The sequence below is a fragment of the Babylonia areolata genome, chromosome 29 (genome assembly GCF_041734735.1).
Source record: "Babylonia areolata isolate BAREFJ2019XMU chromosome 29, ASM4173473v1, whole genome shotgun sequence".
Taxonomy (NCBI): domain Eukaryota; kingdom Metazoa; phylum Mollusca; class Gastropoda; order Neogastropoda; family Buccinidae; genus Babylonia; species Babylonia areolata.
Window position 1 is genome coordinate 19700939 of NC_134904.1, and position 72089 is coordinate 19773027.

The 72089-nt window shown below is 42.1% G+C and overlaps 2 protein-coding genes across 3 annotated transcripts; one reads left to right on the forward strand and one right to left on the reverse strand.

The window, feature by feature from the left end:
• Window positions 1-12881: 12881 nt before the first annotated feature.
• On the reverse strand, window positions 12882-21655 carry LOC143274958 (sulfotransferase 1C2A-like). The gene is made up of 6 exons (XM_076578973.1): window positions 21367-21655; window positions 18432-18778; window positions 17150-17476; window positions 16502-16605; window positions 14536-14731; window positions 12882-13028 (listed from the first exon to the last, which is right to left on the reverse strand). The coding sequence occupies exons 2-6, from the start codon at window positions 18766-18768 to the stop codon at window positions 12913-12915; spliced, it is 1080 nt and encodes a 359-aa protein (XP_076435088.1). The 5' UTR covers window positions 18769-18778; window positions 21367-21655; the 3' UTR covers window positions 12882-12912.
• A 5664-nt stretch (window positions 21656-27319) lies between these two features.
• LOC143302317 (uncharacterized) lies at window positions 27320-56550 on the forward strand. Of its 2 annotated transcripts, XR_013057924.1 has the most exons (18): window positions 27320-27506; window positions 27639-27784; window positions 29600-29695; window positions 31532-31702; window positions 32172-32271; window positions 33069-34741; window positions 36186-36401; window positions 37038-37128; window positions 38292-38402; window positions 40142-40418; window positions 41312-41440; window positions 41812-43021; window positions 44170-44380; window positions 45342-45454; window positions 46270-46392; window positions 46814-47071; window positions 48086-48322; window positions 49104-56550. XR_013057924.1 is itself a non-coding variant. In XM_076616928.1 (17 exons), exons 1-17 carry the CDS (start codon window positions 27476-27478, stop codon window positions 48257-48259), a joined length of 5130 nt encoding a protein of 1709 aa, XP_076473043.1. In that variant the 5' UTR covers window positions 27320-27475; the 3' UTR covers window positions 48260-56550. The 2 variants fall into 2 exon arrangements, 1 of the variants encoding a protein (XP_076473043.1); XM_076616928.1 differs by having other exon boundaries at window positions 48086-56550.
• The last annotated feature ends 15539 nt before the right edge of the window (window positions 56551-72089 follow it).

The following is a 72089-nucleotide window of genomic DNA, read 5'->3' on the forward strand; positions in this document are numbered from 1 at the left end:
TAGTCGTTCTGAGGGTAAATAAGGCAGTTCTGCAAACACAGGATCTGCTGTCGAGTTGCATACCATCGCTTCACTGGAGAAGGACTGGGCAGAACAAACTGGAAATTGTCTTCTCTCACAAGTGTAAGCTTTTATAGAATAAATCTACATTGCTGTCGCGAAAGGCTGTTCAACTCTCTCTCTCTCTCTCTCTCTCTCTCTCTCTCTCTCTCTCTCTCTCTCTCTCTCTCTCCATTAATTGTCCTTTGGGGAAGTTCCCAAGCATGTCAACGCCAGATTTTAAAAACTGTTGTACAAAGCTTCCAGTGATGATTCACGTTTTTTTTTTTCAGTATGTACGTCTTGTTCTCTGTTGAGACATTTTTGCAACTTCTTCATCTTCTCCATGGCTTCACTGGAACTTACTTTTTCGGCTTCCTTGGTGTTTTCAATGTACTGCAAAACCGAAAGTGAGTTATGTTTATAAAAGTAGGCGTATATTGAATAAAAATTTATTTGCGTATGAATAAAATACGTATAGACGAAAAACGTAACAAAAAGCTCTTTGTGTGTTTAAGAAGATAATGCAACAAATTAGTATAATAATCAAACTAATTTTGTTTTTGAGATTAGCACCACAGACACAATAAACGCGGGGGGGGAGGGGGGGGAGGTTTTTATGTTTGTTTGTTTGTTTTCTTTTCCTTCTTTTTTTTGTTGTTGTTGTTTTTGTTGTTTGTTTGTTGTTTTTTTGTGTGTGTTTGTTTGGGGGGGTTTTGTTTGTTTGTTTTGTTTGTTGTTGTTTTTGTTTTGTTTTTTGTTGTTTTACTAAAATTGTCTTGTCATTTTCTGTCGTAATGTCACGTTTGATAGCGGTCCCTCCTGTTCTTATGGTGACTGTTTTTCTCTTTCTTCATCTTCTTCTTTTGTTATTTCCTTTTTATTCCATTTCATTGGCTCGTCGTCCTCGTCGTTGTTGTTCAGTGTTGTTGTTCTTGTTGTTGCTGTTGCCTGCAGAAAGACCCACAGGTGGAAACACGTCACTTCCTCGTTACATTTTGTGTTGTGACTTGTGTCCGTCTTTTCACGTCCGTAATGTGAAAAGAAATCCCCCCCCCCCCCTCCCCCGCAACGTAACCCTTGTCATGCACCCAACACTGCCCCGGATGTAGTTTGCGACTGACGTCACAAAGTAATAGCGGCCTGTCCCCCCACACACCCCCTCCTCGCCCACCTCCCATCCCTTCCCCTTTCAAGGATTGGAAAAAGGTGTGATGGGCAAAACGTTACATCCCGCTACGTAATGTAGTATTTCTTTCTCGTGATTGTAATGCAGCATCGTCATTTCTACTGCCCTTCCTGTTAACTTGGACCCGATGAGTTCAATCATTTCTTCTTCTTTTTCTTCTTCTTATTGCTCTCTCTCTCTCTCTCTCTCTCTCTCTCTCTCTCTCTCTCTCTCTCTCTCTCTCTCAAACACACACACACACACACACACTCACTCACTCACTGGCTTACCAATGATTTAATTTGTGCTGAAGCAAATCGATAGCTAATATGCTTGAATTCTGCAATCAAACGTATTTCCTACTGGTTGAAAATAAAGCGTATGGAAGATGTAAAACTGCCAAAGAAAACATATGAGATGTGATACGATTTGGTTATTGGAGGTAAGATAAACTGGGTGTCAAAAATTAGGGTACAACTACATGAAATTGGATTTGCAAATGTATGGTTAGATCAGGGAGTAAAGGATATAAAGGGATTTACACTTCGTACAAGACTGCTTTTGGCAAGAATGATTATCTCATATTCAAGATAGAACTCGGTTTGATTTTTATAGACAAGTTAATTCGGCACACTCTATTCCTGTTTATTTTTCTATGAACATGGATCAACACCTAAAAGTCATAATGACAAGGTTTAGATTTGGAATTTCTGACATGTTTGTACATTATTTTCGTTATAGACATCATAATGATAATGACCTACTTTGTCCTTTGTGCGAAAGAAAATGAAGTTCACTTTGTGCTTTGATGTCCTGTGTTAAATAAAATTAGAAATCAGTTAATTCATCCAAACTATTATAGACAACCTTCCATGTTCAGATTATCTTTGTTAATATCATCCACTAAGGAATCAGTTATCAAGTAATTAGCTATTTACTTTTATACAGCTTTCAACATCAGAAGTACAATATGTAGTTGAATAATTTATGTTTGTATATACATAAAAAAAAGTTGGTATTTGTGTTATCTATACCTCTGGATAACTTGTTTACATTACACCTTCGTGAGGGGCCATGAATAAAACATCCGTATCCGTATCACTGGTTTACACACACACACACACACACACACACACACACACACACACACACACACACACACACACACACACACACACACACACACACACACACACACACACACACACACACACACACACACCAATACCAACACCAACGTACGTACACGCCAGCATACCCAGTCTTACTGAATTCCACGCGGTTACTGATTTTTTTTTTTTTAATGACGTGTGTTTGCATGCTTCTGTGTAGTGTAGATGGTAGTCGTAAGAATTCTGTAAGCAACTGATGATCAAAAAGGGTAGCTAGCTAGTTTGTTCTATTTTACCTTACTTACTTAAACATCAGTTTTAATGACTTTGGTTTACCTTCAGGGGATTTAAGTTAGGTTGGCTGGCTACAAACTAATTTACCAGTTACCTCCCTTGACAAAATATATTGTTGAGGAAAACGAATTGTCATAAAAAGGTCCAAAGAAAACCATGTACAATATTCAAACAGAAACGTTACGATACTGAAACTGAAAGGAAAATATCAAAAATAGTGAACAATTGTTAAATGTTTGCTGAATATAGATTCTCTTTTATGTAAGTTTATAGAATGATTTCTGATAATTATACCATGACGCCTTCAAATCAACAGACAAAAGCATTGGTAAAACAACTCCAACCGAACAAACTTGACTTAACAAGGGTGTAGGTACCAATAGGTCGTTAAAACTCCTAAATCGATCATTGGTATTGAAGTTTTCCTGTCGAAAGCTTAAACAACGACAATGCTATGTCAGTTGTCAGTTCTTCGTCAAACTCTAAACAACATTGCTAAATAAACTATCTTATGCATGACCGTCGCAATCACACAATGACAATTAAATACCAACAGACAAACATTGGCAGGTACAGGAAAGACAGCAGCGTATGCAATTTGCATTAAATGAACAATCAAGAAAGGTATACATCGTAGGAAGCATTGGCTTCTTCGTTCGTGGGCACGACTCCCATGTATATTTGCATGGGCTTTAATGTACATTGTAGACTTCCATACAACAAAGAACAAATCTGTCCAGGTTCGGACTGTTGTAATCTGCTGTGAGTTCCATCACAAAGCCGCCGGAAGTGTCTTACGACCGGTATAACAAACAACTAATCAAAATAATCTACATACATGACCGTTTTTACCCCCGTCGTGTAGGCATGTCCGACATTATATCTTCCACTGATAATTCAATGTTGTAACTGCTGTCTGGATGTCAACATATTATATAGTGTAATCGAATCCCACAAGTACTTGAAATAATATTTTTCCCCAATATATTTTTTGTACTTGCACCTAACCCATATTTTCCCCTATATGTATTAATGTCTTTACAATTATCTTTTTTTAAATAATGATTATATAACCAAAATATGGCAAGTGAGCATGATTGCTTACCGCTTTGTATATTTCAATTGATAGAAGAAGAAAAATAAGTTTAAAACAAAACAGTAATGATATATATAAAACCGCACAATTAAACCAAGTGAAAACTATTTTTTTTAAAAAAAAACAACAACAACTGAACAACAGACAGAAAGCACACCACCCAAAACCTACATAAAGTAAATAAATAAATAAATACTTTATATAACATTAGTGGAAATTGTATTCCCCCCCACCCACCCCTAAAAAATAGATATGATAAACATATTACACATTCCTCCCCCCCCCCTCCCCCCACTCCCCCCACACACACACTGTTGATGCATGTGTCTCTAAATCACTTTCAAAATGTCTTAAATATTTTCTGAACAGAGGGTGGGCGGGGGGGGGGGGGGGTCAGTTGCGCTGAGATGAGAGTGAATAAATCGTGCAGATGATATATCATTCCAACAGCTGGACGAACACGAAAATGTCCGTCAATCAGATGACAAAAAGACACTACATCGATGGCATCGAATATCATGCTTCATGGAGTGGGGGTGGGGGAGGGGGAGACTACATCGATGGCATCGAATATCATGCTTCATGGAGTGGGGGTGGGGGAGGGGGAGACTACATCGATGGCATCGAATATCATGCTTCATGGGGTTGGGGGGGGGGGGAGGGGAAGACTACATCGATGGCATCGAATATCATGCTTCATGGGGTTGGGGGGGGGGGGGGAGGCTATATCGATGGCATCGAATATCATGCTTCATGGAGTGGGGGTGGGGGAGGGGGAGACTACATCGATGGCATCGAATATCATGCTTCATGGGGTTGGGGGGGGGGGAGGGGAAGACTACATCGATGGCATCGAATATCATGCTTCATGGGGTTGGGGGGGGGGGGGGGGAGGGGAAGACTACATCGATGGCATCGAATATCATGCTTCATGGGGTTGGGGGGGGGGGGGAGGCTATATCGATGGCATCGAATATCATGCTTCATGGAGTGGGGGTGGGGGAGGGGGAGACTACATCGATGGCATCGAATATCATGCTTCATGGAGTGGGGGGTGGGGGAGGGGGAGACTACATCGATGGCATCGAATATCATGCTTCATGGAGTGGGGGTGGGGGAGGGGGAGACTACATCGATGGCATCGAATATCATGCTTCATGGAGTGGGGGTGGTGGAGGGGGAGACTACATCGATGGCATCGAATATCATGCTTCATGGGGTTGGGGGAGGGGGGAAGGGGGGCGGAGAGCAAAAGGTAATGATAATGCGGTTGTACTGGAAAAAGGAGTTGATTTCGCTTTCAGCCAATTTGGAAGGAACGAAGGACAATAAGAAGGAACAGATGGTCCCCATTTCAAATGGACCAATTTGAACTGAACGTCAACAGCATAACACTTTCAAACAAATGGAACAGTAACACTGTTAACATCTCATGTAATCATTCAAAATTCAATATTCATATCATACGCAGTGCCATCAATACTCTTACCTGTACGCCTACACTGTGGGAGCAACGGAATATTGGAACGTGCGGGTGATGCATATATATATATAGGGGGGGGATATGGGCGTATGTGTTTGTGCTTGTACAAGTAAGTGTGCCTCTGTGTGTGTGTGTGTGTGTGTGTGTGTGTGCCGTGGAAGCTGCGATACGTAGCCTAGAAATGAGTGTGTGGAGTGGGTGGGGGAGTGCAGGGTAGTGTGTGTGTGTGTGTGTGTGTGTGTGTGTGTGTGTTGGGGCTCATGTACGTTTATGTGTATTTGACTGTGCTTTCATATCTGTGAAACTGCATGTTTGGTGCATATCTGTTATGCATATGTGTGTGTATGTGTGAATGTGTGTCTGCATTTTTTACATTTATTTGCTTATTTATCATCATTGTTGTCTTTTTTTATTTTATTTTTTATTTATTTATCTATTTTATTATTATTATTATTAATTAATTAATTTTTTTTTTTTTATATTATTATTGTTTATTTAGTTTATATATATATATTTGTTTGTTTGTTTTTGTTTGTTTTTTGTTGTTGTTTTGTTTGTTTGTTTTGTTTTTTGTACGCCTATAGTTGACTTCATCAAGTTTTTGCACCTTATACATATTAGTAGTAGTAGTAGCAGATCTTTTTTATGTATTTTTCTTTTTTTTCTTTTCTTCTTTTTTTTTTCATCAAGGCCTGACTAAGCGCGTTGGGTTACGCTGCTGGTCAGGCATCTGCTTGTCAGATGTGGTGTAGCGTATATGGATTTGTCCGAACGCAGTGACGCCTCCTTGAGCTACTGAAACTGAAACTGAAACTATTCTTCTAAAGTAAGGCTAGCAGAGGTTTGTGGTCGGTTTCTACGGTGAACTTTTTCAGTCCAATCAAGAAATCCGCAAACTTCAAGCAACACCAAATTGATGCCAAGGCTTCTTTTTCTACCTGAGCATATCTCTGCTCGGTTGACGCCAGTGATCTTGACGCGTAGAACACAGGCCTCCAATTTTGTCCTTCCTTTTGAAGTAAGACTTCACCTAGCTCATAGGGTGAAGCACCTGCAGATATCTTGGTCTCTTTTGCAGGGTCGTAGTGAGCTAAAACTGGAGCTGAACTCAGCTGGGCCTTGAGTTTCTGGAAAGCTTCTTCTTGTTGGTGAACCCAAGTCCATTCATTTTCTTCCTTAAGTAGATCTCGCAGGGGCTTTGAACTGTCCGCAAGATTTGGAATGAATTTTCCCACGTGGTTCACCATTCCGAGAAATCTTCTCAACTCTGGAACGTTTTGCGGCTTTGGAAAATTGCTGATCGCTTCCACCTTTCTTGGGTCCACTTTGATGCCTTCAGATGTGATGATGTGACCCTGAAATGTCACTGTGACCGTTGAAAAGACACATTTCTCGTTTAGTGTGATATTTTCTGCTTCCATTTTCTGCAACACTCTTTTTAGTCTCTCGTCGTGTTCCTTCTGGTTTCTTCCGAAAACCAGAACATCATCGATGTCACAGATGACTCCAGGTATTTCTTCGAGGATGCGCTTCATCTCTCGGTGGAAAACCTCTTCTCCTGAGTTGATACCAAACGGCAGACGCTTGTAGCAATATCGCCCGAACGGAGGTATGAAGGTTGTCAGCTCCTGCTTGTCTGAATGAAGTGGTATTTGATGGAAACCACTGTTACAATCCAGTTTTGTGAACGCCTTGGCACCATCCAATTGGGCTAGTAACTGATCAGTTGTGGGGAGTGGACAGTTCTCTCGATGCACACTCTCATTGAGTTTTGTGAAATCAATGTACAGCCTCACTTTCCCATTTGATTTCGGTACAGCCACTGTCGGTGCACACCAATCAGTCGGAGTGGTGACAGGTCTGATGATGTCTTCTTTCTCCAGTCGAGCCAGTTCTTCCTTTACTTTTGTCTCCATAGGGAGCGGCAGACGTCTAGGCGCTGCTATGGAGAATGGTTGCGTGTCTTCTCTCAGTCTGATTTTGTAGACAGTCTTCATCTTTCCCAGACCAGTGAAGAGTTTGGGGAACTTGGATTGTGGACTCTCTTCTTGCTGTGCAGAGTTCACTCTTTCAATAAGATGAAGTGCTTCTATGGCAGGCCTCCCAAGTAGTGGCTCTTGCAGATTTTCCACTATGTAGAGATCTTGCTCAGTCTCTGTCTTTTCAGTCTAGAGAGTGGCAGTGTATTTTCCTACAACCTTGATTTCTGTTTTCCTGGACCTAACAGTTTCTTGTTGGTTTTCTCAATTAAAGGAAGAGTTCTTTTTGAAAAGTCGTCTTGGAACAACTGAGACACCAGCACCTGTATCGACACGAAATTTGACTGATTTTCCATTGATTTGCAGTGTAGAATGCCAAAGATCTTCTTTCACTGAGTTGACACCGTCTTTGACTTTGCATTCCACAATGGAATGCGAAATATTGTCACACACACACACACACACACACACACACACGCACGCACACACACACAACACACACACACACACACACACACACACACACACACACACACACACACGAATGAGAGAGAGGCGAGAGAGGGAGAGAGAGGTCCAGAGAGATGAAAGAGACAGTGACAAAATAATAAGAACAAATCAAAACGCGCGCGCACACACACACACACACACACACACACACACTCCATGTTCAACAACTTTGTTCACGAAACATTAACTGTTGCATTAAGTGTGGGGGGAGGGGGGAGGTGTTTGTTTAAAAAAATCTTTTTATTATCATTTATTATGTTTCTTTTTAAAGAATATTTTCTAGCACCAACCAGTAACGAAAAGCTCTCTCTCTCTCTCTCTCTCTCTCTCTCTCTCGGTATCATGTCTGCATTGCATCCAAAGGCCTGATTCCCTTTTTTTATGCTCGAAAATGTACCTTCATCAGAAATAAACGATGATGTTCTTTTCCGAGTAGTAGAAAGTAGGGTGGTAGAAATGACAAAGAAACACACACACACACACACACACACACACACACACACACACACACACACACACACACACACACACACTCACACACACACACACACACACACACACACACACACACACACACACACACACACACACACACACACACACACAGAGAGAGAGAGAGAGAGAGAGAGAGAGAGAGAGAGAAACCAACCCCTCCAAAAATAAAACCCCTCAATCAAAGCACTATATCCAAAAATACGCATTAATGACTTGGATATTATCATTATCATTGCTATTATTATCAACCAGTAAGAAATAAATAAATGAAATAAATAAATACAATAGACAAGCAAAGAAATAAAAGAATAGCAGACTGCCTTTTGCAGTGGCCTGAAATCAACCCTCCACACGTTCCCGAAGTATTGCCTGCTGTGGACCTTAGCTTAAAACCCCCAAACTGATGACTAATGCACTACTGTGGACCTTAGCTTAAAACCCACCAAACTGATGACTAATGCACTGCTGTGGACCTTAGCTTAAAACCACCAAACTGATGACTAATGCACTATTGTGGACCTTAGCTTAAAACCACCAAACTGATGACTAATGCACTGCTGTGGACCTTAGCTTAAAACCACCAATCTGATGACGAATGCACTGTTGTGGACCTTAGCTTAAAACCACCAAACTGATGACTAATGCAGTACTGTGGACCTTAGCTTAAAACCACCAAACTGATGACTAATGCACTGCTGTGGACCTTAGCTTAAAACCACCAAACATGACTAATGCACTATTGTGGACCTTAGCTTAAAACCACCAAACTGATGACTAATGCACTGCTGTGGACCTTAGCTTAAAACCACCAAACTGATGACTAATGCACTATTGTGGACCTTAGCTTAAAACCACCAAACTGATGACTAATGCACTATTGTGGACCTTAGCTTAAAACCACCAAACTGATGACTAATGCACTATTGTGGACCTTAGCTTAAAACCACCAAACTGATGACTAATGCACTATTGTGGACCTTAGCTTAAAACCACCAAACTGATGACTAATGCACTACTGTGGACCTTAGCTTAAAACCACCAAACATGATTAATGCACTATTGTGGACCTTAGCTTAAAACCACCAAACTGATGACTAATGCACTGCTGTGGACCTTAGCTTAAAACCACCAAACTGATGACTAATGCACTGCTGTGGACCTTAGCTTAAAACCACCAAACTGATGACTAATGCACTACTGTGGACCTTAGTTTAAAACCACCAAACATGACTAATGCTCTACTGTGGACCTTAGCTTAACTCACTCAGTACGGCCAGTCCTCTCTTCTCCTCTACACAGACCCCTCGGATGTCCAGTGGGTGTCTGAATGACCCAACCTTTAGCTTCCGTCGTCAGAATTGTGGTATTCTTTGTCAACATTCACCTCTTCAGTATAAGAGCCTTCCGCTTGCAATAGTTTGATGATGGTAATTGGGGTGAAACGCTGTTAACATCGTCTCTTTCGCCGTTCGTATGGAAAGAGTTAAATCCACCAAACTGATGACTAATGCACTATTGTAGACCTTAGCTTAAAACCACCAAACTAATGACTAATGCACTATTGTGGACCTTAGCTTAAAACCACCAAACTGATGACTAATGCACTACTGTGGACCTTAGCTTAAAACCACCAAACTGATGACTAATGCACTACTGTGGACCTTAGCTTAAAACCACCAAACTCATGACTAATGCACTACTGTGGACCTTAGCTTAAAACCACCAAACTGATGACTGATACACGGACATTGTATTGACTAAAAGTACTGAGTTCCGATCACGTACTTTCAATAATAACAACAAATGTGATATTCAAATATGTATGTATGTATGTATGTATGTGCCTCTTGTAGAGGAATGCATTTGTGTGTGTGTGTGTGTGTGTGTGTGTGTGTGTGTGTGTGTGTGTGACAGAGACAGAGAGAGATAGAGAGAATAACTTTGGGTTGTTTGTTTTTTTAATCTTCAAATAATGTCCTCGAAAGATACATTTAAAAAAATCCTAAAGTGGTCTACAAACCGATGACATAGAATAATATCATCAAATGAGATATTCAAATATAACAACAACAACAACAACAACAACAACAACAATAATAATAATATGATAATGATTATGATGATGGTGATGATGATGATAATCCTCTGCGAGAGAGGTAATTGTCAAATGATCATTAGACCGACGAGTGGGATTCTTTGGATTAGAAGCCTCTAAGAAGCCTCAACATAAGAAAGGTAGGTCTTTTGGGGTTTTGTTGTCGTTGTTGTTGCTGCTGCTGTTGTTGATTTTCTTTTTTCTTTTTCTTCTCTCTCTCTCTCTCTCTCTCTCTCTCTCTTGGGGGTATGGTTTTTTTTGGTTTTTTTTTTTATTGTTTGGTGGGTTTTTTGTTGTTTGTTGTTGTTGTTTGTTGTTGTTGTTTTTGGGGGGTTAAGTTGTGTGTGTTTGTTTGTTGTTGTTATTGTTTTGTTTGTTTGTTTGTTTGTTTGTTTGTTTTTTACCCGAGCATCCAATGCCTACAGGCTACATGGAGTTTGACACGAATGAAGGACTCAAAGGGGAAGGCTGAGAACAGGCAGTACACCTTCATCCCACCCCACAATGTGTTACTGACTGAGCCTGGCTCCAAATCTCCACAAAGTGACGAACACTGCACGTGTGTGCATCTCTCTGGACTTGCCCTGACGTGGAAGACGTTTGAGGCCCCCTCCACAGGGCATGCATGTCCATCGGTCTCTCCAATAAACCACATTCTTAGTAACACAAGTCGTGGTGGTAAACGAAATAAGCTATCAATAAAATTGGAGTGCCCAAAGACTGCCTGTTATTGGAATGCTGGTGAGCAGAGGGCGGGCAGCTCGCTCCAGTGGTTGTCATGCCGGCCCTTCAAGACGTTGACAGAGAGAGTCCAGTCACTGCACTGTCTGCTAGTTTGTTCCTCCTCCTTCTTCTTCTTCGTTCGTTCGTGGGCTGCAACTCCCACGTTCACTCGTATGTACGCGAGTGGGCTTTTACGTGTATGACCGTTTTTACCCCGTCATGTAGGCAGCCATACTCCCTTTTCGGGGATTTAGGTTGTTCCAAAGGGAAGCTGTCGGACCTGGCCCATTGTTTCAAGAAAGCGTCGTCAGTAGTCCGTGACGCTATCATGGCGTTCCAGCTTGTTGGCGGTCTTTCAGAAGTGAGCATGCCCTCAGAGTGAGCTAGGTGTTCACATCATCGGTACTGCGCTCCGTCAGTCACATGTTCACAGCATCATGCGCCACCAGTCATGACGTCACGTGCTCACAGCATCATGCTCACGTCACGTGCTCACAGCATTATGCTCCATCAGTCATGACGTCACGTGTTCACAGCATTATGCTCCACCAGTCATGACGTCACGTGTTCACAGCATTATGCTCCACAGTCATGACGTCACGTGTTCACAGCATTATGCTCCACCAGTCATGACGTCACGTGTTCACAGCATCTTCATGTCTCTCCATCAGTCATCACATGAAATCTTAGTAGCAGTAGTAGTAGTAGTAGTAGTAGCAGCAGCAGCAGCAGCAGTAGTAGTAGTAGTAGTAGCAGTATTAGTAGTAGGGCAGGGACGTAGAAAGCTTTGAAGTTTGGAAATAGTCACTTAATCCGTAAATTCGTTGTTACGTAACATAGTTTGGTAGAAATTAGGTCATGGTTCAATGCTTCGTCAACCATTGTGTTCATTCATCAGATGTTGTTGTTTTTTTTAAACCAGTTGAGAATGTTATGGAATCGCCCAGCTGATTCTTGAATTAGTGGATAGTGCTTGTTTTAGGTATGTTGAGACAGTTCATTCCATACGTTAGCAACTCTGTTACTGAAACAAAACTTTCTTTATTAGTATCTGAACGTTGTACACCCCAACGTCAAGTCAGTCCTTCTGTATGGAGCAGAGACATGGAGGACAACAAAGACCACCATCAGGAAATTGCAGACCTTCGTCAACAGCTGCCTGAGAAGGATCCTCCAAATACGCTGGCCCGACACTATCAGCAACGCAGACCTGTGGCAACGTACCAACCAGCTGCCAGCCGAAGACGAGATTCGGCGCAGAAGATGGAGATGGATCGGGCACACCCTGAGGAAGCCAGACAGTAACATCACCAGGCAGGCACTGAAATGGAATCCCCAGGGCAAACGGAAGAGGGAAGGCCAAGAAACACCTGGCGACGTGACCTCGTGGCAGACACCAAGAAGATGGGGCACACCTGGAGACAGTTAGAAAGGGCAGCCCAGGACAGAGGACTCTGGCGGACTGTTGTGAGCGGCCTATGCTCCGGGGGGAGCGATGGGCATAACTGACTGTTGTACCCCACCCCACCCCCCCTCTCACCTGCACTGAGGTGCAGACGAACTGAGACGAAGTTTGTGGTGCATAATTATGTCCTCAGTGAGATCACCACGAAGGTCCAACAACCCTTCATCTTTTTTTTCTTCTTTTTTTTCTTCTTTTTTTTAATGGTACGACATATTCACGGCATCTTCATTCTGATTCCTATCTCCATCAGTCATCACAAACAATACTACACAGAAAAGAAAAACGTCTAAATTATCACTGTCTTTCAACAGAACGGGGAGGGAAAAAATGGAAGGAAAACAAAGGGATAAGAACTTCGGTCAACCCGATACAACGCAACACTGTGATGTTTAAAAAATAAAATAAATAAATAAACACACACAAAAAAACCCACGCATACGTCATTTTGTGACGTCAGTCTGCAGTGAACTGAAAATTGACGTCATACTGGTGGAGTTTGTCGGCCAAAACCGCGTCAAAGTGTTCGCTCAGGGCCATGGTAAAATGGTTCTTCCAGTCTCCGACGATACCTGAAGGCAGAAAATGTATACCATAATCATGACAATAGCATTATCATATCACCATCGTATCTTATCGACCCCATCAGATTACCGTAAGTTTCAGTTTCTCAAGGAGGCGTCACTGCGTTCGGACAAATCCATATACGCTACACCACGTCTGCTAGGCAGATTCCTGACAGCAGCATAACCCAACGTGCTTGTCAGGCCTTGAATGCTTGCTTGTATATTGTATTTTTACATAATTTGCCAGAGGATAACACTCTCGTTGCCATGGGTTCTTTTTCAGTGCGCCAAGTGCGTGCTGCATACAGGACCTCGATTTATCGTTTCATCCGAAAGACTAGACGGCTCAGTTTGATTTTCCAGTCAAACTTGGGAGAAAGGGCGACAGCGGGATTCAAACCCACACCCTCACGGACTCTCTATATTGGCAGCTGAACGTCTTCACCATTCTGCCACCTTCCTCCTTACAACACACATTACCAGAAACAGACCGAAAGTGATACATTTATCCCTTAATTGCGTCTCAAAGCAAATAAAACAGTATTGGAATATTATATAATATATATTTAATTGACGTCAAAAGTAATTAAAACAGGCCTTTATGCGTTACCGTAGGCTCATGGGCGCGCGCGCGCACACACACACACACACACACACACACACACACACACACTCACTCACTCACTCACTCACACACACACACACACACACACACACACACACCTACTAGTAAGTTGAAAATTTAAAAAAAAATGATTATTAAAAAAAACAAAAAACAATAATGATTATAAAAAAAAAAGAATTTAAAAAAAGAAGAAGAAAAAAACGTAGAAGAAAGGAGGGGAAATGATAAATAGCTTCTGAACAAATGCCCAACCACAGGTCACGAAGAGAACTTTCACTTTCACAAACTCATGAACTATGCTGGTCACACAATATGAGAATTAGAAGAAACATGAAGCAGAGGCGATCCCGGACAACTATGGTGATATGGATACTTATATAGCGGCTGTCCTCGGTAGGAGATCAAGCTCTGAGCGCTTTATAAACTTGGGGTGATTCGCAGAACAGCAGGCTGCCTCTCTGGATAGAGCCGACTGACGGCTGCCACTGGGCGCTCATCATTCGTAGTTTCCTGTGTCATTCACTCAGATTTCAGGCACGCATACATACACGGACATGTAAACTTTTTTTTTTTATGTGCATGACCATTTTGTTTATTTCAACAGTACACCGCCTGTAGGCAGCCATACTCCGTTTACGTGGGTGAGCAAGCTAGGTATGTTCTTTTGCTTCCATACTGAGCCCACCGAACGCTGACATGGATTACAGGATCTTCTTCTGCGTGCGTATACACAAATAGGAGGTTCAGGCACTAGCAGGTCTGCAAATATAGGTTGACATGGGAGATCGGAGATATTCGAACCAAGGACCCTCAGATTGAAAGTCCAACGGCTTTATAATGATTCGGATATTGCGACAACTCCACCACAGCCCTTCCTGGCACAGTTACCTTTCCTGAACAAGGATGGTCGGTAGTCTCGGAACAGGATTCTGCTGGGATGGTCCCTGAACTTCACCCCGGGGTCATCGTGCGCGACCTTGAGTTGACGGAATGCGCACTGGTCGGCGATGTCTGCGCACAACGCGTCTGTCACGTGACCCAGCTGCAGGAAGTGCGACAACTCTTGCACAGACCTAACTGGGTTCTGCACAGAAGGTTAGATCGGGTATTTTATGATTGGGGGAGGGGAGGGGAGGGGAGGGGGGGGTGCAGTGTGTGTGTGTGTGTGTGCCAGTGTGTGTGTGTCTGTATATGTGTGTGGGTGGTGGTGGTGTGGGGTTCTTTTTATTTTTTGTTGTTGGTTTGTTTTTTGTTTTTTTTGTTTTTGTTTTTTTTTTTGTTTTTGTTTGTTGTTGTTGTTTTGTTTTGTTTTGTTTTTTCTTTCTTTCTTTCTTTCTTTCCGAAAACTTTCAGATTTACACAACTTGATTATGAAAGACTGATGCATACAGACAACAAAGGAACCATAAATGAGTAAATAAATCTTTCTTTTTTTTTCATGGACAAATAAACTTATTTGTTCATTCATTCATTCATTACTGAATAAGAACATTCGTTATTATGATAATACATATCAACTGGAACTGGAAGAAAGAAAAACAGAAAAGTACAGTATTGTGAATATGACGACTGACCATCTGTAAAGATCAATGCTGAGTTTTGTGTTCACACCCACCCACAAAATAAAACAATGATTACTTTTCAAGAATAGTGTAATGAAGAAGAAGAAGATGAAGAAGAAGGCTTGCGGGTCATGGACGGCACAATTGATGCAAGGGAGGCAACCGTGGACAAAGACGATCCATCAGGACTGTTGTCATTGTCTCCCTCATCTCTCTCTCTCTCTCTCTCTCTCTCTCTCTCTCTCTCTCTCTCTCTCTCTCTCTCTTGTCTCAATGGCTCTTCACAAAGTACAGGGATAGCAAGAAGACAACACACACGGTTGTCTCTGTCACTGTCACGTTTGAAAGTGAAAAATATTTTTAATTCATGAACATAAGATGTTTCCGTGACTGTCTTGTGAAAGTACGGATTGGTGTGTTACCAATAAAAGGATCCAGGCGTAAAGCTGATGAATCCGAACACCACTTTATTTATGTGTGTCCCTCATATACCATTATCAGAAACAAGTACTTACTAGGTATTACCCAAGATTACACTGAAATATTGAAACATGGATATACTGAAAAAGTTGTTTTTTTTAAGTTGAGTATGTATCTTTTCCATGTTCTTCGTCATAGACAACGGTTTGAAGATGTGTAATTTGACCTTAATTAAGAATAGTTTGGTCTAATTATTCAAGTTACTACTCAATTGACAGTGAAACGCATACCAAAGATGAACACTCTTTTTGCCAGAGACCCTTTCCTCTGGGCTGGTGGCCGCCTTAAGGAATAAAATTTGTTCTTGTTCTTGTTCTCTTTACTGTCACGTAAACATATCCAGCATCCTTCTTGTTCCTTGCCGTGCAGTTTAGTTCTCAATATCCACACTCTCAGTTTCCTTTCTAATGATTTTTTTTTTTTTTTTTTTTTTTCATCATCGTTGTTATTTTTGCTCTGATATAATCTCGGACTGTTTTCATGCTTTCCGGATATAAACTTTTAACTGTTGTTCATGTTTCGAGAACACACACACACACACACACACACACACACACACACACACACACACACACACACCGTACAGAGAGAGAGAGAGAGAGAGAGAGAGAGAGAGCGGAGAGGGAAAGAGAAAGAGAGGGGGGGACTCGGAGACAGACAGACACACACACCGTGACAGGCACACAGACATAGACAGAGAGAGACACACACAAAGAGAGCAAGTAATCACGCAAAAACCGTGCGGAATCAACGAAAGAGAGAAAGCACTGAAACTCAGTTCTTTTGAAGACGAAGTGTCACCATACTAGTACCTTGTAAACGTCTTCATAGAAAACGTTCAGGATGGGCACTTCCGGGTTTTCCCTCTTCCACGTCATCATTTCCTGCATATACGTCATGTAATCCGCACATGTTCCTGATAAAGAAAAAAAGAAAAGAAAAGAAGTAATAGTAATGGTTGATCTTAATTCATCCGCTTTCTCTCTGTCACTCACTCATTTCATTTTCCTGATGAAGAGCCTGTGGCTCGATATGTCGCTTCTTTTATCCCATCAGTGTAAAACGACTTTTACCAAGATTCCATGACTCTGTTACTAGTTACAATAATAATGGCACTATCATGCATGTAGCATTGGATTGATCTCTTTAAAAAAAAAAATCGTACACGGCAGCTACGGCCGTAAACACACACACACGAACGCACGCATAAACGCATAAAGACAGACAGACAGACACACATACGGACATACATACAGACACAGACACAAACACACACTCACTCACACACACACACACACACACACACACACACACACACAACACTACAAAATAACACGCTATATCACAGCACTGCGGCACTCAGTGCGTTCTCAACAGGGAGGGGGAGGAGGGGGATCGGGGGGTTGGGGGGCGGGGGGGGGGGGGGTTAGAGGGGGGACATCACAGGAGTCAAAGCTTACCCTGACGCTGGGTACCGTTGAGAAAATCCTCCACAAACACATTCAGTCCTTCGTCTTGGAACCGACTCAGCTGTTTGCAACGGAAGTAGTAGGACACTGCCAGGTCTTTGGGGTTGCGCATCACGTGGACAACACGTGACCTCTGCGCCACAATGTCATTGGACAGCTGCCTGGGGAAAAGATGCGAGCAGAGAACCCTGGGGGAAGGGAGAGAATCTATGTCTGTTGCACTGTTCAGCTCCAAGGTGACGTGCTCTTTGGTTCTGAAGTCGTGTTCCGCGCTTCCGGTTATAAGCATCCGGGCCATTTCCCATATCCATCGAGCACCTGTAATAATTATTATGTGTAATCACAGTACCACCAAGATATTATGACGATGTGGATACTTATATAGCGCCTATCCTCGGTCGGAGACCAAGCTCTAAGCGCTTAACAAACACAGAGTCATCTGCACAACAGGCTGCATGCCTTCTGACCTGGGTAGAGCCAACTGACAGCTGCCATTGGCCGCTCATCATTCGTTTCCTGGCCGTACCATTCAGTCCACACTAAAACTGGTAGTAGAAGTGGGGCCTAACAGCAACGTAACGGCAGATGAGCTGCAGTAGTGGTGGCAGTTGTAGCAGCAACAACAACAACAGCAATAGGGATTGTAGTAATAGCAGCAGCTGCTCAGTGTAGTAGTAGTAGTAGTTGCAGAAGCAACAAAGCAAGAGCAACAGCAGTAGCGGCAGCGGTAGCAGCAGCAACAACAGGTTAGTAGCAGCTGCAGAAGCAGTAATAACAGCTGCACAGCAGCAGCTGCAGTATTAGTAGCAGCAGCAGCAGCAGCAAATCTATAATAAGTGTACCAGTCACATAAAAAACGGAGGGGGGGAGGGGCGGGGGCGGGGGGGGTTGAAGATGGGGGGCTGGCATGAGAATCAACGGAATTCCTAAACTGACAACAAACTCTTCAGTTCCCGTTCCAGTCTAAACGAATGGCGTACCACAGACCCGATGCAACGTCCGCCATTATTATAGGATCAGCTCAATTTCAGCCCGAAAGTAAGGGGTGAACTCTACAAAAACTCCACCAAACCATCGCGATGATCTGAGGTGTGTTTGTATATATATTGGGGGTTTGGCTACACGGCAACTCTCGTAGGAAGTACATAAAACAGAAAACTGTTCTCTGCAGGTTGGATACAGATCGTTCAGTCCTGTCTGTCCCAAAATTTCTTCCCCCCCCCCCCCCCCCTCTCTCTCTCTCTCTCTCTCTCTCTCTTATTATCATTATTACCTGAATTCGGAAAGGAAAGTATAATGACGTCATCCTCTCTCATTGGCATAGTTCTGATGCTGCGCACATGCTCCTCGGGAGAAATTTGCAGAGGGAACCTTGGAAACACATCACCGTCCACACAAACCATGCCAGCCAAAAATCCCCTGTCGAAATTGTCCTGTTGTCGCATTTCCACGGGATCACAACCTGACTCGTCACCGGTGTCGTCGTCGAGTCGTCTCCTCTTTGCTGCCATGGTGAAATTATCCCGGGTTCTCGTTTCCATGGGGTCACAGTCTGTCTCGACACCGGTGTGGTCACTGAGTTGTCTTCTCTTTGCTTTCACTTCGTTCATGTTGGGTTACCTGGCAAAACACACACACAGAAAATCACAGGGTCATTCGTATTCTTCTTCTTTCCGTTACACGACCAACATCGATTTGCCGATGACTCTGTCGTGGTTCATGCATGCTGGGTATTTTCGTGTCTCCATAACCCAAGGAACACTGGCATGGGTTACAGGATCTTTAACGTGCGTATTTTATCTTCTGCGTGCGTATTGGTAATGGCAGTAACAGAACTCGCGGATTTGTTTATCATTTCCTATGTTCATGTTTTGCTTTACAGCTAATTGGTAAGAAAAATATTTAACTGATAAGTAAATTGATTTTCATGTCATTGGTAAGTTTTTCAATAAACTAATGTAACAGAGACACGGAGAATGAGAAAGACAAAGATCTCCAGAGTGATCAAATCCGACCAGAAGCTGAAGTCATTAGTTACATAAAATTACAAACAAATGAATAGATAAATAAAATACTGACACCGTTGACGTTGATTGATTGATTGATTGTTCGATCAAATGAGGTTACAGAGATACATGGAATAAGACAGACGGAGACAGACCGATCAAATCCCACAATAAGACGAAATCATACACTGAGATGAGCATATGGGCAGGCAGGCTATTCATATCAACGATATTTTTTTTTACAAATTTCAGAAAATATGTTAATTTGAAGCAATACTATGTGAAACAGCGAATTAACTCTTTCAAGACAAAGGCTAGATCTCAGAACAGAGGATACGAGAGTAGCCTTACTTGAAAGGTTAACTCACTCAGTACGGCCAGTCCTCTCTTCTCCTCCACACAGACCCCTCGGATGTCCAGTGGGTGTCTGAATGACCCAACCTTTAGCTTCCGTCGTCAGAATTATGGTATTCTTTGTCAACATTCACGTCTTCAGTACAAGAGCCTTGAAATATTTTGATGATGGTAATTGGGCGGTGAAACGCTGTTAACGTCGTCTCCGGCTTTCGCCGTTCGTTTGGAGAGAGTTTAAAAAAAAAACAAAAAAACGTTAAAGGTCCCATCGCCTTTCATGATCATTGGGCCAGTGACCCACAGCGTCTAGAACTCGGCACAGGAAAGCAGGGCCCATTCCTCTCCTATAGCCGTTTGAAAAAACTTCCTAAACCGAAGTGAGGTACCTACTCATCCACACCATCAGGGTGGAGAGAGGAAAAGTTTGAGCAGGGTAGGTTTACTAGAGTGCCTTTCAAGGACACAACACCATGCCTACTGGTGGACACTGAATCGGAAAATCAACGCCCAACCCGGACTAACCTCAAAGTCTTGTTTAAAAGGCTGAAGAAACACACACACACACACACACACAAACTGCAGTGGATCCGAAATCCCTTGCTTGCTGGGGTAAACACAGACCCACCACAAAAGCACACATCACAATCCACACACCATTCGTGTTGACAATCAAAGTGGAGCGCTGGCCTTGGGGTAGTGTTCATAACTAAGTTTTGCGAGTGTCCACGTGTTCGATTGAGTCCCATACACGTTCGGGATTTTTGTACTGCCCCTCCCCCCTCCCCCCCTCTCCCCCCACTCCACTTCACCTTGAGTGCTGGTGTGGATGTTAGTCTTTCGGATGAGAAGATAAACTGAGGTCCATGGTGTGCAACATGCACTTTGCGCATGAAAAAGAACCCACGGCAACATGTCAATCAAAACCACTTTCTAAATCCACATGGAAATTAACTTGTGCAAAAGGTTTGTCCCTAGCAAAATTCTCTCTCTCTCTCTCTCTCTCTCTCTCTCTCTCTCTCTCTCTCTCTCTCTCTCTCTCTGTGGCAAGTATTCGCGGAAACACGCCAGAGGTGACAGTCGTGTGTGTGTGTGTGTGTGTGTGTGTGTGTGTGTGTGTGTGTGTGTGTGTGTGTGTACATGCGTGTGTGTGTGCGTTCGTGGAAACACGCTAGAGGTGACAGTGTGTGTGTGTGTGTGTGTGTGTGTGTGTACGTGCGTGTGTGTGCAGTGCGTTCGTGTGTGTGTGCGTTCGTGCGCGATTATTAGGGAGTGGGAATGTCATGATTATGTGCGTGCGTGAGCAGGTGTGCGTGCGTCGGTGAGTGTGTGTGCGTGTTGCTCTATGTGTGTGTGTGTGCGTGTGAGGGGGGTGAGGGGTAGAGGAGTGTGTGTGTGTGTATGTGTGTGTGTGTGTGTGTGTGTGTGTGTGTGTGTGTGCCAAGTGTGTGTCGGTGTGCCAAGTGTGTGTTTTGCATTTTGTCAGAGGTACACAACAATATCCTCATATGCTTTCTCTTACTTGTCAACGTTGTCATCGACCAGAATGACACTGCAGTGTTTCTAGATCAACAAAACAGCAAAAGTTGTGTCACTGAACACTGCGGCCTAGCGTAAAACATAACACATTCTGCTTTTCAGTTATTTCAACGAATATCTAGCATTTGACGACATAAACAAGAATTTAAACTGAGAATTAATTACAGACGTCATTCGAGTTTGAACCATGATAATTTGGGCTATATAATTATATTCAGTATTACATTGGTGCAAACATAGTTGTAGTCAGTTTCCACACAAGCGTACGGGAAGAAACCGAGCTTCCATTCTACACAGTTGGCGGCTGCTTACCTGAAAATCGTCTGCTTTGCTGTGGTCGATATATATCGGCAGTCAGTCACAATTTTGACACGACTGACATTCCCCAAAATGTGGTTCCACTCTTGGGTATAGTTAGGCTACTATATATATACTGGCACTACACAAGACGTGTAGTAGGTATATTTATCAGTGTCGGTGAACCATGGAACAGAATGGCATGTATAAACTAGTTCAAGAAGAGTCTCTTCAGTTTCTGTCGCCTTGGCTACCATCGATCACAGACCTGGTACCTGTAATTATATGCATTGATCAGGATCTGGTATCGTTCTTTAGTCACTTCCATCGTACAGCCATAACACGCCTGCTGACCAAACATACTGCTATATAGGAAATACAATGTGCCAGAAATTCGACTATATTTAGCCCAGGTTTCGTTCTTTTTTTATTCTTTCTTTCTTTCTCCTTTTCCAAATCAGTTTGAAAAAGCAGCGGGCGGGTTGGCAGTCGAGTAGGCCGGCCGGCGACTCAGTGCCGCTGGGTGTGCTGAACAAACAAAATCAGCACAGTAGCCTACAGCGCGGGCCCCCCGCACAGCCTGTGTTGCGGCACACAATCAACTCAATTCAGGTCCACGCACGGCGTGTAATGAGTCTGCCGCTTTTTTTTTTTTTTTTTTTTTTTTGCTTTTTTTCTTTTCTTTTTTTTTAACGCCGCAGGCGAGGAATGAGACTGGGAGAGCAGGTTTTAGCTCATATCGCTTAACTGTGTGTTCTGCATGAGCAGCCTGTTGAACACACACACACACACACACACACACACACACACACACACACACACACACACACACACACACTTGGCACACACACACACACACACACACACACACACACACACACACTTGGCACACACACACACACACACACACACACACACACACACACACACGTCTAAAAACACTTACAGTGAATAGACGTTAAACTGAAGATAAAACACACACACACACACACACACACACACACACACACACACACACACACACACACACACACACACCGTTTCAGAAAAAAAAAAAGGTTTGAAAAAGGATCGAGGAGGAAGACATAAAAAAAAAAACCCACAGCTATGATCAGCCCCTCAGTACGATATCGAGACGTGCCGCTGTGCGCACATGATCATCGGATCTTCATCAGAAACCCGGCGGGCGAAATGGTCACAAACTCGGCTGGATCAGCTAGTTGTCTGACACGGTACGTCTGACAATTCCAACGTCAGAAACAGTTATAGAAAAGGAATCAGAATCTTAATGGTTTCCTCGAGGAGAAGGGAAAAAAACTCAAGAACAAGAACAAGAGCAGTAAGAGCAAATAAGTATAACAGCAGAAAAAAAAAAAAAAAAAAAAAATTAAATAAGAAATTTTTTTTTAAAGAATAAAGAAAGAAAGACAACAACAACAATAACTTTGACAACAATAACAACAGCTTAATTCTCGCCCTGTTTCTAGTCTCGTCTTGTGGTCTGAAACGATCCAAGCGCATCAGTGAGTTACCATGCACTATGAATGTTCAGAAGAAGAAGAGGAACTTGACTTCAAAAAAAAGATTTTTTTTTTTTAAAGAAGGTGTGATGTGCGTGCGTGTAGTGTGCGTGTACTAAGTATCAGTTATTACGTCTAACTTTAAATAATAATGATAATAATAATAATAATCATAATAATAATAATAATAATAATAAAAGGAAGCCCGATGATCGCTAATGTGGGATCCTAACTTGAACTGCTCTTCAGTGCACTGAGTATGTTCTAATTATCTTATGTTCAAATGATCATTAATTTGAGGATATTGACAAACAAGATTTCAAGTTTTCAGAGTTGGATAGATGTCAAACAATGTTAAACGTTTTTTGTTTCTTTTTTGTCTCGTTAGATTCAGGTAATCATATACGTCTACTTTTAGAGACAACTAACATGACAAAATTTAAAGCTTCACTGACAATGTTATAAATGATCATGTCTACTTTTAGAGACAACTAACATGACAAAATTTAAGCTTCTTCACTGAAAATGTTATAAATGATCATATCTACTTTTAGAGACAAATAACATGACAAAATTTAAAGCTTCACTGACAATGCTATAAGTGATCATGTCTAGCTTCACTGACAACGTTATAAATGATCATGTCTACTTTTAGAGACAAATAACATGACAAAATAGCTTCACTGACAATGCTATAAACGAAAACTAAGGTAGACGTAGAAAAAAAGGGGAAATACAGTGTGTGTGTGTGTGTGTGTGTGTGTGTGTGTGTGTGTGTGTGTGTAGTCTTCAGTTTAACGTCTTCCACTTTAAGTGATATTAGACGGGGGAAAAAAAGGGTGTGTAGGGGTGGGGGGCGGAGCGTGGAGGTGGGAACGGTATTGGGCAGAGGGTGATGAATGATGTGTGTGTATGTGTGTGTGCGCATATGTGTGGGGGGGAGGGGGCGGGGGGGGGGGAAGATACAGAGCATTGGAAAAAAATAAGACATTAAAAGGGGAGACATGGGCATAATATAGAAGGAAACGCTAACATCAAACAACTGTAACAATTATAACAAATGTCCAATTGGACTATGCAGCAAACCTTCTGCAATAGCAGATAACATCTTGAAATTGTCAAAAATACATTCAAAAGAATTTTCCGAGAAGTTTGGTAAAAACGATTTCAGACTCTGACATTCAAAGAGTATGTGTTTGCTTGAAATAGATTCTCCACATATGCATTTAACATCTCTGCTGAACTTTGTTATAAAAGCGTTCAGCTTTATCCTGTTTGATAATGTCTGAATTTGCCTTAATCTGAATAAATTGCCGAATGTATTTGATTGATTGATAGATTTCGGTTGTTGAATATTATTTATACTTTTATTTAAAACTTTACCATTTTGCTGGTATACTTCCCTAACTTTGCTCCATGATGCTTTTTCTAGTAAGCGGTACCCCTCTTGTACAGACAAAGGTACATAAAGGTCCGTGGTTCCCTGTTGCCAGTGGTGTTTTGCACATTTTCTTGCAGCCCTGTCAGCCCATTCATTATATAGGAGACCAAGGTGAGAAGGAACCCAACAAAAAGTTATATGTGTTCCTCTCAAATTCAAAAGATGTACAATGTGACTTATTTCTATTATTATTTTGGACTTGTTCTTACAATTTGATGAGTTTAAAGCATATAATACAGATTTTGAATCAACACAAAACAAGACTTGAAGAAGGCAAACTGGAAGATCAAGAATATAATTTAAAGCCATAAGAACAGCGATAAGTTCAGCTGTGAATATTGATCGATCTTTACCAATATGGTATGATCGTTCTGTTTTCAGTTTTGGTATAACGAAAGCTGAACCTGCTTGGCCATTGTCTAGGAATGAGCCGTCTGTGTAAATATGTAAGTGGTCACGGTATCTATTCTGAAGGTGTAATCGGACTTCTGTTGCCATGATATTTGGATTTTCTTTTTTTGCAATGTCAGTATGATTGATATCAAACTGTGCTTTACTCATCTCCCAAATGGGGTATGGACTTACTGTTTTCTGCGTGTCTACATTATCTGGATTAATTTCGGACTTTTGGAACAGGTTCGACACAAACGTGCCAATTGGTGTTAGATAAGATATCGTTTTAGCTCTTTTGGGGAAGTTGTTTTCAGATGTAATTCTTACTTCCTCCGAAGTAAAATTTTCAGTTGTTGAGCTTCTCAATACGTATTTAGCACATGCCAGGTTTCGGTATTCCTCCAAAGGTAATTCTTCTATTTCTTTATATGTTCCGAGGGTTGATGCGTGGAAAGGTACGCCAAGGGCAAGTCTATATGCTTTACAGTCAATGCTTTGAAGTTTCTTTAACAAATACTTTGGAGCATTGAAAAAGACTTCTTGTCCATACGATAGTTTGGATCGAATAAGTGATGATGATAGATGTTTCAATATCGTTGTGTCTTGTCCCCAGTACTGTTTACTTATAACTTTGAGCAAGTTTAAACATTTTCTTGCTTTTGTTATTATATATTCAATATGGGCATTCCAAGCTAGTTTTGAAGTAAGCATTAAGCCTAAAAATTTTATCATGTCTCTGTACTGAATGGACTCATTTTCAATTTTAAATGTTGGTAACTCTTCTGGATTATTACCATTGTTAAAAAGCATAATATGAGTTTTTTCTGCTGATAATGTAAGACCATTGTCGACAATATACTTATTCAATTTATCTATTTCTCTTTGGTATGTTTTCTTGATATAGTTTAATGCCCTTTTTGATGTATTTCTTTTCATAGTTACATTCATCCACATACATATATCATCTGCGTATTGCACTAGGATCACGTCTTTTGATAAGTGTTGGGGTAAGTCGTTCAGCAAGATGTTAAATAGAACAGGGGCAATAACAGAACCTTGGGGTAATCCCATGTGAAGAGTCTTAGGATTTGAGTACGTATTTCCGACTCGTACTTGTATACATCTTTTAGTCAGGAAATCTTTGATATAATTATAGAGACGCCCTGAAAAGCCAACAGATTTCAGTTTAAAGAGTAACTTTGCATGCCAAACTTGATCATAGGCTTTCTTTATATCAAAGAAAGTTGCAAGAACGTTTTTTCTTCGAGCAAATTGTTGTTTTACATGTGTTGTAAGTTTAACCAAATTATCAATTGCAGATCTACCTCTCTGAAAGGCCGCTTGATTAATTGGGATAATTCTATTTTTATGGCAATAGTACATCAGTCTTCTCAAAATTATTCTTTCCATCAGCTTACCAGTATGTGATGTTAGCGCAATTGGCCTGTAACTGTTCTTATCTGTTTTACATTTTCCTTGTTTATGAACTGGTATTATAATAGACTCTTTCCACTGTGCTGGCATTAAACCATCAATCCAGCACTTTTGAAAAAGCTTAACAAAACAACAAAATTTTCTGGTAAGTGTCTAAGCATCTCATTTGACAAACTATAATTACCAAACGCTTATATTACAATCCCTAAATGTGAAGAAGAATAACTTACCCAAGCTTCCAGGTTATTATTATCCACCTGTGCACCAGCAGGTTGATACTGCCACAAAAATTAGTGCAGCCATATATATCCAAGAAGGGACTGAGTACAGTGTATGCTCTCCACCAGCACCTAATTCTACTCCTGATTTCCATTCATGCGCGGCACGTGTTAGATTCAGTGATCACCTTACTTTTCGTGTCGTCTCTGTGTACTTACCTAGAGGACCAAACGAACTTAATACGGAATGGTTACATAATGTTCAAGATAATGAAAAAAGGTTGATAGGGGGAGATTTTAACGCCCATTCACCTTTTTGGGACAAAGATTGTGTATCAGTTACTTTTGTGTGTGTGTGTGTGTGTGTGTGTGTGTGTGTGTGTGTGTAGCCATGACACAGCCAGTGGCCTGGTAAATGGACCAGAACCACGGACGTGAAAGTCCGTAGCTAGAACCCAGTCGTAGCAGGATCGCTCAGTTATTTCCGGACTCCCAGTTCACATGCACTTGACATGAATACAACCTTTTCGAACAAAAAAACAAACAAACCAGAAAACAAAACAAAACCAACAAAACCAAGAACGAAATTTTAATTTTTTCTTAAAAACGAGCAAAATATGTTATTTTTGTGTTCGGGGGAGAAAACCGTTACTTAAAATAATACAAGGGACACAACTTCATGTTTATACTGCTTAAGGTAAAAGTTACTATTTGGTCATTAACTTTATCCGTGGAGTCTGATCAAGGTAGGTGAGTAATAGTTTCGTATTTTCTTGGTGTATGTTACATTATCTTTTTTATGTATGTGTTTTTGGATACATGGATTGCATCCCGTTCGTACGTAATTTTGTTCTGACAACCATCCCGCAAAGAAAAATATAATGAAAATAACATCATTATGTTCGTAAAAGACCAGCTCAGCGGAGTTACACATGACTGGTGCATTGTGGGATAACCTGGAATTTGTTGGAGTGGGCAAGCTGATGATCATTCGACCAACTTTTACATTTGTCCTCGTCTGACACGAATTATTCGGCCAGATATCGTCGCATATTGCAGTTTAAGAATCCAGGCTATGCGTTCTGGCCGTTCATACGGCCCAAGAGAACTGCATAGCCATGAATTACGACCGAAGACCTCACCACTCCAGTAAGCCTCTCAGCCCACTTTGTTTTGGTTTAGATTTTGGAGATTCCCATTTCAATGTTGGAGCTCATATTTGCCGATTGCAGGCGATTTTGATGGTCATCAACTGACACAGTTTTATTTTTCTTGTTTCAGATATGAATGGAGTGCACAGACCCCCGCCAGAAATGCATCAACATCAGTCTGACAAGAAAAGGCGCAACTACAAACTTGTGGTGGATCCAACAATTCACAGTTACAAAGGAAACCAGAAAGTCTACAGATTTGATGGGATCAGTCCGGTAAGATGGTTAAAAAATGACAGACCAACGTGGATCTGTTCTGATTCACATGAGAATAGCAGAAACTTGAGCTTGCATGGCAACTGTTAGTTGCTGCCAGTAGTTTAGGAGTGGACAGACTTGAAGTGTTGGCACAAAGTGAGAAAATCTGTGTTTGATAGTGGGTGTGCTATCATTCACAGAATGCTGTAGCATCTGCTGGCATGTCAACAACAAGTTATACTAACCAAGTTCTTCAGAAAAGCTGGAAGAGGCAGAAAAAGCAGACATTTTAGTATCAGAATCATATCAGGGGGCATAACTCTCACCAACTTCATTTCTTTCTGTTTTTCTTCATGTCCATCTGGTATCTATGGAGAGGAAAAATATAAAGTTGGTGAAAAAATCCATCACAGTCATTCATGACTAAAGTTTAGTTTCAAAAGTGAGATAACCCTGCTACCACAGTACCAGTTTTAACCTGTCATTTTAGCAAGTACAATACCAAATTATCAGTCAGATCTCATCATCTTTGATGAACAGACTATAAATGAATAAATAAATCAATACCAAATTGAAAGGAAACAGTTTCAAGGAGGTGCCAAAGCATGCAGATTGATCCATATACACTGCACCACATATGTTGTGAACAGAGGAAAAAGTTGATGCCTGGACTTTGGATAAAGTGATAAAGTGAATGTCCTGATCAGACCTTGAGAGAACAGGAAGCCTCAATTTCTAAGGTCCATTTCATTAAATGAAGATGTGCAGTATAATTGCCCCAAACCTAAGAATGCATTATATTTGAAACAAGCATGATTTTGAAAAAAAAACACTTAAATAATGTATATAGGTGGAGTGGAAGAAAATGAGATGATAATCAGATTTGATTTTTGATTTCTAATCTTAAAAGCCTCAGTTTTTTATGGAGTTGGTGATGGTGGTGAAGGTTTATTTTTTAACACATTTAAAGTTTTTGTTAAACTGTTGCTTATATTTATTTAGGTACCTTGCCTTTATATGTGTATTTTTAAACTCAAAGCATTTAAATCGTTGAGCATTGAAGATGTAGCATGTTCATACCTGTGATCTTGTGAAAACTGAAAATAGCTGTAAATTTGTCAAAACGATTCCACTGCCCTCTCCATTCCGGTCTCAAGTTCTTTCTGTCCAGTTTGATCAGTCTGATATTTTCACGTGTAGACAAAACTGTACTGTGATTTGCTAAAAGTAATTTACAATTTGGCACACTGCATTTTTCCTCCAGGTCTTCATTTAAAAAGGAAAAAAAAAATTGAAGGATGGCGATGATAAATCTTTAAGAATACATTCTTTTTATGAAAAAAAATGTTTGGGGGATGAAATCTGTTCTAAAAACATGGATTTAGATAAAAGAAAAATAAATCAAAAGTCTTACAAGCTCGAAAAGCAATATTTTATTTCTAAAAAAGTAGTTGGTACTGTTTGAATATAGTTTTCTCCCATCTTTCTCATTCCTTTCTCTTTATTGGAATATGTCTGTCTCATTCATTCTCACACTTTAGGGAGGTGTTTATTTGTGTGTGTGTGTGTGTGTGTGTGCGTGTGATTTCTTTATTTTAGGTACGTACTTCATTCATTCTTTTTGTTTCTTTTTTTTCTTTTTATAGTGTTTAAAAGGGAAAATTGTGACACTTATTACTTGTTTTCCTGTTTGAAAAAGAATATCTGAAAAATGTTGCCCTGACTTTGGATTTTTCTAGTGTGGTTTTGTGTGTGTGTTGTTGTTGTTTTTGTTTTTTAAGATTTTTTATTTTATTTGTTAAAGTCAAAATGATCATATTGACGTTGAAACAGGATGGTCGAGTTATTGATGCACGTGACCCAAGGCCTCGTTACCAGCGGATATGGTGTCGTAGACAACCTGCTGATCTTCCTGTCCCACAGTTCAAGGTCATTACCATTTGGTTTTTCATTGACATGTCACGTATAGCATGTATGGGTTGGGGAATATTCTCTTTTTTGATTCAGGTAGGGTCTTTTGTTTCTGTTTCTTGAAATTGTTAAAAAAAAAAATTTAACTGATGTAAAATAGCCTAGATACAGCCAGTTGCCATCAGTTTGGTTGTAAACAATGTAACAGTAACAACTAACTTCTAAGGCATGATGTGGAGCGCATGAGGTTTTTTTAATACTTGATCTTGTTTTTTAAGTTATTGGTCAGTTTCTTAATTTGATTTCATTCTGTATCTAAAAAGTATAAGATTCAAAAAGTTGATTGAGTTGGCATTCATTGAAATGTTCCGAAACGATGTTAATCTGGAAAAGTGAAGATTGGAAAAAAGATAAATGCCTGTGCTTTTGAGCTGCTCAAATGAAAGGTGTGTTTGCAGGAAATTGGGATCATAAAATCATACCCCTTATGAAAGTAATTTTATGTCCTGTAAAAAGTCCTTAACATTTAGACAACATTGAATCTGGGTGTTCGGAGGGTTATTTTTTCTCTTTTTTTTTTTTTTTATCAGAAATTTTTTTTATTAATGAATTTTTTTTATTTTTTACATCAGTTTCTTTTTATTCTTTTGTCAACAGGAAGTGGTTCAGTCCATTAACACAATAACAGTTACACCAAAACACTTTTTCCATCAAGGGAGACAACTGTTGAATAAGTTCTTCTCATGAATTAGTTGAAAGGATCATTACCATTGCATCAGAAAATAATACAATGTGGATGTTAAAGAATGACTTGATGAAATTGTAGCCTGCCACTCAGTGCCGTATTCTGAGCTGTAAAGGCAACCAGAAAGAGAAAGGTTTTCTGAAAATCTTGTGGGGTTTTTTCTTCTGTACTAGTACTACTACTAGTCTTAGCTGGCACACTTTGATTAGTTTGATTTGGAAAAAAAATCTGTACATTTGTGTATGAATGAACAATGTGGATTTTTTTCTCTGTTTTTACAATAACTGGAACTACTCAACAAGCAGAACAATAGGCTGAAGATTATGATTTATGATTATAGGCTAAAGTCAAGGTTATGAATTATAATTAATGATAGGCTGAAGAAACAGAAGATTTGGTTATGATGTAAAGCTAGAAAGATTAAAACTACCTCTCAAACCCAGAGCTAAGAAATTTAAAGGAAGGTATATCCAGAAATTAATACAGTAATTTAGATAGACAGTGGTTTTAAAAGTGTCTCTCAAACTCAGAGCTAAGAATTTGGAAAGATCTAGAAATTAATACAGTAATTCTTTTTTCACTGTTGAATCAACCAGGATGCTAGAAAATAGAAATCATTATCCCCAAAGTGGTACATAATGTTTTCAGACTGATGAAATCAAAAACTGTTGATCATTTCACTTGCCACATCTTTAATTTTCCACAAATAGAAAGCTGTCCAGTTTTTTAAAAGTGGTATTTTGAATCATGCAACATCAGATGCATTTAAATGCAAGATTTTCCCATTTTCTTAACAGTAAGAATTATGAATGAGGCTGAAAGACAGAATCAAATCTTAAAATGATTAAGATTTGAATTAAATCTCAGCAATTTGTCTGTTTCCTACAGTTGTGTGCACACGCGCTCGTACACATACACACACACACACACACACACACACACACATGCATACACAAACACACAAACATTTCTATTTTCTTTCTGGCAACACAAGGTTATTGTAAATCTCAGAGCAAAAGTGTAAGATTACTGCAGTGTCAAACTGCTTTCGACATTTTGATTTGCAAGATTATGCGGACTGGTCAAACTTTTTCCCCCCTGCTTCTCAGTATGACCACCACTATGTGGGAACGCCCCCTCCAAAGGAAGTGACTTTCACCAACCTGAATGACAACATCAACAAAGATTTCCTGGAGAACATGTGCAAAGGCTTCGGCACCATAGAGGAAACACGCATCTACTACCACCCCAAAACGAAGAAACATCTTGGTATTGGAAAGGTAAGGATCACTGCAAGTGCTAAAACTAATACTTTTTTTTTTTTCGTGTGGGTTTTTTTTTGGGTGTGTGTGTGTGTGTGTGTATGTATATGTGTTTTTTTTTGTGTGTGTGTGTTTTCTTTTCAAGTAGACTGCTGTGTCATTAGACTGACAAGAATTATTTGTCACCAGTTAATTTGTAGGTGTAATTCTAACTTTGGGCAACATTCCATCTGCAACTCAAAAGGCAATAGAAGAAGAGCAAATTATTTTTTTTTTAAAGTTGTGAGCTATATAGAGTTTGGTGCTCTGCTGATCAGCCATGGGATATATATGATGATGTGTGTTTAGCAGTTTTTGTTAGCATGGGATGTGCAGTCCTTTGAGTCAGGCTGAGAAAAGATTCACCAACATCTTGACAGCATGGACAGAAATTCACATGTTTTTAAATGTCTCTTTCGTTTGTTTTTTGTTTCTTTTGTTCATGTAGGTGGTGTACTCATCCTCTAAAGCTGCGAAGATGTGCGTTGAAAAGCTGAACAGGACATCTAAAATGGGAAACATCATGAACGTGTTTGTTGACACATTTGGTGAGTGCATCCTCCTCATAAATGGCCTCAACGCTCTAAACCCTCCTGCCTCCTCATCCCCCATCCTTGTTAAACTAAAGTTTAATTACACATACTTAACTGTGACCCACTAGTGCAGACTCCGGCAGGGGTCTGACATTTCTGTCCTGTGCAAACTACTATCCGCCTATGTGGAGAAAACGAAAGTAGTTACGGCCGATGACCTCCCGAAAGTAGGTAACCTCCCCTGTGGCCCCCTGGCTAGCGCCCTCTTTTTCCGGCAGCCATCTCGACACCTGTTCCTGTGCACTGCATACGGCTAAGTTTTTTTCGTATTTTCTATCTGTCTATTGATTCTTTGGCGTCCTTGTTGTTTGTCTAATAATGTCTTCAACCAGATCGCATAATTATGTGGCTCGTTTGGGCGATCAGGCTAAAATTAAGGCGCGGTCGCAATCGATTCGTGGACACTCTGGGCCCTCTACTTTGGGCTCTGTAAACAACACCAACCTGCCGCCTCCACTTCCTCCACTATCTCTGGTCGACTCCAAGCCCCCACTGCCTCCGACGTCAGTTGTTAAACTAAAGAAAACGTATTTCAACCATATTTATACAGCCAAGCATTTACAAGCATTAATGAATATACATTTGAATATATGTGGAATGACATTAAACCAATAAATGAACTCTCCTGTCCCTTTCTCTCCCTGTGTCTCTCTCCCTCTCTCTCTCTCTCTCCTTCTCTCTCTTTGTCACAGTCTCAGAAACAAAACAAAACAAAAAGTCTATATGACAATAAAGGTATGACTTGTTCACAGGCAAGGAGCGTGCAAAGCTGATCGAGGAGAAGACGGCCGAACGTCCCAAGATAGACTTTGCGGGCCCTTCAAAGCGAGACCGCGGCAGCAGGAAAGCCTACAGCAAGGATGCCTATGAGCCTTTGGACGAGTACGAGTACAACGGCGGCAGTTCTGGGGCTGGCCGGTACAACTACACTCAGTCGGAGAACAGCTTCGGCAGCCATTCCGGTGACCTGGGTCATGGGGGGGAGGTGGGTCACAGCAGCGACACGAGCTACACGTCAGGGACCCCCTTCAGCCAGTCTACGTTCACCCCGGGGAGCATGTACAGCGGGGACATGCACGGCCAGGGCTTCACACCTGCCAGTGACCCCGGCTACGGCCATCACAATCATCCCCATCACCACCATCACCACCCCTCACATTCCCATTCCCATCACCACCACCATCACCACCACTCACAGCAGCATTATCATCAGCAGTCGTCACGCTACGACATGCCTCCTCCCCAGCCCCCAGGCCATTTCAACAACAGTTTTGTCAGTTTTGACCCCAAGGTACCCCCTCCGCCTCTTCCTGCAGAGCCCCCCCTCCAGCCCATGGCCACCCCCAGCAGTCACTACCAGCCCACCCCCCAGCAGCCCCCTACCACCCCAGACTACTATCATCAAGACCGCGATCACGCACACTCTCGGGACAGCCATGACCGGCATAGGAGTCGGCATCACGACAGAGACTATGACCGCGACAGGGATCGTGACAGGGACCGGAATCGTGAGCAGGACTACGAGCGTGATAGGCATTCTAGGAACTCTCACGGCAACAGTGACAGAAGTGTAGATGGTGACCGGGGGAGGGGTAGCGACCATGCAGTTGATGGGTCCAGGCACACCGCAACCAGTTCGAAACCCCCAGAGAAGGAGATGCGGCCGCCCAGCCCAGAGCCTGTGGTGGTGGAGAAGACTCACTCGGAGAGCCTGGAGTCTCGCATCCAGTCCCTGCTGAGGATGGGCTCCACCGAGGAGGAGGACACGAGCCACTCCAACCGATCTCAGGAACTCGCCCACACCACCCCCTCCACCCCCCACACCCCCTCCACCCCCTCAGACGTGCGCCATCACCAGAGCTGGTCCCAGCCAGCAAGCTCGGCCCCCGCCCTGGACAATGCCCCGCCCCCCCTGCCCAGCGCCCCACCGGCCCCCGTCAGTGCCAAGGAGGAGGGGAGTGGCAGTGACATGGACGTGGACGATGACGATGACCGCATGAGTCTGTCGTCCATCAGCAGTGGGGAGGAGAAGCTGCAGGTGAACCCCCCTGTGGGCGCCAACCTCAACTCCTCTGGCATGGGCACTATGAACTCGTGGCAGCAGTCTCAGTCGAGCGGGTCGTTCGGCTTTGGTGGTGGTTTCAACGCCGGAGGGTTCCCCAACGCCAACGGTTCATTTGACTCTGGCGGGTTCAATCCTGCGGTGCCGGACAGCTTGAGAGACCAAACGGCTCAGGTGGATGCTGAGCTGAAGCAGTTTGAGGAGGAGAGCTTGAAGCAGAACCGCAAGTTTGCCCTGGTGCTCAATGCCTTCGTCAAGGAGCTCAAAGCTGTGATGCAGAAAGACTTGTGCAAGAAGATGGTGGAGGTGTCTGCCTTCAAGACCTTGGAGACCTGGTACGATGGGGAAGCCCAAAAGACTAAGGTAAGGGGTGTTGCAGTTTCTTTTTTTCCTGTTTAAATCTTATGCATGTGATTATAGATAAATAGTTCATGCAGGTTTTATAATCTTTTTGTGACTTAGTTACCAGCAATTGCACACATGAATGCACATATTTATATATACACACATATTGAAAAACACGTAGGTGAAACTAATACATTTCTGAGTTTGTTACCAGCATTTGCACACTTGCATGCACATTCAGTGATTCAAACATGCAGAAAAAGAAATGTAAACTTCAAGATGATCATTTTCCGTTTACACAAAATTGTAGGATATGTTCTTTGTGTTCATGAGTCACAAGTGTCACTGCTTGTTATAATGCATGAAAGAATCAACTTGTGCTCTGTGAATAACTATGCAAGATGCGTAAAGTAGAGAAGTTGGTGTTTATTTCTGTGGGACAACCTCTGATTGCTTTTCCTAACAAAAAAAAAAAAGAAAGTAGCCATATTTTGTTTCATTTGTCTGTGGCATTTTATGTATTTTAGCTTTTGGTGTTTTTTGATATATGCCAGAAAATGCCCGCTTGTTCTGAACATTGCAAATTTTACACACATATTCTATTGTTTTGGTCAATAGCTGCATCATCATTCCCATTAGTCACAGTAAAATTTTTAAAAGTGTTTCCATTTCTGTGGCCTGTCTTATGTTTCTCTTTCAGAGACCTCAGCTTATATTTCAGTGATTTCCCTTTTATATAATTTCTTGTTAATATTTCAGTGTTGTCAGATTCATTTGAACTGCCGAAGGAAGGACATAATCATGATTGGTTTACTTGTGTGTGTGTGTGTGTGTGTGTGTGTGTGTGTGAAAATGTGAAGGGTATACACTGCTCGTTCATTAAACAGGTCCCTGTTGGAATATTATAAAAATGTTGAGAATGAACTTTTAAAAAGAGCAAAAACCCTATATAGGAGCTTCAGTCTGATGCTGGGATCATTTGCTGCAAAGAATTGTTCCCCTTGCCCACTTCTTGGCCAAGTAACCTAGACATGACTAGATTGGATATGCCTGTCTCTGTATGTGTGTAGCAATGCAGATTTGTTCAGAATGTGCAGCATTGGAATGAACCTTTAGAGGTGGTCTGGGACCCTGAAAAATTAATGTAAAACTAAGAGACCCTGGGACCCATAGGATTTTTAACTTCTTGGAAGTCCTGAATAAGTTATGTAGTGCTGTGCTATTGTATGAGCTGTGGGAAGTAACACCACTGAAGAGGGCTTAGCACTAGATGGTGGAAGTGGGGATGTAGGGGGTGCTGGTTGACTTGATTTAACTTTAAGTTGAAGAGAAAGGATTTGTATTTTCAAACATTCATCTATCCTATTTTAAGATTGCATTTCAGAATCTTGTCACTGTACACCACATGTGAATTTATGCAATTTTGGAGACAATACTGTACCCCTGTCGATTTGTGTACCAGCAACCATTGAAGCCAGCAATCCTGCCGGAAAAGCCAACAAAGCCTGCAGTGAAGAGCAGCACGGAGGGGATGAGTTCTGCCATAGCCTCTCTGTTTGAGTCACGTCATCCATGGACCAAGGACGGAGGGCTGGAGAACAGCTACGGCTTTGGCGGCTTCAGTGGAGGGGGGCTGTTGGGGATCCGGGGGGGCATGCCTCGCCTGCCGTCTTTTAAGGTAATGCTGGAAATCTGCTGGTGTAAAAATTCTGTGGTCTGTAAAGTCTAAAGAAATTTCTTTGGCATGTTTTTCTTTAAAAAAAAAATCCTGCCATTGGTTCTTTCTGACAGTTGATGTTAGTGACGGCAGCAGAAGTTTTACAAGCCTCATACTGGGTGTTGTGATGTCTGTCAGTCTGAGTCATTGATTCTTCACCAAGATTGTGAAGGAGAAATGATTCGACCAGGTCTCCACTTCTTGCCTGACCTGAGCAGGAATCTGGCACAGGTGAGATAGTGCAGGATTGGGGCATTGTTTTGTTCAGAGCCCCAGCTTGATTCAGCTGTTGGACGAAGGTGAAAACCCTGGAGCCACACCCACACCCATTCAACCCTGTGGAGTTTTCAGCCTCAGCGAACTTCCATGCCATATTGATGTGGAAACTTAAGCAGAAAATATACCGCTTTTCCTCAGGATTTCATGTAGACGTCTCCAAAAATACTGTAAAAGTGAGTTCCTTTCCTCGCAGTATATGCATACGCAGTAGCATAAAAAAAACGTTTTAATGAGAAGGATTCTGATGCCAGAGCAATGCTCAAGCATGGGACTGAATGAGTTAAGGTAAACGGATTGCCTGGATGGACGTGTGTGCAGAAAAAGTTCCCGGCTACAGCTGCTCAGGAAGACGAAAAGAAGCCAGAGAAGACTGAGGAAGAGGCAGGGGAGGCTGAGGAGGCAGAGTCAGGTATGAAGAGCAGCTTCTGTGTTGGAGTGAACGCTATCATTTGTTTTTATGGAGATGGGACGTGTGCGCAAGGAAGGTGGGTAGTAGTATAAGGACTGGGGGTTCTAGATCACTTTGACATTTGACCCCGAAATTGCCCTTGGCATCTCTAAAAGGGCCTTCAATTTTTTTTCGGGGGGGGGTGGGGAGGGGGGGCGCAGGGGGAGTGGAAGCAGAGGGGCAGATGGATGGGGAGTGGAGGCAGAGAGAGGGGGTGGATGGGGAGTGGAGGCTGAGAGAGGTGGGTGGATGGGGAGTGGAGGCTGAGAGAGGTGGGTGGATGGGGGGTGGAGGCAGAGAGAGGTGGGTGGATGGGGAGTGGAGGCAGAGAGAGGGGGTGGATGGGGAGTGGAGGCTGAGAGAGGTGGGTGGATGGGGAGTGGAGGCTGAGAGAGGTGGGTGGATGGGGGGTGGAGGCAGAGATAGGGTGGTGGATGGGGAGTGGAGGCAGAGAGAGGGGGTGGATGGGGGGTGGAGGCAGAGAGAGGGGGGTGGATGGGGGGTGGAGGCTGAGAGAGGGGGGTGGATGGGAGGTGGAGGGATGAGATGGGGGAAGGGGGGCCATGGAGGAGTTTGTGGGTTTGAGATGGGGAGGAGGAGAATGCTGTTTGTATATGTTTGTGTGCAATTTTTATCTCAGTTTATATACTTTCTTCATTGACTCGCCTTTGGTTTATTTGTAGTTTTTTTCACATGTTGAACAGTATTGTGTGTGTGTGTGTGTTTGTATTCTTTTGCTTCTGGTTGGTTGGTTTGGTTATATGAAACTTATTTGATAACAAAACTAAAACTAAAATCAAAGAGTTGATACACTAGTCACTTGCTTTGGGGTTTTTTCATGAACATTGTTTGTATAAATATATTTTGTCATTTTACCAATTTTTCTTTCTCTTTTTTTCTTTTTTTTTTGGTAAATAAACTTTAGTAAATTCATCAGAAGGTTAAATCAAAAAGTGCTGAATAATCAAGTAAATGACAAATAAGTAAAGACCACTTGGCAAGGAGAAATAGGTAAATTAAACAACCAGATCAACAACAAATGTTTGGAAAGAAAACGGTGGAAAGAAAAGTATAGTGAAAACAAATTCCCATGTTGAGCCCTGCTGTGTGTTGTATTTGGTCAGACCGTGACGATGACAAGAAGAAGTCGGAGAAGGTGTCGGCTGGAAGCAAGCCCCTCATCTACAGCAGTGACAGCGATGAAGAGTCTGACGATGAGAAGGAGGCCTCTGCAGGTGGGTCTCATCACCTTTTTAATTTTTTTTATCCTTTGGAAATATTTTTGTTCATTCAATGTACATAAACGTAGTGCTGAGCGATATATAACATGTGAATTAAGTAAATGTTTAACCCCTAGGCTGGCTGCATGACGAGATAACTCCTCATGGCAAGCATGTATGCTTCGCTGCCACAATGACGAGATAACTCGTCATCGAAATATTCTGACTTTTCCTTGGGTTGCATTCACTTCGTTGACAAGAATAGTGGTAGCTTTAGCCTGGGGAATCTCTCTAGATTCTATTAATAGCTAGAAACCCCATCTACGTCATGAAGCAGTCCTTTATTTGAATGTTTTGGTTGGGTCACTGTCCTAGTGTTTGCCTGACTTCTCTCCTCGCTCGCTCAACAAAATGTCGGACTGACGCCGTGCTCAAGACATGCGATCGTGACGAACTGAATCAGCCAAGATTTCTTTCTTTAGCTGATGCTCAGAAAGAATTGAAGCGTAAATTCGAAGAAGATAGTGATGAACATTTATAGGACGATCTGATAGAAAATAAAGGGAGCAATCAAGAGAGTGGCCAAGATGCGACTGTCAGTGAGTGATGTCAGCTGTACAGATGTTAGCAGACGACAGAACATGACTGAATTAGCAGCAGAGCGATATTCTTGGCACGCAGGCAACGCGGTCTGATGAGAGCTGAATCAAGTGACTGTGTGAGAGGGGTGAAGAGGAGGGGGGTGGAGACTGAGGGGGCGTGGCCTCACATCCATCTTATCACTTGGAGAAGTCACAATGTATTGTGTATCTATCTCTTAAAAAAAATATATATATATATATATTGTGGTTGTTCTAGTATGATTTTGTGTTTGCAGATATTCATTTGTCCAGAAAATATGATGTTTTTGTGCAAATTACCTGACTAATGTTTGTAATGAACAAGTTGAAAATGTGACAAAAAACAAAACACTGATTTCAAAACAACAGCATGTCACTAAAAATATATAAAATGGGAAAACAGCATGTGTTTTGTATTCTTTGTTCATTTACCTTTCAGAAAATATATACTTTTATGGGTCTTTCTCCAATAACAAAGAGCACAGAATTTTTGGAAAATTTATACCCGTTTTTTGTGGAAAAAAACCCTGGCAAATAGATTTCAGTTAAATTTTATTTTCCTGGCAGCGAAAGGGTTAAAAGGACCCATGACATACATAGGCTACAGGGATTTTCATTTTTATGTTTTGTTGGTCAGTGCCAAATGTACAGACTTCATCTTTGCCTCATGAGAATATTGTATTGGAAAAGGAAAATAGTGAATTAAAGCATCATGATTTAACATTATAATTATGGCAGTCATCATCATTGTTGATTAACTTTTTTTTCTTTTCTTTTTTTTTTTTTGTGTGTGCTGATTACCTTTATCTTGATAGATTTTGGCAGGGGAAGGATGGGGTGGGTGGGGGAAGGGGGCAGTTTTGAAGAGTATGGGTCAAGAAAAAACATTGGGAAGGTAAGTTGGCTGCTTTATGTGTGTGTTCAAAAATGTTGGAATGATCAGAAAACATTTGAAATCACACTACTTGTAGAAACTTTGTTTTGTTCTTTTTTCTAATTGTGACAAGTGCGTACATTCTGAACAGAAAAGTCAGACAGTCATATTGAGATATTATTTTGTACTGGAAAATATTTATGGGTGTACCAGCATCATTTGATAATCCCTGAATGTTGCATCATTTTTTTTTTGTTCAGCGGAAGAGGAGGAGGAAGAAGATGAAGAGGAGGAGGAGGAAGAAGAGGAAGAGAGTGAGGAGGACAGCGATGACGAGGAAGAGGAGGAGGAAGAGGAGGAGGAATCGGGACTGTCTCTGGCAGAGTCTTCTGAAGAGGAGGAGGAGGAGGAAGAGGATGTGGAGGCAGAGAAAGATCAGGAGGAGGATGACGACAAGTGTCCTGTGGCCAAGGCCAAGAAAGTCGACATGAAAGCAACAGAGGAGGAGGAGGAACTTTCCAAGTCTTTGTCTGAAAAGTAAGTTTGTATTTGTGATTTCGTCCTGAAAAAAAAGTCTTGGTTTTTTTAAATTTTTGTTGTGTCTGTTGATGTAGCTGTGCTTCTGTCTCTTTGTATTAGAAAATGCGCTTTAATGATGAGCATCGTTCATGCATATTTGCTTGTCATTATGTGTCATCAGATAATTCATATTTTTATGAACATTTGGTTGTCAGTATTATGATTTTTCATGTACATTTAGTGGTCATAACCATTTCTGGATAAGTTTTTAAAAAAAGAAGAAAATATGATTTGTTCTTTTTATCAGAAGAACGGATTTAAAGTTTTGAAAATATGTCTAATAAACTCTAATTACACAATTTTGATAACGCAACTTTGACACAAAGCACAGCTACTTTGGAATAAATATAAAAGATTTTAGATGTTCTTAGTTTCAGTGTCATATATGAATGGTTCAGAAAACTTTGCAGAATATGATCCCTACACTGAAATCACAAAAGCTGTATGGTTAAATTTTTTTTACTGTGTGATTTCAGACCTTTTTTTTTCTTTTCTTATTTTTAAACATTTATACTACCCCCAGAAAAGTGTTTGTGGGTGGATATGCATGCATTTGCTTCAGTTCAACTAGGTCCTGCTTAGCTCAGCACCCATTAGTAAACACACAACACACAGATGGATCAAGCCTATGTCTCAGATGCCTGAAGAAGGAAGGGATTCAGTTCAGTTCAGTTACTCAAGGAGGCGTCACTGCATTTCAACAGATCCATATATGCTATACCACATCTGCCAAGCAGATGCCTGACCAGCAGTGAAAGCCAACGCGCTTAGTCAGGCCTTGAGGGAAAAGAAGAAAATAAGGGATTGATATAGTTGTAGACTAAAACAGCCACACACATTGTTCAACGCAGGGAAGAGGAGCAGGAGACAAAAGAAGAGGGGGAGCAGGAGTCCAGTGCCAAGGCGGTGAAAGCCAAGGAAGCTGATTCTGATGTGGACGTTGAAACGGAGGACCTGAACAAGGAGGAAAAGACAGCCAGGTCTGGGCTCCCTTCCTTTGTTCTTTGTCTCATTTTGTTTGTTAATTGATTGTCAAGGTTATAGTGTTACCTGGCAGTTTTGTTGGGTTTTTTTTTTTGTTGTTGTTGTTGTTTTTTCATCGCTGTTCTATGAGTTTGTCCAGTTCATTTGACACGGTCGAAAGATAACAGAACTGCAGACACCTGAAATATCAGAATATCAGGCAAACTGTAATGTCAGATGGTGACTTTTTATTTTTATTTTTCTCCTTTTTTAATTATAATTTCTTGCTTGTGGTCATTTTGATTGGACAGAATGAGACTTTTCTTTTCGTGTTTATTGTGACATTCTTTCTTTTATTGTGTGATTTTTTTTTTTTTTTTTTTAACAGAGGGGAGAGGGAAGGAAAGGCGGAAGAGGCTGAAGGGGACAGCACAGGGAAGATCCCAGAAGTGACCCCCACCACCACCATCCCCTCTAGCCCCAAGCGGGGCCTGTCGCCCATCACAGAAGAAAGAGAAGAGGAGAAAATGGTGGTGGATAAAGAGGATGCAGAGGATAAGAAAGAAAAAGAGAGACAAGATGTTGACATGGAAGAGAGTGAAGAGGGAGAGATTCGCTCTGCCACTGAAAAAGCAGCAGAGGAAGTGTCACCTGCAGCCAAACCCCAGGACAGTTTACCTCATGAGCCTGCAGAGAAGATGGAAGAGGCATCGAAGGATGAAGAGGAGGAAGGTGAAATCAGGGACGATGAAGATGTCAGCAAAACGAAAGACAGAGAGGAGGTGGAGGTGAAGGAGAAAGAGGAGAAAGTGAAAGTGGACAGTTCGTCCCAAGTGCCACAGTCCCCTGTGTTAACAGTCCCCCCAACCAAACCCAAAGGCAAAGGTCGAGGCAGACCTCGAAAGAAATCCGTCCAGTCCCCTGTGCGCTGGGCTGACCAGTGTTCAGAAGCTGATCTGGCCGAAGACCTGGCGCAGCGCTCGCATCCCAAAGACTCACACAGAGACGCGCCGCCTGAGCGGACGACGACAGTCGAAAAAGACACTCGTACGCCAGAGTCCGAAACTGTCAAGCAGCCCACGCTGAACCCGGCCATCGCCGAACACGACTACTTCGCGGCCCCCTTGAAGAAGAAACCGGTGTCCCTGGATGACAACGAAGACTCAGAGTTGACAGACTCGGCGGATGAGACAGCGGACTTGTACCACGACGTGTGGCTGGAGCACAACTACTGCCTGCCCATCCCCAGGAACGACATCACCGGCGTCAGCCTCGTCACCGGCAAAAAACCCATGCCAGCCCCGCCCCCGCCAGAACCCTCCCCTCCCAAAACGCCCAAGGCGAAGAAGGGCAAGAAAGAGGAGACGACGATGCCAGCGACTCCAACGACCCCTGAGGCAGTGGTGGAGGTGTCAACGCCGGTGAAGGAGAGGGGGGGGAAGAAGGAGGGGAAGGGGCCTGGGGGACGGCCCAAGAAGGAGAAGCTGAAGGACATCACCAACAAGGGCAGCCGGGAGCTCAGCCGCCTGCTGCCTGAGGACCACGTGCCCAAGTCGCCCATCACCTTTGACCCGCGCAGCATCCCGGAAGAACGACAGGTTGGTTTTGTGGGGGGGTCAGGGTTATTATTATCATTATTGATGCTTGCTTACATAATCACCTTTGAGACGTACAGTATTACTGAGGATTAACAGGTGTGGGGTAAGTGTTCATTAATCGTTATTATTGATATTTACATAATCACTTTTTAAACATGCAGCTTTCATGAAGAAAGACAGTTCGGTCTGGTGGGGGGGGGGGGGGGGGGATTTAGTAGTAGTATTATTGATGCCTGTATAACCACTATTGAGACATATATTATTCCTGAGGTATGGGTGTGAGGTGAGTGTTCATTGATTGTTATTATCAATCTATGTATTTACTCACTTTTTAGACATGCAGTTTTCTTGAAGAAAAACAGGTTGGTTTGGAGGGCATTTGTTTATTATAATTGTTATTGTATTATTGTTACCATTGGATCAGTTTTGAGAGGTATATACGCATCATTCCTGAGGAAATGTCTGTTATGGTTTTTATAGTCTCTGGGTGTGGATTTGTAACATGTACCATCACATGAAGTAATGTAGGTATGTAATGTGTTTTAACATTGGAATGTGACATTTGTGACTTCCTCAGCTCTGAGACCAGCATTATTCCTTCTTTCTCCTTCATTATTCTTTTTTTTCTTTCTTTTTTTTAACATTTATTTTTCTGTGTTATCATGTTTTCATCACAAGGAGACCTGTTCCCTGCAGTTGGCTGGATATAAACTGCATGAATTGATGCATGCTTTGATTTGGGGCAAGAGGGAGATTTTAGACTAAAAACATTGGATAAATAAAGACAACAAAAAACTTAAATGAAATATGTTTGGTTCATTTAGGAAAAGTATTATCAGGGGACATGCCTTTAGGAGCTTAATGGTTAAGATAATGTCATGAACTGTGCTGTTTTTCAGGTGTGTGTGTATGTTTCTTTTGTTTGCGTTTTCTTCGTTTTGTTTTTTTCCCTTCAGATGTGACAGTCTTGTTTTTAATGCAGTTGAATTCTTTTATTAAAACTAAGTTAGTCAGTCCAGATAAGGCCCTACAGTTTGGCCAGCCTAAAAGCAATGATGTCAGATGTCATCAGGGTGATACTGACAAATGCCATCATTGGAAAAACTGTCACACATACAATCATCATGGTGTGTTTCACTCGATGATAGGTGTTTTTCGACATCTACAACAAAGGCATCGACGAAGAAGACATCAGCTACCTGAAGCGCACCTACGATGAGCTGATGCAGTCCGAGGACCCCCTGTTCTACTGGCTGAATGACATTCTCTGGGTTGACCACCCCTACACCAACATCCCTGACCCACCTCGAAAACGCAGGAAAGTGGACGACTTCTACCAGAACAGAACTCACAGAACAGGTTGGTTTTTAGGGGGAGGAGGGTTATCTGTCATCTGTGTGCGTGTGTGTGTGTGCGCGCGCGCATGCGTGTCCATTACTTTCATCTTTATTATGACTAGTATTATTTCTAAATTGTTGTTGCTGCAAGGACATACTGGAAGACTGGGCAATGCCTAAAATCTTTATCCTTGAGTAATTAAGGTTTCATTATACATGCACTAATTACACTTACTTTAACATAACCCACTGGTGCAGACTCCCGAAAGGGTCTGATTCCTTGTCGTGTGCAAACTACTACCCATGAGAGGGAGAAAAAACCAAAATAAATACAGTTAGTTACCTTCCCCTGACAGATTATCTCCCCTGTACGCACATTCTGTACAATGACCCATTGGTGCAGACTCCAGCAGGGTTCCTTTTTGAGTCTGGAGTCTTGATGTGAAATGTTTGTGAGGTTGGATGCACAGACTCTGCACATCCCAGCTGAAAACATGACTAGCAGGTTTCTGTCCACTGATTTTCTGGGAACCACTGCTTCTGCTGGTGGTAGTCTCCCTTCCCTCACAAAGCTGAATACAATGATTTTTGGGGGGTAGGTGTCGAAATTCCAAGTGTGGTCACTGTTTTCATTTGATTTCATTTGGTTTGTGTGTGTGTGTGTTCATTTTGAAAATACACATTTTCAAACGTTGGGTCTATGAAATTATATTGACCCTCCCCTTCCTTTGCTCTTTGTTTGCTGACAAAAGATAAAATCAGCATGATGTAAGATTACAAGGTGGAATCGTTATTCATAGTCATCATGAACTTGCAGCTTTAAGTGATAAACGCAGTATTTCAGTGGATCTGTACTTCTTTTGTGATTTTAAGACTTCGTTTTTACTCCCAGCAAAGTGAAACTCCCAGAAAACTGATGATTGATCATGAAATAGTGACACGTCTTCCCCTGCTGTTGACGCGTGGCTGTGTGTGTTGTGCAGGGTCGGCCAGAACGGACGGCTATTACAAAATCAGCCTGGAGGAAAAGGCACGCTACCTCAGCCAGGCAAGGAACGTGTTTCTGGCCACTGAGAGTCTGCACCAGAGTGAACGGGTAAGTCAGCCGCAGCATCCTGTGGGGTGGGTAGAGAGAAATTATAGGGCAGAGAGAAATTATAGGTGTTCAGTGAGTTGGGTAAGTTGCCAGGTATGTATATGTATGTATGTATGTATATATACATGTACACATGTTCGAGGTACACATGTTCGAGGTTCTTTGAAATTTAACATTTTGACATTTCCACAGAATTATGTAGTTGTATCGTGTCTGGGTTGGTTGGTTGTTGTTTTTTCTTTGGGGTTTATTTGTTTGTTGTTTTTGCATTCTAGGGTGAGTGTCAGTATTTCCACACTGACAGAATTCACAGTATTTTAGGTTCATATTCACTTGGATGCTCTCACACATGCACATATATGCATACTTGCATCCACACAAACAGACGGACAAAACACAAACTCACTCTCTCTGTCTCTCTCTCTGTCTCTCAGACACCACAACACGACACACAGAATGATTTTATTTCTTCAGTAGTTCATTTTGTTTTGAAGAACCAAAGCATTTCTTTTTCTTTTTTTTTAAATTGGTTGTTATTGTTGTTTGTTTTTGTTTTTTAATAAGAAATAGAGCAATGCACATGTCTTTAAACATAAATTGATGTTTTATTCATTCTTTTTTATCCTCTCTGTGTCTAACAAACAGCTTAAAATTTCTTTGCAAATGATTACTGGTAGGACTATATTGACCGTTGATATATAAATCTTTTTTTATTATTATTATTTGAATAGTCCTATCACTACTGTAATATAAAACTGAAGGATGTCAGCCAAGGCATGACGTGAAAACAAGTGATGTGTTGCTGTGTGTGACAGTTGGAAGACAGCAAGAAGAAGTCGCAGACGTCCAGGGAGGTGAGAAGTGAAACCCGTCGCCTTCAGTCCACCTTCTCCGAGTACCAGGACACGGGAGACCTGTTCAAGTTCAACCAGCTGAAAGTGAGTGCTGCTTGGATACACACGCAGCTGCTGCTGCCGTTGACATAGCTGCCAACCATTCCCAATCTTTCGGAATTTTTTGAATTTTAGTACGGATTCCGAAATTATGATTATCTGTATTTGGGGGAATTAAAAAAGTTTGTCAAAAAAAACCCCAAAAAATCCCTCAAAAACGTGAGAAACTGAACCCCTTGCTGGGTCCGTACATGGATCCATGTTTATCAACTGGAAAACAGCGCAAGGCACGGAAGAAGTTGCTGAGGTTTGCCAAGAGCTGGATCCAGAGATTGTGTGTGTGTGTGTGCTTGAAATACGGGGGTTTTTTTACAGTCATGGAAGAAGTTGCTGAGGTTTGTCAAGAGTTGGATCCAGAGATAGTGTGTGTATGTGTTTGAAATATGGGTGGTGGTTTTTTTTACAGTCACGGAAGAAGTTGCTGAGGTTTGCCAAGAGCGGGATCCACGACTGGGGCCTGTTTGCTCTGGAGCCCATCTCTGCGGACGAGATGGTGATCGAGTACGTGGGCTCAGTGGTGCGGCAGTCGGTGGCGGACCTGAGGGAGAAGCAGTACGAGCAGTCGGGGATTGGGTCCAGCTACCTGTTCCGCGTGGACCATGAGACCATCATCGACGCCACCATGAACGGCAACCTGGCCCGCTTCATCAACCACAGCTGTAACGTGAGTGCTGGGTGGTCTTCTTCTTCTTCTTCTTTATTTGTGGGCTGCAACTCCCATGTTTACTCGTATGTACACGAGTGGGCTGTTTTGTGTATGACTGTTTTTGCCCTGCCATGTAGGCAGCCATACTCCGTTTTCAGGGGGTTTGCATGCTGGGTATGTTCTTGTTTCTATAACCCACCAAAGGCTGACATGGATTACAGGATCTTTAACGTGCGTATTTGATCTCCTGCTTGTGTATACACACGAAGGGGGTTCAGGCACAAGCATGTTGACCTGGGAGATTGGAAAAATCTCCACCCTTTACCCACCAGGCATTGTTATTGAGATTTGAACCTGAGATCCTCAGATTGAAAGTCCAGTTCCTGTTAACCTGTTTAGTTTTCTGTCAGGTGCTTGTATTGTAGCTTCTCCTCAGAGCTAGTTCATGAATTGGCAGGCAGAAGGGAGGTAATATTCAAGGGTGGGTTACTAGCTGGATACCAGCTTGGGTTTCTTTGCATGAGCAAGGTGGTTTGCACTGGATAGGAATCAGACCCTTGCCGGTGTCTGCTCGTTGCTTTGTAATTGACATTTTCTATATGTTGTATGTTTTTGTCACATGCACCCGCTGTTTGTTTAGAAAAAAGAAAAAGTCCGGAGAATTAAGAAAAAAAGTTCTTAAAAAAAATTATGATTGTATTGATAGTGATAATAAAGTAATTGTGATAATGATGATGTAATTAATGATAAATAGTATGTGCAAGGCAAATCATACTGATATTGATGGTAAAGTACAAGTATTGAGAATTATATGATTGTGATGATATAGTACAAGTAATAAGAATGATATTATAGTGATGATATAGTACAAGTAATAAGAATGATATGATTAATCTGATGTGTGAGAGGTGTGTTGTGGTCAGCCTTGATAACAGCTCACAGCTCAGCTGCTGTGCCAAGGTAGGTAATAAACAGTGTGTGAGAGGTGTGTGGTGGTCAGCTTCATAACATCTTGCTGCCTGCCCTGTACAGCCTAACTGCTATGCCAAGATCATCACGCTGGAGTCGCAGAAGAAGATTGTCATCTACTCCAAACGGGACATTGACGTGAATGAGGAGATTACCTATGACTACAAGTTCCCCATCGAGGACCAGAAGATCCCCTGTCTGTGTGGCACGCCTCAGTGTCGTGGCACCCTCAACTGACCTCACTGGACGACTAGGTCCCCTGCCCCATCCTGTGATTTTGGTGCTACTGCTTGCTGTCTGGTGTGTAGAGTGTGTGTGTGGAGGGTGTGTGTGAGTGTCTGTGTGTGCACATGTGTGTTTGTGTGTCCATGTGCACATTGAGTGTGTGTGTATGTGTGCTAGGTTGTTCATGTGTGCTAGAGTGTGGATGTGTGTGTCTTGAGTGTATTCGTCACTGTTGTGTGCCTGCATACATACAGTGTGTATTGCCAGTATCTGTATAAGAGAGAGTCTGGTATCTGTTGGCATAATTTCTTAATATTTCTGCGTCTGTTGACATGATTGAAAAGGGTTTCTTTTTTTATTTCTTTTTTTTTTTTATCGTATGTCATGGAAGACATCAGTGGGAAAGGTTGCAGGTGACATAGACTCTGATGATAACTGCTAGTAAGTTTGATGTCCAGTCCCATCGTGACCTACATCTTGAGCAGTCTGGAGGTAGGGCCTTGATGTGCAGTTCTGACACATATGTTTAATCATTGTGGAGTTGTTGGTGTTTTTTGGGTTTTTTTCTGGGAGGGGTCAAGGAAGGAGGGTTTATGTGTGTGAATGGTGAAACATTTCTCTCCGTCTCTTTTCCTGTTTGATTTCTTCCCCCCCACCCTCCCCCACCCTACCCCGTCCTCTTCATATCTATCCCGCACACTTTTTTTTACTCTCTCTCTCTCTCTCTCTCTCTCTCTCTCTCTCTCCTGTGTGAACCAGTCTGTCACCTTCAATGGAGTGTGAGATGCTGTGTGGTGAGAAGAAGGGTCATTTTTCTGGGAATTATATAACTGAACATTGCCCCTCTTTTTTTCAGAGAAGAGGAAACTAATGGTCTACACTGGAGAGGTATTTATCCAGTTGCCTTGTAAATTTCCATAACAATAGAAGAAAAAACAATTTAAGAAAAAAAGAATGAAATGGGAAATGGATCAACTGTAAGAGAAGTGAATGTTCTGATTGTTGATACTCTTCTCAAAAGTGGGGGAGGGTGGGGGGGGGGGTATTTTTTTTAGAAACCCGTCACATTAGTATTGTCAGAGAGAGACCACGGAAATGAAACTGGTCAGAAAGACAGATACATGGGATGCCCAGTCTGTGTTGCAGGTGTGTTCATTTAAGGCATGGTCGTCAGAATGAGACCAGATGCTTTTGGTTTATAGCAACCATTTTGTGTTGATTTAGAACATTAACCAGAAGCGATTTTTGCCTGAGGAATAGAAAATGCTATCAAGAAATCTTGCAAAAATTGAGCAGTGCATGTGTGATGTAAAAGCAATGAGAGTTTGCTGTATGTGAGAAATCTCGCAAACAGTTGAACTGTGCATGTTTGAAGTGAAAGCAGTGAGAGTATACTGTATGTTCTATTCGGTGTACATAGTCTTGACGAAAATGAACAAAGATGAGTGCTTGGTAATCGAGTATCCGAGACCTCAGCACCTGTCTCCTTTCAAAGACTAATGTGAGATTCACTTGCAAGGCTGTGTCGTGTCTTTTATTTGATTTTTTCTTTTTAAAATAATGTCCCTTGGGTTGTTTCAATTTTTACAGGCAGGCAGCTAAAGAGGGAGTTGATGTAAATAAGAATGACATGAGCATAACGTTGTACCTAGTGTATCATGCAGAAATAAAAAGGCTTTGTGGCTGTGGCAAAGAGGAGAGTCAAAGTGCACTATCCTGGGGCCTGTTTGGTTTTTATTGCCATCAAGGTGGATTAATTGTACAGTTCTTTCTCAAGTTCTACATTTGTTCTTTTTTTTCTTTTTGAGGTACTGTCATCAGGGATCTAGAATGCTTGGCCATCTGGGGGTTGTGGTAGCATGCCATTTTTTTTTTTTTTCTTACTTGTTTTTAAAGTTTACCTTCACTGGGTTTTTTTAAGAGGTTGGGAGAGCACGGGGGAGTTTTAAAGGAGTGGCAAGAAAGACGTTGCTGAGTTCTTTCTAGCTGTGAGAAACTTCTCTGCCGGACAGGTACAGTTTCCTAGTGATAATGTCTGTATTGTTTCACAGTGCTACTTTCTACATGTCATGGGCGTGGTTCAAGTGGTGTCATTCCGGTGGTGTTGGTTTGCTGTTGGAAAGGTCCCCCGATCCCCCTGCCCCCCCGACCCCCCTACCCCTGCCCCTGCCCCCCCCCAGCCCCCTCAACCCCTTACTTCCCTGGGATTGGGATGGCTGTGTTGACCATCTCACCTGGTGTGGGTATCAACAACGTAAAATAATATGTGCAACTGACTGGTGTATAGTTCCGTAAGTGCTGACCAACTTGTGTGTAGTTTGCTGTTTCAGCTTCTTTCCCATTATTTTATCTTTTTTTCTACTTTTTTTTTCTTAAATGATTATTGCTGTATGTTTTAGTTGCCCCATGTTGCTTGTGACTAACCTGCAAAGCTGAATTCAGTGTGAGAGAATTCACACAGTGTTTTCTTTAACCACCCCCCCTCCCCCACTTTTTTGTGCTGCCCCTTCAGCATTATTCCCACACCACTCATTCCAAGTTCACCACACACAACCACACCTAGGTTTGTGTGTCACAGTCCCAATGCCAGCACTCCACAGGAAACATCAACGTTAGGTATCAAGGCCACACACCAGAAGAGACCCTGCACTGCTGCTGAGTCTCTATAGTGGTGTTCAGAAGTGCCTGTTCTGATTTGATATACTTAGGACACCATCAGTAAGCCCCCTACACATGACAATAATGGATTAGTCGTGGAGCAAGACTGAGTGAGCATCCCCCCAGAGTGGAAACCTCCACCATGTCCCTGTAACGACAGTCCCCCATGAATGATTTAAGCCCACAGCACGCTCAGCTTTGGGTAGGAGCCAGCGGCGGTCCAAAAAAGCCCACCTCCACTGGGAATCAAACCCAAGTCCTTCCAGCTGTCAGTTACCACTTGGCCACAGGTTTTCTGGAACCTTCTTGTGTTAGAGTTGACAGGTTTGGTTCTGTTGTGTGTTGATGGCTGTACACTGTCAATACCACTGAGGGCAGTTCTGCTGTCCTGTTGCCTCACAGATGCAAAATGGAGACAAACATGTCTGTCGGGGGTTGACAGGTAGGCTTATGTCATCCTTGCATTTGGCTTTGCTGGATGTATGGTTGCACTGCCTTCCCAGACTTGCTTCAGCCTTTGAGGTTATTTTTGTCTTCTGTTTGTTGTTTGGTTGGTTTTGTGGTGTTTTCCTCATTTAGTGGTGAATTTGGGTGTGGCTGGGAAACATGTGGAAGGTTGTGTTGACTGCTGACATTGCCCACACTTGTCACAATGACTGTTTTCTTTGTGTTGCATTTGGGTAGTGGACAGGCAAGGTTCAGGTACTCAGGCCTGATATGGCCCTGTGCGGCCGGCTGTACGATCCGCAACAATAAACAGTTAACATGTTCAGGTACAGTTTTAATTTGCTGTTAACACGCTTGCCTCTATTTCTTTCCCCTGTTGCTTCATGGCTTTTAAAAAAAAAAAATAAAAAATAAAAATAATTTTTAATATATATAGGTTGGTGAGTAAAGGGGGTCCTCCGCAGACCGTGACAGGATCAGAAAGTTTCTGTTTGGAGATTTTTGGGGATGAGGACTGATGTAGAAAAACAGTGGTGCCCGCACAGTCAATGACTACAGGATAGAAACATGTCCAGATTGCTTACAGTGCACAACTTTAATGTGCTGTTACCCAATATGTATGTGGGTTCAAGCTTGCTGGTAAGTGCTTTTGGATTCAAATCACACAGATGACTTGGGGGTTTGGGGGGGGATATTCACACTTGTTTTTTTTCTCAGTCTTTGGTATCAAGAAGCTTGAAACGATTGTTAGTTCCTACTTGTACAGCCATTTTTGTTCTGCTGACTATGAACTGCTGCACACACACACACACACACACACACACACACACACACCCATACCTCATTCTAGCGAGACAGTAAAAGCTCTTTGTCTTTTTCCAGTTGAAGCAAAGCAGTCGCAGAGAGGGTGTTGAAATATGAAAATTTAAGGGGTTGACATGTGTTTTTTGATTCATCATCTGATAGGATCACAAGTTGTAGACACAGCCGTCATGAATGTGGCTGTTTGAAATGATGTGAAAAAAGTTAAATATCTAAACAATGATTTTATGTGTATGTGTGTGTTTTTTGTTTGTTTTTTGACAGAAAGATATGTGGAAAAACAACAACAAAAAACAATACTGTCAGCTTGCTGAAGTCAGAAGAGAGTGACTGTCCAAAGAGTAAGACTGAAGGACAACTTATTGGGTCCAGTCAGAGACAAAGACAGAGAAAGCGGTAGGGTATCAGTGTACATGCTTTAACTGAATGAACCCAGAACAGAGCATGTATTGTCGCACAATTTGACCAGCCAGATAAAAAAAGTTTGTGTAAACCATTTCCAAAATCTGACTCATTTCTGACCGTTGCCAACAAATTGTCGGCCCCGTAAACTTCCACCTGTGGGCCACAACTGTAAATAGCTCCTGGTCACATCCACCACTTTCCAGTTTGGTTGTTGCTATAGACAACGGACAAAGGTAGGACTTAACCATGCAAGAGTGTCAGGAAAAAACTACTCTCTGAACTTCCTGTGAATTCAGTTTTGAAAATTTGTTAAAAATTATGGCAAAGCGAGCTTTTTACAATGCTCAACCTGCAGCATTGACTGCTGCAGTCAAAACTGCTTTGTGGAAGGACAGCAACTCCACAGCTTTTGCTGGGTTGGAAATGTGTTGACCCTTTCAGAGAGTAGGTGGCTGTTTTGTCCCACAATGTAAAACCTGATTACAAAGAGGAAGAAGAAGAAGAGAAGAAAAGTAGAGGTTAAAAAAAAGGGGGTGGGGTGGAGAAAAAAAAGATATTAAGAGGGTAAATATATATATATATATATATATTAAGAAGTTAAAAAAGAAAAGAGAGGAAGAAAAAAAAGAATGAAGGAATAAAAAAAAGAAATGGAAGTTATTCATAGTCAGAGGCCTACATTTTGCTGGGGTGGGTAGTGTGATAAAAAGAAATGTTCCTATCTATGTTGTGATAAATTTATTTTTCTCCCTTGAAGTTGAACTCTTTTGATTAAAAACAAGTAAATAGAAAAACCCAGCCAGATGTAGAAATGATAAGTTATGACCCTTTATGCTCTTGGCATGAAGGGCAACAGAAATGACAAAATGATGATGATGATGTTGTAATCACTTTTTTTTTTCTTTTGTCTTTTTTAACTTGCTTTGTTGTTAACTGTACAGTTGGCTCAGTTCAGGTTCTGTTAAAATGAACCGGTCGTAAATGTTGCATTGACAGAAGCACAAATATGTGTATATCTGAGGTATTGTGTCATATACATACAATTGACGGCAGGGCAAAATGTTTGTGTGTTCATCATATTTACAGAGACCTCTCGTACATGAGATGTTCATTAACTCTTTTATGTGTCTGTTGACGAAATCAGAATGTGTACAGATTTTCTTCTTTTTTTTTTAACCAAGACATCCTTGAATTATTATGACCAATGTTTTGGGTTGTATTTTTTTTTAAAGATAAATTAATCTGAATCCCTGCTGTGCATCTTACGAAGAGGAGCACTGTGTACATATGAAATGCTTTCTTGAAGTTCCAAATAAGGTCTGATGAGAAATAAACCTTGAAGTGTGTGTATGTGTGCGCTGTTACTCTGGCAGTATACTAGAACTAGTTGGGTTTTTTTGTTTTTTCACAGAGAAGACATAATTGTACATATGATGTATTTAAGTATTAAAAAGAATGTTTACATGTGCAAGAGACATATAGAAACTTGGAAGCTAGGCAGGCGGATGATGATAATGTGTGCACAGCTTGAAAGATGTTTTTTGATTGAGTTGAGGAATGCCAGCGAAACAAGTATTTGAAATGTGTGAATTGTCTGAGTAAACAAATGTTGTTGTGAATTGGTGTTTTGTTGTTGTTGTACAGGCAGATTTGGGATGAGTAGTTACATTGAAAATCAGCTGTGTGGGTGTATTGGTATACATGTGTCTTTCCACATGTGTGTGAATGCTTGCTTCTTTTTTTTTCTTCTTTTTTTTTTATCCCCCGTCATCTCCCTCACATCTAATCATTTGGGGGTTTGGTTTTAGTTTGGTTTTTCTGTTCAGTTTTTGCTGCCCTGTAGTTGGTGCCCTGTCACAGTGGCATTGCCCTCACTGCCTTGCAGTTTGTCCTGAACTCTGAATCTTTGCTGTGCCTCCATCTCTGTCTCTGTCTGTCTGTCTTTTACCTGAGGTACAGGCTTCTGAGCCCTGACCAGCTTGTTAGGTTTATGCAAAGGTTCAGCATCTGCTATTTTTGTTTGTTTTTTGTTGTTTTGTTTTTCTAATTTAAAGCAGATGTGTAGCTTATTTGATAAGTCTGCACTCTTTGACACATTTAAACTGTAACAGATGTCTCTTGTCTTTCTCTAACATTCTCTCTCCCTACCCTCTCTCTCTCTCTTCCTCTCTCTCTTCCCCCCTCTCCTCTCTCTATCCTCCTCTTTCTCTCTCCCCCCTCTCTCTCTCTCATTCTTTTTCCCTCCCTCTCCCTCTCTCCCTCCCTCTCCATCTCTCTCTGGCTCTCCCTGCTCTGTTGGGAAAATAATTTCCTCTTCCACAGGTACATGTATATACACACAGTCCTGGTTGTGCTTACTGTTATGTTGAAACACTCTTTGCTGGTGGAGGGGGAAATAAAAAACAAAAAACAACCCAACTTGTAACAGAACTGCATAGTGCATCAATTCCAGGAGTTATTATTCAGAAGTAATTGCTCTCTTCAACTGTTCCCTTCACTTTTGCATGGGAATGAGTTCTGCAACAATGCCTATTCAAAGGTTTTGTTTTTGGTTTAAACCCTAAAGGTAATTTCTGCCCAACCCACATACCCCACCCCCACCCCCAACCCCCTTACCTCTCCCTCTCCTTCCACTCTGAAGAGTCTTTGAAAAACTGTTCACTGGATTCCTCCAGGTCTGTCGACTGTGTCAAAACATGAGTCTCTGCAAACAAGAAAAACATTTTCAATAATACACACACAAACACACATACACAAATGTATAAGCAAATATGTGTGTGTGTGGTTCACATATTAGTGGAGGAAAACAAGCGTATATCACAAATAAACAACCCTTCCATTATTTCAGATTAACTTTGCAAAGATGTGTTTAGAAAATAACAACAAAAGTAAGTTGGAAAAAAAAGAAGTGCAATTTATTTTTATAACACACATTGTTTTCACTTGCATTCAAGGTTTGATCAGGTCAGGTTCATTAATGATTGAATCTTTACTCTTTGATTAATTACTCTGTATGATCAAAGGTTTCCTCAACTGCAATGGGAAGTCATTGACAGTTAAGTCTTTTGTGAAGGACTGTGACTGTCAAACTTGGGGGCAAGATTGCTCTCGTTATCAGTGCATCAGCCTTGGAGGCTAGCTGGTCTTTGAGAAACATTCCCAACACCAACTGTCCTAAAACCCTATTGGCCGAGAGGGTTGGAATGTACCTTGGGCAAGACACTCTCCACTGTAATCAAATTCTAGCCCAGATAGTGCAGGGGAGAGCAGTTGACTCAACTGCTGTTCTGATGATCAAAGTCAAACACAACTATTAGATAGTAATTACTCTGGCGTTATTGAGGGGAGCATGTGTTACTTTAATCATTGGAAATGATTCTCATTGATGAGATAGAGTGTGTGAGTGGTCATTGCTGGTTTCTCTTTTTTTTTCTTTCTTTTTTTTCTTCTTTTTTTTTCTTTTTTTTTTTTTCTTTTTTATTGGGTTTTTTTGGAAGTTACATTGCAGACAGAAATGACATGCATTCTTTTCTCCACCCCACACCCTTTACTTTCCCCACCTCCCTCCTTGTGTCCCCCCCCCCCCCCCCCACTCCCCACACTCACCCCTCTCTTGACACCTCCGCCAGCTTTCTTGGTACTCTCAACTCGATTTTTCCTCTGACAAAAAAAAAAAAAGATAATAAAAGAAAAGAAAACAGTATTTGGAATTTTGTTGTTTACTTTTATTCATTTCAAAAGAAAGCTATATGTGGAAGGTAGTACTGTTTACTTTTATTCATTTCAAAGTGAGTGTGAAAGATTACAGTACGTTTGTAGTTCTGGAAGAGGTTCTCTGTGAAATATGCATGTTTGAGGAGTATAAATGGTAAAGAAAGGTGAGGTTATTTTAGCTTGTGGAATGGTTGCCAAGTGTGGATGGAGACGGTTTGTTATTATGTGTTGTTTTGCTTGAAAATAAATTCCATTGTTTTCAACACGCTTGTCTGTCCAGTATTGTCCTCTTGATTGTTCTGTGGTCTGATTTGTGAAAATGGTGTGTGTGCTGCCATGATATACATTAACGCTTCCTCTCTCTCTTATCCTTTCTTCTCTTTCTCTATCTCTCCCTCTTTTCTCTTTTTCTCTCGCTCCCTCTCTCTCTCATATCCATTCTTCTCTCTCTCTTTTATCCCTCCCTCATTTCTCATTTTCTCTCGCTCCCTCTTATCCGTTCTCTCTCTTTTATCTCTCCCTCTTTTCTCTCGCTCCCTCTCTTCAATCTTCTCTTTCTTTCCTCCTCATCTTTCTCTGTTAAGTTAGTTCTTTCTTCTGTCTCTCTCTCTCTCTCTCAAAACACACACACCTGCACTGTGTGTCATTCACAAGCTATGTCTACCTGTCTCTTGGAACATTTTCATTCGCAGAGAAAAATGACTTTGCACACAACACACACACCTTGACTAAGTACACAGAGTTCATCAAAGCCAAGCCTTCTTTTATCACCACCAACATGCTGATTTTGACATGTTTATGGAAACTATCATGACAGAAATTTCTATTGGCAAGCGAAGAGCCAATACAAATTCTTACAAAACAGCATATGGAATAATGAAGTTTGAAAATATTTTAAAAAGTGATGTCATATATCTTCATATCATGCCAGATTCGGAAGTTAGTTTGTGCATCTGCAAACAAACTTCTACAAATGAAATGAAATATCGCTTTCAGAAACAAAAAAAAGAAGAAGAAATCTCGCTTACAGCCAGTTTGTTACATGATGCAGATTTTTCGTCATTCCACGTCATTTGCGTCATAAGTAATAACACGTATGTTAGAGTGAGCTGTCCATTTAATGGAACTGGGCGAGAAAGCGAAACGTCACATAAGAAATGCAGCAACTCTGTGTGTGTGTGTGCAAAGTGTGTGAAAGAGGAGAGAGAGTGTGTGTGTGTGTGTGCGGCTCGCGCGTGTGCTTGTGTATCTGAAGAGGGGGAATGGGTCGGGTTATTCTGTTTTTTACCATATATTTACACTTCATTCATTGATAGATATATTCTTGATGAAAAAGAAAAGGTTATACTATGTGTTTATAGATTATGAAAAAGCATTTGATCTTGTTGATCGTGCTCTCCTATGGCAAAAGTTAATAAACCACGGTGTGAGTGGTAGGATTTTGAACGTTATTCAGGATATTTACAAGAAGGCAAAGTCGTGCGTGCATTGGAAAAATAACTGTTCAGATGCAGTTGTAAGAGTGGGGTGAGGCAAGGTGAAAATTTATCTCCTCTGTTGTTTGCTGTATACCTTAATGATATGAAAGAATTTTTATCAGAAAGAATGAGTGGTTTGAATAGTGTCCGAGAGATGGGCACCACGTATACTGATTTTGATGACAGACAGATTGACATAATTTTATTATATAAGATGTTTATTTTGCTTTATGCAGATGACACTGTTATATTAGCCGAATCACCCACAGCTCTGCAAAAAGCATTTGACGCTTTGTCAGATTATTGAAGATTATGGAAATTAAGCTAAATGCTTCGAAAACCAAAGTTGTAATATTTTCTAGAGGAAAAGTCATATGATTTTCGGTATCTTGATATAAAATTCATTTATAATAACAGTTTCAAGCCAGAGCAGAAAGACTTGTATGAGCGCGCTGTTTATTAAAGAAATGTCGTAAATTAATGTTGTATGAGCGCGCTGCAAGGGCCATGTTTTGTGTATTAAAGAAATGTCGTGAATTAATGTTACCCATTGATGTTCAATTAGAATTATTTGAGCAAACTGTTGTACCAATTCTATTATACGGGTTGGAGATTTGGTGCCCTCAAATGTGTGAGCTAGCCAACAAGCTCCAGATTAAATTTTATAAGATGATTTTGAAATTACGGAAAGCTACTCCTACACATATGTTCTTAGGTGAACTTGGACAGTATCCTCTTAAACTTACAGCAAAATGCCGACTACTTAATTTTTGGTACAAGCTGACAGACCAGGAAAACAAAAATAACTTCTCTAGTGTGATGTACAGATTTTTATTTCAGTTAACAGAAAGAGACATTTACAAATCTAATTATTTAATGTATATCAAAAGTCTACTTAACGACCTAGGATTAAGTGGACTCTGAACTGAACACTGTGACATGCGTCTTTCATACAATAAATTTAAATCTATGATAAAGCAAAGGTTGAAAGACCAATATATGCAGACCTGGAGTGCAGAAAAAAATAAATATGAATTGTATTATAACTACAGAATATACAAAGAAAATTTTCAGTTTGAAAAATATATCACAATTTTCCCAGATTATTACAGAACTATAGTTATGAAGTTAAGAACTCTCAGTCACAATTTACCCATCCAGGAAGGAAGATTCTTATGTGCTGTCAGAAATGAGAGGGTATGTAGAAAATGTAATTCAGGTGAATTAAGAGACGAATTCCATTACGTCTTTTAATGCTCGTTCTTTTCAGACACCAGAAAAGCATTCTTAAAACCATTTTATTGTAAACGACCGAACACACTGAAATTCAGTACACTCTTTAATTCCCCAAAGAAAAAAATGTTCTTGAAGCTAGCTGTTTTTTTTTGTTTTGTTTTTTTAATTATTATTGAATCTGTGCGATAATTTTGTTCTTATTCGTTTTTCTTATGTCAGGATAACAGTACTAAACGCTTCAAGTAATATATTTCCTATGTGTTTTTGTTTTTTCTTTTCTCCTTATATTGAATTGCTGATTGTTTATTTGCGTTTGTGCATGTGAGCCCTGCAGGTTTTCTTTTCATAGGGTTCCACTGTGTGTGCCCCCCCCCCCCCCCCCCCCCCCATGATAGCTCTCCCCACTACGTGACAAATGTAATCCACTTTCCGCTGGGCACAAAATGACCGGATTGACAGAATGGTGAAGTCTGTGCATGATGACTGCGGTCACACAAAAGAAGGTATCGTTAGGAAACACGAGGAAAGAAAGAAACAAACAAGGTCTGGCCTTAAAACCCCACCTCTTCCCAAAATAGCCTCCCTTCTCTGCCTCTTCCTTGCCTTCAGTTTCTTCAGTGTTAAGAGTTATGCATGCGTGTGAATGACTGGTGCAAAAGCACTCTGATTTGTCTCAGCACAAAATTCAGCGCTATATAAATACCATTATTATTATTATTATTATAAAAATGAAACATAAGGAAAGTAGGCAATATCCACATTATTTTGTAAATTGGTTAATAGTATATATACTTCACATTTCTTCCCCTCCACTTTTATTGGCATTCTTCACGGCATTCAAGAGAGGAAGAAATATATACATATACTGTAATGTTAATAATCCAATCTACAACTTTTTCCGTCTTCGAAACGAAGCTGACTGGAAAGAGTTCGGGGGAAGAAATATGGAAACTGCCGAGGAGGAGGGGTGGTGTAATTACGAAACATAATGAAAGAAGGAAGGAATGAAGCCTATGATGAAGAAACATTCCAAAGACTTCGGAAAATTCAATACTCTAAAGCAAATTCACCGCCTCCACAAAGATGGCTCGTGTAACCCATCCCTGATCTGTTGTGCTTGATCTGACAACGCCGACAGTTGTTTTCCGCGTCGCACGTGCTTCATGCCGAAAACCAACAACCATTGAGCTGTGTTGCCAAGACGTCCAGAAATCGTGGAGCGCTCTGCTCACCGGATTCCTTTCAGTTTTCAACCTCCGTTCAATTTCCTCAGTTGGACTTTTCTTCGTTGCAACTGTCTTAAACGGTATGTCTACAGCTTCACAGATTCTACCAAAAACAACAACAACAACAACAACACAGGTTTCTTTGTGGTGGGACTGATTCCATTGGCAGGTTTTGGCAGAACTGTTTCTGGTCGTGTGTCGTTCTGTGTGCACAGAGAGAGAGGGGGGGCTGGGACTTCAAAGCGATTTCAGCTTTGACCTGTCTGCCAGTTGTGATCTGTTCAACTCCTCGATCAGCAGGATGACTGGCTTCGGTGACACAGGTGCGTACATTTCTGGGGAAGATTCTCATCCACTTCTGTCCATGAACCTTAAGTACAAATAGTCTGTCCATGAACCTTAAGTACAAACAGCCTGTCCATGAACCTTAAGTACAAACAAACATGCAAACAGACAATCAGAAGACTTCTCTTTGAAATCATTCAAGGAAAGACTTCTGTTCTCATCCAGTTCTGTCCATGAACATTGTACAGACATGCAAACAAAACGGACAATTAGAGGACTTCTCTTTGAAATCATTCATGGAGAGACTTCATTTTCATCTAGTTCTGAACATGAACCTTAAGTACAGACAGACAAACATACAAACAAAACTAATAATTAGAAGACCTCTTTGAAATCACTCAGGGAAAGACTTCGGCAATATGAACATTTCTTCCTTTGTGTTATTTCCTTTTAGTCTCGTTCCTTGGGCGGAAAAATGATAGATTTGTTCAAATAACATTGTAATATATACTCTACATTTCTTCCCCTGTCAAGAGACGTAAAGAAGGCCAGTCAAAGAGTGGAGGGCAAGAAATGTAGAGTATATGTTACAATGTTATTAACCAGTTTACAAGTTTTTCTGTCTTAATAATGTGAAAGGAAAAGTACAGGGGAAGAAATATGGATATTGCCAAGACTTCTGTTTGTCCCCCTACCTTGACAAGCTATTTCTCGCCCCTTTCTGCCGATAAACATTAAAAAAATAAATAAATAAATAACAGACAAAACAAATAACATTAGAAGACTTCTCTTTGAAATCGTTCAAGGAATGACTTCTGTTTGCCCCCCCTACCTTGACAATCTTTTTTTTAATTTTTTTTTTATTTACTTTTTTTAATTACTTAGTATGGCTAATAATATTGAGAAAGCTCTAAATGTTTAGAGAGCATTAGCTGTGTGAATAGATTCACCACATCAACTTGCCATTTATAAAATAAAATTTTAAAAAAAATGAAGCAAACAGGTTTAGTTCTTTCTGAATTTGTCGATTTCTTGAATCGGGCAACAAAGACGTGAAAGGGGGTGGGGGGGGATTAAAGCCCCCTGGCTTCTGTCAGGGCACAGAACTCTCTTCGCCCCCTCTGCCCTCTTCACAACATGTCTGGTGGTGCGTGATGCCGTTGAATGTTTGGCATTATCCACATTTCTATGTTTGGCATTATCCACATTTCTATGTTTGGCATTATCCACATTTCTTTTCCTGTACTTTTCCGTTTAGAAGATAAAAAAAGTCGCAAAAATAGGTTATGTGTGACTCAACTTCTGGAAGTGATGGAGGACTTTACAAAAGACATAGATAAGAAAACATAGGTGTGTTATACTTAGACTTCCCAAAAGCATTTGACTCTGTACCACATGAAAGACTACTAAAGAAACTGGAATCTTATGGAATAACAGGAAACATACTTGGGCGGATAAGGGACTTTCTAACAAAAAGAACTCAAAGGGTTAGGACTGGTAGTTCCTTCTCCAGTAAAGCTGATGTAGTGGCATACCACAAGGTAGTATATTAGGACCTGTACTATTTACTTTATTCATAAATGATCTCCCTTACGAACTAAAGAGTACATGTAAATTTTTTGCAGATGACACAAAATTATACAACTCTCCAAAATTCTATCAGGATTTACAAAAATATATTGAAACATTAGTAAAATGGTCAGACACATGGAATCTATATTTTAATGCTAAAAAATGTAAAGTACTTCATATTGGGAAATCAAACCCAGAGAAAGAATTCATAATGAAAATCGGAGACAAAGAAATAAAAGTATAAAAATGTGATGAGGAAAAAGACTTAGGTGTCACATTTGACAAAAATTTATCATTTGACAAACATAACAAATAGCATAAACAAAGCGAACAGAATGATTGGAATAATAAAAAGAGCATTTACATTTATAGATAAGGTTACTTTCTTACGGTTATATAAAACATTAGTTAGACCTATCCTAGAATATGGAAACACTGTATGGTACCCAACGCAAATAAAGCAGTCACAAGCCATAGAAAGGGCTCAAAGAAGAGCAACAAAGTTGGTCTATAGCATAAAAGATTATTCATATCAAGAGAGATTAAAGTACTTAAAACTACCATCACTTAAAGCAAGAAGAGTAAGAGGGGACTTGATACAGACGTACAAAATATTTAATGGGTTTGACGATGTAAACAAAGCATGCTTTTTTTTGTACTCCAAAGGTAGACACTACAAGAAACAGTTCAGACAAAATATTTAAACAGTATTCGAGAACAAATCTCAGAAAGTTTACATTTAGTAACAGAGTAACAAATTATTGGAACAAATTAACAAACAATATCAAACGTGCACCTAGTATAAATACTTTTAAGAACCTCATAGATAAACACGAGTTAATTGACAAAAGCGAAATATGACTTTGATGGATAAAATGACTGGGCTAGTCAACGACCTGACCAACAATGTAAAGGAGTAAATCTGAAGGGGCATAAAGAGCCAAAAATGGCTAAGTTGTATATTAAAAAAAAAAAATAAATTTAAAAAAAAACCGCCCCAAATCCTGATCCTGAATAACAATGAGGCAATATCCACATTTCTCCCCCCATACTTTTCTGTTCATAAGACGGAAAAAACTTGTGAACTGGTTAATAACGTTGTAACATATCATGCTTTACATTTCTTCCCCCTCCACACTTTGACTGGCCTTCTTTGCGTCTCTTGACAGAGGAAGAAATGTAGAGTATATATTAAAATGTTTTAAACAAATTTACGATTTTTCCGCCTAAGGAACGAAACTGAATGGAAAGAACACAGGGGAAGAAATGTGGATGTTGCCAGCAATGCAGTGTGTACTCTACTTTATTCCCCGCGACTCTGATTGGACTTGTTTACGTCATTCCCCGCCACTCTCTGATTGGACTTATTTACGTCATTCCCCGCCACTCTCTGATTGGACTTATTTACGTCATTCCCCGCCACTCTGATTGGACTTGTTTACGTCATTCCCCGCCACTCTCTGATTGGACTTATTTACGTCATTCCCCGCCACTCTCTGATTGGACTTGTTTACGTTATTCCCCGTCACCCTCTGATTGGACTTATTTACGTAATTCCCCGCCACCCTCGGATTGGACTTATTTACGTCATTCCCCGCCACTCTCTGATTGGACTTACTTACGTCATTCCCCGCCACTCTCTGAGTGCACTTCTTTACGTCATTCCCCGCCACTCTCTGATTGGACTTATTTACGTCATTCCCCGCCACCCTCTGATTGGACTTATTTACGTCATTCCCCACCACTCTCTGATTGGATTTAATTACGTCATTCCCCGCCACTCTCTGAGTGGACTTCTTTACGTCATTCCCCGCCACTCTCTGATTGGACTTATTTACGTCATTCCCCGCCACCCTCTGATTGGACTTATTTACGTCATTCGAGAGAAGAAGAAAAGTGGAGGATATGTTGCAATGATATTGACCAGTTTACATTTTCCATCTTCGGAACGAAACTGAATGGAAAGGACACAGGGGAAGAAAGGTGTCGATTGTTCACATAGCCGTAAAGCACTCAAGTACCCATTAGTGTGTTTCCTTTATGTGCAGCTTAAGATGTAAGGTACTCAAGTACTGAAAAGTGTTGCGTTTACTCTATATGGTTCAAGACATAAAGTACTCTAACTAGTGATAGCGTGCTGCGTTTAATCATGTTAAGCTTAAGACGTAGAAGCTCAACAAATTCCCAAGTTCCCCTTTTCCATAGATTTACAGCACAGGAGTTTATCTGCAGTTTACGAATCTCATTATCCACGATTTTTAGAAAAAAGAAAACCTTCCTCAATATAATTCCGATATTGCGTTCATTATCTTTCCAGATTTGATAAATACGAGAAGAAGAAGAAGAAGAAGAAAAAAAAGCTTTCATCTGCGATTGTATGAAAAGTACAAAAAATTCCTCCTCACCCACTTCTGATCCACACCCCTCACACAACCACGCGCAATAGCCGAGACTTTCAATCTGAGGGTCCTGGGTTCGAATCTCGGTAACGACGCCTGGTGGGTAAAGGGTGGAGATTTTTCCGATCTCCCAGGTCAACATATGTGCAGACCTGCTAGTTCCTGAACCCCCTTCTTGTGAATACGCATGCAGAAGATCAACTACGCACGTTAAAGATCCTGTAACCCATGTCAGTATTCGTTGGGTTATGGAGACACGAAAATACCCAGCATGCATGAACCACGACAGTCTACTACCACCATCACAACCACCATCACCGCCACTACTACCACTACTGCTACTCCCACCACCACCGCCACTACTACTACTAATATACTATCACCATCATCACCACCACCACCACCACCACCACCATACTATTACTACTATACTACCGCCATCACCATCACCACCACCATCACCACCACCATCACCGTCGCTATTACTACTGCTGCTACTACCTCTACTATCACTAATACTCCCATCACCACCGCCACTACTACTACTACTATACTACCACCATCACCACCATCACCACCACCATCACCGCCACTACTACCACTGCTGCTACCACTACTGCTACTCCCATCACCACCGCCACTACTAATACTAATATACTATCACCACCACCACCACCATACTATTACTACTATACTACCGCCATCACCATCACCACCACCATCACCGCCGCTATTACTACTGCTGCCACTACCACTACTACTACCACCACCCCCACTACTACTACTGCTGCTACCACTACCACTACCACTACCACCACCACTACTACTACTACTATACCACCATCACAACCACCATCATAATATTACTACTATACTACCACCACCACCACACTATTACTACTACACTATCACCATCACCACCACCACCACCACCACCATACTATTACTACTATACTACCATACTACCACCGTCACCACCACCACCATACTATTACTACCATACTACCACCATCACCACCACCACCACCACCACCACCACCACCACCATACTATTACTATTACACTACCGCCACCACCACCACCATACTATTACACTACCGCCATCACCACCACCACCACCATACTATTACTACTACACTACCGCCACCACCACCACCACCACCATACTATATTACCACTACACTACCGCCATCACCACCACCACCACCATACTATTACTACTACACTACCACCACCACCACCATACTATTACTACTACACTACCGCCACCACCACCACCACCACCATACTATTACTACTACACTACCACTACCACCACCACCACCACCACCATACTATTACTACTACACTACCGCCACCACCACCACTACCCTCATACTATTACTACTACACTACCACCACCACCACCACCATACTGTTACTACTACACTACCACCACCACCACCACCACCACCACCACCATCGCCACTGCTCCTGCTGTTACTACCACTACTACCACCACTACTACCACTACCACCGTCGCCACTACTGCTGCTGCTACTACCACTACTACTATCACCCCCACCACCACCACCACCACCACCACTACTACTACTGCTGCTACTACCACCACCACCACTACTATTACTACTACCACCACCACCACCACCACTACTACTACAACTACTACCACAACCACCGCCACCACCACCACTACTACTACTACTACTCCTCTGTGTGTGTGCGTGTGTGCGTGCGTGCGTGCGTGCGTGTGCGTGTGTGTGCAGCAGACCCCAGCGTTCCCAAGGACGCAGGCACTGGAAGAGCTGGTGCCAGCGTTCATCCCGACTTCAGACCTGTCACTGACTTGAAGGTCAGTCACTGGCCTACCCATTGTATTGATAGATTGTATTGCATTGTATTGTATTGTATTGTACTACTCTTTTGTTGTTGTTGTTGTTGTTGTTGTCACAACAGATTTCTCTATATGAATTTCGGGCTGCTCTCCGCATGGAGAGCGCGTCGCTACACTGAGTCAACATTTTTTTTTCTTTTTTTTATTATATTTTTTTCCTGCCTCCGATTTTGTTTTACTATCGAAGTGGATTTTTCTACATTATTTTGCCAGGGGACAACCCTTTAGTTGACGTGGGTTCTTTTACGTGCACTAAGTGCATTCTGCACACGGGACTTCGGTTTATCGTCTCATCTGAATGACTAGCGTCCAGACCACCACTCAAGGTCTAGTGGAGGGGGAGAAAATATACTGGCGAGTATTGCATTCGAACCAGTGCGCTCAGATTCTCTCGGTTCCTAAGCGGACGCGTTACCTCTGGGCCAACTCTCCATGCATGTGCAATATTCATGTGCTGATGTATGCACTACCTACACGTGGTTACTTTGACGTCACCGTGGCTGTGTACCTGTGTGTGTGTGTGTGTGTGCACAGAGGGATCAATTTTATATAGGGGTGGGTGGATGGGTTTCTAATTGTCTACTCTTGGTTTTGTCTCGTCGTATAGTACGAGTTGTAGGCCCTGAATAGGGTGGGGACTGGATGTGCTATAAAAAAAATTAAAAAAAATTAAAAAATAAAAATAAAAAGGAAAGGAGAAAAATGAACTTTTGTCCTGTCTCTCAGATCACACATCTCCCTCAAGGGTGGCGCTGTCAGGCGGCGCTGGATGTGGTGCGTCACGTGTCCCAGCGCGTGGTGATGATTTACATACCGCGCATGAGCAGTGAGCGTCCCACCAGCATCTTCAGTGAGTGCCCCCACTTTGGTGGGACGGGCTTCGCTTATTACGTCGATCGGTACATCGTCAAGGTCAGCTCTTGCCTTCTTCTCCTCTTCCCCCTCCTCCTCCCCCTCCTCCTCCTCTTCCTCCCCCTCCTCCTTCGCCCTCGTCTTCGTCTTCGTCCTCGTCCTCGTCGTTGTCTACTACTACTACTGCTGCTGCTGCTGCTGCTACTGCTGCTGCTACTACCACCACTACTACTTTTTCTCCTCCTCCTCTTCCTCCTCCTTTCTAATTCTTCTCTTCTTCTTTTCCTCCTCCTCCTCCTTCTTCAGGATTCAATCAATCAATCTTCTCCTCCTCCTCCTCCTCCTCCTCCTCCTCCTCCTTCTCCTCCTCCTCCTCACCCTTCTCATCCTCCTCCTCCCCCTCCTCCTATTCCCCCTCTTCCGCCTCCTCCCCCTCCCCCTCCTCCACATCCTCCTCTTGCCCCTCTTCCTCCTCCTCTTCCTCTTACTCCTCCCCCTCCTCTTTCTCCTCCCTCTCCTCCTTTTCTTCCTCTTCCCCCTCCTCCTCTTCCTCTTCCTCCTCCTCCTCCTCCTCCTCCTCTTCCTCCTCCTCCTCCTCTTCCTCCTCCTCCTCGTCTTCTCCTCCTCCTCCCCCTACTCTCCTCCCCCTCCCCCTACTCTCCTCCCCCTCCCCCTCCTCTTCCTCCTCCCCCTCCTCTTCCTCCTCCTTGTCCTCCCCTTCCTTCTCCTCTTCCCCCTCTTCCTCCTCCACATTCTCCTCCCTCTCCTCTTCCTCCTTCTTCCGCCTCCTCTTCCTCCTCCTCCTTCCTCTCCTCCTCTTTCTCCTCCTCTTTCTCCTCTTCATTCTTCTCCCCCCCCTCCTCCTCCTCCCCCTCCCTCTCATCCCTCCTCCTCCTCCTCCTCCTCTTCCTCGTCCCCCTCTTCCTACGCCTCTCCCTCCTTCTCCTCGTCCCCCTCCTCCTCCACCTCCTCATCTTCCTCTTCCTCTACTACTACTACTACTTCTTCTTCTTCTCCTCCTTCTCCTCCTCCTCCTTCTTCTGCTCCTCCTCCTCCTCCTCCTTCAGTCACGTGCATGTCAGTGAAGCACAGTTTCTTTCTTTTCCTTTCTGTTTTCCTCAAATGGATCAACACTAGGCTTTCTTCATCTGTGGAAGAAAAACACACTTGGACACACACAACACACACACACACACACACACACACACACACACACACACACACACACACACACACACACACACAAAACACAACACACACACAGGAAACGGAACAAACGGCACTGGGTATAAGGGCAGTAATTCAGTCTTCTTGACTCTGGGTGGGGGGTTGGGTGGGATGTGGGGGGGCTTTTTGATGATCACATCACACGTGTGGGTGCTGTGTGGGTGTGTGCATGCAGGTGCGCACCAACCTGCACGTGATCTACAACGCGGAAGAGGCCCGGGTGGCCACGGTGCAGTTCTCGCTGCGCGTGCCGGGCAAGAGGCGTGTGCGGATCATCCGCCTGCAGGCCGTGGGGATGGAGTTCTACCACAACCCGTGCGAGGACTACACCAGTTTCACGTGCTTCACCACCCCGCGCCTCGCCAGGTACCTGCACCTCTTTCGGGACGTGCCCGTCATGTGGGACGCCTCCTACTTCACGGGCGACGCCCAGACCAGCTGCGCCGCGGCCCACGGCGAGGAATCCGCTTACGACGTCATCGACAGGGAGACGGACGACTGCCTCCTGTCTTACCGGGGCTTCGATAAGAGCCCTGGGGGTGACTGTTGCCACGCTGAGCAAGAATTGCTTCAGGCAGAAGTGGGCCCATGGCCACAGTCTTGTGGAATATCAAGCCAAGATCAGCGTCGTAGAACGGCCGTGGAGGAAGCATGGCATGGTGAATTGGAATCAGTGGTTCCTGAAAGCAGTTCATGTGGAACCAGTAGACTGTTGGAGCCCGGCGTGGTTGGAAGCAGTGATGGTCGTTCAGAGTTTGAAGAAATGGGTTTCATGGCTGACGAGGACGGCTCCTTTCCTGTGGAGTCTAAACGATGTCGCAGACCGACGCTGGAGCACGGTGACTACATTGCCATCCTGTCTCATCCTCAGGGTTTGGAGAAGTGTTTTTCCATCGGTCCGGCAGCTCTCTACGACTCAGAGACGCTTGAAAAGCAAAGGAACAACTTCCGGAGAATGCAGAGTTCTTGGGGTGGTCAAGGCCAAACGGGGACAGTTCAGCCAGAAGTGCATCTGATAAATGACCGCTTCAAGATGTGCAAAAACCGTATCTACCACACCGAGTCCACGTTCGGTTGCAGCGGAGCCCCTGTGCTGCTGTTCAAGCATTCGTTGCGACGCATCAGGATTCCTGTGGTGGATTACAGCCAGCACTCTGGAACCTGTTTCTTCAAGAGCGGCGAGAAACTGGGTTTCGCCACGTGTTTCACTCCGTCCGTGTTCACTCTGTCCCCGCGGGCCGTTGAAGATCTACAGCAGTGCTACTCGGTCGTCAGGAGACAGGAACAGGTATTCCGTCGGAAAGAAAAACTCCAGAACAGGAGGTTTGAAACTAGTTCCGCTGCTGAATCGACACATATGGTGAACATGAAGAGACGTCCAAGGAGTTCACAGTACCGCAGTGAAACAGACCAAGGGACACTGATGACGAGGAGGGCTCTGTTTGAAGAGAGCACTTCTAAACCAGCGATCCGATCCACTACCTCTCGTGTACGGCGCATCGTGTCCTCCGACCTGCCCCAACCACAGCTCCAGACCATACCTTCTGATTCACGGGCCGAGATTCAAGAAGAAACCAACAGCACGAACTCGAGTGGTAATTTGGCTCTGGCAAAATGTGACTCCAGCCTCCCAAGACCCTCCCAAAGGAAAGAACATGACAGTGTCTATGATTTTTCAACTGCCATTGCAGATGTTCTCAAACTTGAAGACATGCAAGATGTTGATGACAGAACCACTATTGAAGCAGAATCTTCCTCTGGCACAGACAGTGCAGGAGCAAAGACACCCGGCAACAGCTTAGGCAGTGTAGAAAAGTCACATATACAGAATCGGCCAGCTTACAATCTGGAAGGTGGCTCAGGCTACAGGATTCACCGGAAATTTTTCAGAAGATTCACTAGTCCAATAACACGGTATGTCACAGGAAAAATCCGACGGAAATTCCAGGCTCTGAAGACCAAGAGAGATCAACTGCTAGAACCTTGCGAACAAGAATGTCTCACACAGGACTGTGCCTCAGACCTTCTGATCAGTGCAGCCCCAACCAAACAGAAGACTTCTGTCAGAGGCTCAAGCCATGATGGGTCTGAAGAAAACTCATCCAGTGTGCATTCTGTTTTAAAAAGTCTTGATTCTTTGTATGATTTTAAAACGACCCACGAAGACTCTGCCTTTTCTACGGCTGAAGTTTATGACAATACCACAGTAGACAAAAAGACTGAAAACTGTTCCTGCGTTGTCATGAAATGTGGGTCTCCTGACAGAAGCAAGATGTCCGAATTATCAAAGCACGGAGAGGAGAGACCTTTTAATGCAAATTATGCTGACTTCACTGACATCGGCATGAAGGATACACCTTGTGGAACACAATGTGCTGACAGCCTGCGTAGCCACACAAATAAACATACTCAAACAGAACATTCAGTATGCTTTCATGAACCTGCGATGTCACGTTTTTCTCTAGTGCTTCCCAGTCCTGTCAGTTCTATAGGGCAATATCAGATTTCCTCACACTCTTCAGATGAGTTTCCAGAAGGAGTCAACACAGCAGCTGGAAATGAAAGCTTTCCTTGTTCTGTCCATGATTGGGAATATGGACCGTTGTCTTCATGTTGTGACAAAGTGGAGGAAAGGTCTCCATCTGAGCATTTTACCATTGAAAGTTGTGAAGATCATCCAGTGCATAGAAATGTCTCAGAGTATGACAGAGATTTAGTATCAGTTTCCAGTGGTGAGGCATCGAGCAAAATGCTATCAACCATAACCAATCTATCAGATGGCCAGCATGAAGAATGGAACCCAAGCCCAGAAAGTGATATTTTATGTGATCTGTTGAGCACAAATGAGAATATGGAACTGGCCACTCCACGAAGCATGACTGATTTTACACAACCCTTAAGTATCGATGCTACCAGTCCCAGAAACGGAACAGAAAGGACTAAAAACGGGCTTAAAGACATTGGACATAGCACAGGGATGGGCCTGTTACTTATGTCCACATCACCAGATTCCCAGTATCCTGCAGAAAGTGCAAAGATGTCATCTCCATCACATTCACAGACCTTACAGGCTTTGGATGATACATCGCACAAAGTTGATGTAACAATACTGGTTGACAACGAGAAAGAAAGGGTACCCAAGTCAGCATTATTACAAACGGGTTATACGCCAGAATCAATTCACCAGCAATTGCCATCCCCACCCGAGACTGATGTAAGTAACTCTAATCAGGAGCCACAAGTTAATGCACAGTCATTTTCTGACGCCAAGGTAAACCAAGAGTTACTGCTTGTATCAGAACAAAAGCCACCTGAACTGGAGCATCAGACGGAAATACGGAGGAAACCAAACGAAGAACAGTACGTAAAGCAAGTGCTTTGTGTTCCTTTACCCGATTTCTTTCGTGAAAGAAAGGATGTGAAATCAAGATTAGCAGAAAGCATTGATTTGCATGAAAATTGTTCCGGGGATCATTCTCATTCAGAGCAGACTGTTGAAAGTGCTTCGTCTGACGTGGCGTTCAATCAGAGCTTCCAAGTGGAAGTGTCTAAAGAAGATACCTTGCATGAAACATTAGACAACTCAGATACAGAGGAAATGTCTAGAGAAGATACCTTGCATGAAAC

Excerpts from the sequence above, each read along its gene's own strand:
- LOC143274958 (XM_076578973.1), bottom strand. The coding sequence starts at position 18,768 with ATGAACGAAGTGAAAGCAAAGAGAAGACAACTCAGTGACCACACCGGT. Across the intron at positions 17,477-18,431 it reads ACTTTCCTTTCCGAATTCAG|GTGCTCGATGGATATGGGAA; the intron begins GTAATAATGATA and ends TAATTATTACAG. Across the intron at positions 14,732-16,501 it reads TCTATGAAGACGTTTACAAG|AACCCAGTTAGGTCTGTGCA; the intron begins GTACTAGTATGG and ends CCTTCTGTGCAG.
- LOC143302317 (XM_076616928.1), top strand. The coding sequence starts at position 27,476 with ATGAATTACGACCGAAGACCTCACCACTCCA. Across the intron at positions 38,403-40,141 it reads TGAGAAGGAGGCCTCTGCAG|CGGAAGAGGAGGAGGAAGAA; the intron begins GTGGGTCTCATC and ends TTTTTTGTTCAG. Across the intron at positions 47,072-48,085 it reads TCATCAACCACAGCTGTAAC|CCTAACTGCTATGCCAAGAT; the intron begins GTGAGTGCTGGG and ends TGCCCTGTACAG.